The sequence below is a fragment of the Gossypium hirsutum genome, chromosome A12 (assembly GCF_007990345.1).
Source record: "Gossypium hirsutum isolate 1008001.06 chromosome A12, Gossypium_hirsutum_v2.1, whole genome shotgun sequence".
NCBI classification, from domain to species: Eukaryota; Viridiplantae; Streptophyta; class Magnoliopsida; order Malvales; family Malvaceae; genus Gossypium; species Gossypium hirsutum.
The window spans coordinates 80,753,305-80,825,393 of record NC_053435.1 but is presented as its reverse complement, the minus strand read 5'-3'; the positions used below and the strand labels follow the sequence as shown (position 1 = coordinate 80,825,393).

At 33.0% G+C, this 72,089-nt stretch overlaps 2 protein-coding genes, 1 long non-coding RNA gene and 1 other non-coding gene across 6 annotated transcripts in view; 1 reads left to right on the top strand and 3 right to left on the bottom strand.

Moving 5' to 3' along the window:
• Nucleotides 1-20,654: 20,654 nt before the first annotated feature.
• Nucleotides 20,655-20,761, bottom strand: LOC121212023 (small nucleolar RNA R71). The gene has a single exon (XR_005907235.1). It is a non-coding gene; the product is annotated as a small nucleolar RNA R71 (small nucleolar RNA).
• Nucleotides 20,762-36,608: 15,847 nt separating this feature from the next.
• LOC121210895 (uncharacterized) lies at nucleotides 36,609-37,440 on the bottom strand. The gene is made up of 3 exons (XR_005906172.1): nucleotides 37,150-37,440; nucleotides 36,986-37,053; nucleotides 36,609-36,893 (listed from the first exon to the last, which is right to left on the bottom strand). It is a non-coding gene; the product is annotated as an uncharacterized lncRNA (long non-coding RNA).
• A 147-nt stretch (nucleotides 37,441-37,587) lies between these two features.
• Nucleotides 37,588-40,317, top strand: LOC121210894 (protein VASCULAR ASSOCIATED DEATH 1, chloroplastic-like). 2 transcript variants are annotated; one of them, XR_005906171.1, is made up of 6 exons: nucleotides 37,588-37,884; nucleotides 38,785-38,825; nucleotides 38,933-39,020; nucleotides 39,167-39,253; nucleotides 39,477-39,531; nucleotides 40,030-40,317. XR_005906171.1 is itself a non-coding variant. In XM_041082794.1 (3 exons), the coding sequence occupies exons 1-3, from the start codon at nucleotides 39,073-39,075 to the stop codon at nucleotides 40,121-40,123; spliced, it is 330 nt and encodes a 109-aa protein (XP_040938728.1). In that variant the 5' UTR covers nucleotides 39,027-39,072; the 3' UTR covers nucleotides 40,124-40,317. The 2 variants fall into 2 exon arrangements, 1 of the variants encoding a protein (XP_040938728.1); XM_041082794.1 differs by lacking the exons at nucleotides 37,588-37,884; nucleotides 38,785-38,825; nucleotides 38,933-39,020 and having other exon boundaries at nucleotides 39,027-39,253.
• A 29,922-nt stretch (nucleotides 40,318-70,239) lies between these two features.
• Nucleotides 70,240-72,089, bottom strand: part of LOC107914171 (AT-rich interactive domain-containing protein 1) — an 8,120-nt gene continuing 6,270 nt past the window's right edge. For both annotated transcript variants that reach the window (XM_041082793.1, XM_016842967.2), the window contains exon 3: nucleotides 70,240-71,411. In XM_041082793.1, coding sequence (XP_040938727.1) covers nucleotides 70,527-71,411 — 885 coding nt within the window. In that variant the 3' untranslated portion in view covers nucleotides 70,240-70,526. The remainder of the gene's footprint in view (nucleotides 71,412-72,089) is intronic.

Genomic DNA, 72,089 nt, shown 5'->3' with positions numbered 1-72,089 from the left:
CCCGGGATCAACTTATTCATACATATGCACCGCATTAGTAACGGATAAGAAAATACTAGCAGAGTCAACTGATTATGTAGTCAAAGTAACTAATCCCATATGTCAGTGTGTTCGAGTTGATAAGATTTGTAAGAATTTTCCACTGAGAATTCTAGATTTTTTGACTTTCTTGTTGACTTGATGCTATTTCTATTCAACAATTTTAATGTTATTCTCAACATGGGTTCGTTGACTTTGCATGATACTGTGGTTAATTGTAGAAGAAAGTAAATTGTATTGAAATGTCAGAATGGTGATTTGGTTAATGTTGAAATTGATAGAATTGGTTGTGCCGCCAACATTATTTATGCCTTGTCAGTTTAGAAATTTGTCAGAAAAGGATGTGAAGCATATTGAACATATATTATTGATACCAAAGTTTTAGAATAGAAAATTGAGTTAGTTCCAACTGTTCGTGAGTTTTTTTATGTTTTCCCAGAAGAATTGTTAGGATTACCACCAATCAGGGATGTTGAATTTGCCATTGAATTAGTACAAATAAATTCTTCGATATTGATTTCTTCATATAGAATGGCACGAACAAAATTAAAAGAAAGAAAAGTAGAGTTGCAAGAATTGATAGAACGAGGATTTATTCGACCTAGTATATCACCTTAGAGTGCTTTAATTTTATTTATGAAGAAGAAAGATGGAACTATGAAATTGTGTATTGACTACAGGCAATTGAATAAAGTCACGATAAAGAACAAATATTCGTTACCCTACATTGATGACCTGTTTGATCAGTTGAAAGGGGTAATAGTATTTTCAAAAATTGATTTTAGTTTGGGATATTATCAGCTCAGGGTTAAGGAGACTGACATACCAAAAATTGCTTTCTAGACCAGGTACAAACATTTTGAATTTCTGGTTATATTGTTTGGGTTAACTAATGCTCCAGCTGCATTTATGGATATGATAAACATAATATTTTGATCGTATTTAGACAGATTTGTTGTTGTTTTTATTGATAATATATTGATTTATTCGAGGGATGAGACTGAGCATGCCCAACATTTGAGCATTGTGCTGCAAACATTGCACGAGAAACAATTATATGCGAAATTTAGCAAATGTGAATTCTGGCTTCGAGAAGTTGTGTTTCTGGGTTATGTAGTATCAACAGATGGCATATGAGTTGACCTAGTAAGATTTCTACAATTCTGAATTGGAAACCTCTGAAAAATATTACTAAGGTAAGAAGTTTTCTAGAACTATTCGAATATTACATTAATTTTGTTAAGGGTTTCTCGATGATTGCATTACGGATGACGTGACTTCTACAGAAAATATGTTAAGTTTGTCTACACTGAAAAATGTCAATAGAGCTTCAAGAAGTTGAAAGTGATATTAACAGAAGATCTCATATTAACTCAACCAGAATCTGGGGAAGAATTTGTGGTATATAGCGATGCTTCACTTAGTGGTCTAGGTTGCGTCTTGATGCAGGAAGGCAAAATTGTGGCTTACGCTTTTCGATAGTTGAAGCCGCACGAGAAAAACTATCCGACGTACGACTTAGAGCTAGCAACTATTGTGTTTACCCTAAAAATTTGGCGACATTATTTGTATGGAGAAAAGTGTCATATCTTCACTGACCATAAAAGTTTAAAATATTTGATGTCCCAGAAAGAGCTAAATTTGAGACAACGTAGATGGCTTGAACTGCTGAAAGACGATGATTTGATCATTAACTATCATTTGGAAAAAACCAATATTATTGTAGATGCTTTGAGTTGAAAATCCTTATTTTCTTTGAGAGCAATGAATACTCGTTGAGCTTGAGAGTGACGGTTCAATTTTGGTCGAATTAAAGGCTAAACCGATGTTTTTTGCAATAAATTCATGAAGCACAGAAAAAATGATGTCGAGTTAAATGCTAAATGGGAAAAATTTGGAAACTAACAAGATACTGAGTTTCGTATTGGTGTTGATGGTAGTCTGAACTTTCGGTATAGATTATGTGTATCAAAGAATTCTGATGTCAAACGAGAGATTTTACAGGAAACTCACTACAACGCCTATTCAATTCATCCCAGTAGTAATAAAATGTACAGTGACATAAAACAAATATACTGATGGCTTGGTATAAGTTGCGAAATTTTAGAATATATGGCTAAACGTCTAATATGTTAGCAGGTGAAAGCCAAACATCAGGTTCGATTAAGGTTGTTTCAACCTTCTAGAGTGGAAATGTGAGCAAGTTACCATGGATTTGTGTCAAGGTTGCCATTATCACCAAGAAAGAAAGATGCGATCTGGGTTATAGTTCATCGCTTAACCAAGTCTGAACATTTCATCCCTGTATGTACAAACTACTCACTCGAGAAGTTGGCAGAATTGTATGTCTCAGAGATTGTCAGATTTCATGGTGTGCCATTGTCGATCATTTCTGATCACGATTCCAGATTTACCTTTAGATTTTGGGGTAAGTTACATGGGGCTTTAGGCACCAGGTAAACTTTAGTAGGACATTTCATCCACAAATCGGCGATCAGTCTGATAGAGTAATACAGGTACTCGAGGATATGTTCCGATGTTGTATTATCAAAGTTTAAGGTAGCTGGGAAAAATATCTTTCGTTAGTTGAATTTTTCTATAAAAATAGTTACCATTCGAGCATTAAAATGACACTGTATGAAGCTTTGTACGGTTGGAAGTGCAGAACTCCGTTTGTAATAACCCATTTTTTAGTGGTGTTAGAAACAGTGGTTTTGGGGCCACAATTTTGACGAGTTCGTTCGTTCGTAAATATGTAAATATTAATATTTAATATTTATGAGTTAAATATGATTTGATTGTGAATTTCAATTTTATATATTTTATTAATTGGTTAGCTAGTTAAGGTATAGGTGGTTCGTACTGAAAGTTAGTGGTTCTGAAAAAGGAGCTTTCGGGACGTTATTTCCATAAAATAAGCTCGTAAATTATATTATTGAATATTTACAGAGTTATTATAATCGTGAATTGAAGTTTGGTCAAAACCATTTTAGTGATTGGTTGATGAATTTATGTACAATGACTAAATCGTAAAAGTGGAAGAAGTTAATCCCTATTGAATTTTATCTTATAAAATGCTTATTTAATAAATGTTTAAGGACTTAAGTAGTAATTAGGCCTTTTCTAATGATGGTGGACGGTTAGTGGAGTCTTTTTATCATTTTGGTTGTTAAAATTTTTAATTAAATAATTAAAATAAAATGTTAAAACATAAAAGTTAAAGTGACCATCATCATCTTTTCAGCTTTTATCACAAAGCACTAAAGAAAATAAGGAAATAAGCCATTTTTGGAGCTTTAACATTCGGCAAGCTCTCATCTTTGCACGGTGAGCATTTTCTAACCCGTTTGTTGTAGATTTTATGTTTTTGAAATCGTTGCAGCTTAATCTAGCTAACCCATACTTCCGTTTTTAAAACTGTTAAAGAGTTTAAATGTTACCATTAAAGATATTTGAAGCTTTTGGTTTTTAGAATGAATGTTTAAAAGCTTAGGAATGGAAAAAAAAGATTAAATTGTGAAACTAATTGTTAGTTGAGTTTAGGGATTAAATTGTGAATATCTCAAAATTGGTATGAAAATTTTGTAAATTGTGATAATAGAGGGCTGTATATGGATGTATTTGGAGTGGGTTTAAAATTTGGATTTCAAATTCGAAAGGTATGATAAGTTCGATTTTGGGACTAAATTGAATAAAATGAAAAACTTTAGGGGAATCTAGATAATGAAATTGAGCTGATATATGTTTATAATAGGGTGATATAAAAGGGTTCTAATTGATAAATTTAATTGAATAATTGTATAGATCTGGAAGTGGACTAAATTTGAAGTAATCGTGAAAAAAAGGCAAAATTACTAATTAGTCCTTAAAGAATTGACCATTATCTATTTTTCCAGGTAAGTTCTTACGGTATGTTTTTGTTAAATTTTTATGCATTTTGAATTATAATTGTAAATATGTTTTATTGAAATTTTGATTGTTTATGATTCGATACAAAAAGGTGATATAGAAGATTAAATTGAATACGATGAATTGTAAATTGTAATAATTATGGAATTGATCTTAAATTGGACTTAAATAGGATATGTTATGTGATGAAGTGAAGATTTGATGAAATAAATTGAATTGATTCGATTTAGACTGGTTGATAGTGATAACAACTGAGTTGAATATATGCGAAAATATAATATAATGTAGTAAATATGAAATTGAATCAATATTGTTTTGTGATATGCTATCATATTGGTAATTGATGACTTATTGATGAAATTATGTAATGAAATTGAGATACAGTTACCGTATTAACTGTTTCGATAGAGTCAGATATAGTTGGCATGCCATAAGATAGGAAGAGTTCGGGGTTATACAACTACGTGTCAGGGAGTGTTGGGCACACCCATTTTTCGGTTATACCGACCAGTGTTGGGCACATCTATTTGTCAATTTTATCAACTAGCGTTGGGTACAACTTACTATTTCAAATTTATCTGGTAGGCACTAGGTGCCTAATTGGTGTGATTGGTTGGATTCGTGTATTCGTTCGAGTCCGATTCAAGTTAATAGGGACATGTAAATGTAAATGGAATAAATGCTATTCAAATTGAGTTGATATGATGATCGGATGATACATATGCATATTCTAAATTAGTTATACAAGCCCAGAGGGCCAATTTGAAAACGTGACAAATCGATGAATGTGATTCAGATTTTGTATTATGGAAAGAAAAAATGATTGACATTAAATTGACATTTGATGTATATTTGATATAAAGATGGATTGATATGATATGAGAATGAAGTTTATATGGTTGAATATGAATTGGATTGAGAATTTAAATTATGAAATGAAAATAATGTTTGGCACTAATATGAAATGAGATGTATTGCGAATAAATAGATTGTATGATATGATTAAGATAGTGAATTTGTTAAATGATTATTTGTTTCTGAATGGTAATGAAATGTTGAATAAGTGAATTTAAATGTTATATAATAAAGTTACTATATGGTATATGATGTGTCACGAAACTAACTAAAAATTTGACCAAGGCAAGTGCACCTATTAATTAATAGTATAGCTACGGTGAGTAAAGATATCGTTCCTATGAAGACTAAAAGTACTAGTAATTACCATCTTTCTATTATTTAACTAAATAATTCGAGTGATTGATTAAAAACTAAAATTAACTAAATTAAGTTACTAATGAACATGAAAAAAAAACATGAAAATAATTGATTAACAACCAAGAAATGAAACAACACTCAAGAAATAATCTGCCTAGATTTCATCTGTCACTATCAATCTAAATTACACAATTTCTTTACTTAGCACCTTGATCCGTAGAAATCCCTAAATTATGCTAATAAATCTTTCAAGCATAAGAGCAACTGACTCTAGGTTGATTAATTGAAATTTCTTTCTAGTTAAAACCCTTATTATCACATTAAATCTTGCTATGGATTCCCCTATTAGATTTGGCTCTAATCCGGTAGATTTTTGTTGTCCTGTTTCTAAGATTGCATGCAACTCCACTCAATTATGTAAGATCTACTCGTAAACAAGGTCTATTCAACTACCGATTTAAGCACAACAAACATGGATTAATAATCTAGAAATATCAAACCAAGAATTAGGCACACATAATTGCGAACAATAATCTAAGAATTATTGCATAAAATAAAAACGAAACAACATAATCCATTACAGGGTTCATCTCTCTAGGTATTTAGAAAATTAGCTCATGCTTGAAAATAAAAACATCTAAGAGACAATATAATTGAAAGAAATAAAGAAACTCATGATAACTTCCTTGGCAATCAAATGGGAATCTTCAACCTTCACGAAAATCTGCTTCAAAGTCAGCTTCAATGGTGTTTTTTGAGTTGTTTTCTTGAGTATTCTATGATGACGCACTCCTATCTTCTTATTTTTTCTCATATATACATCTTAGAATGCTTGAAAACCTAAAAATCTTGATTTTTTATTGTTCGATGCACAATCTTGTGAAATTGACACTGCCTACCACACCCCCGTATGGTTCACATGGTCCTGTGTTCTGGCCATGTGGAATGGTCCCGTATGGCTTTTGCAGCTTGCTTTAATGTTTCAATTTTAGCTCATTTTTCTCCCAAGTGCTTTATTAAGCATTAAAACATGAATTTAAAAGAGTAGGTGCATAAAATTCACAATTTAAATCGAATAATCACCCAAAAACGCAGTAAGAATGAGGTTAAAATATGTTACTTTTAGTACTTATCAGTATGATAAATGTTGAACTCACCTATTTTATATTTTATTTACCATGATAGACAAACTTTACCAAGCTAAGTAGCATGTAGTGTTTGATTATAACTTGAGGTAAGTTACTTAGTTTAATGCCTATGAACTTACTAAGCATTGTATATGCTTACCTTGTTTGTTTTCTCTCCACTGTAGATTGCTAGCTTGCGGAACACGTTAAGCGGATTGTTCGAAGCTCACAGTATTTCGATATTGGTTCCGTAGTGTTTTGATCATATTAAGGCTTGGTTATGTGTGTCATGTACTAAGGAGTTGTTTTGGTTTACTTTTATAGTGATATGACTTGAAATCCTTGTTTGTATGATTATGGCAAAGAATATACTTGTTGAAAATATATGCATTAATACATGGATTGAATTGTGTATTAGTATTTGAATTGGAATTTTAAGTGTGCTTATGATATGTGTTTTGAAGTTTATATTTTATGTCCATAAGTTTTGACAAGTATGTGAGTGGTTGACAAATAGAATGGATGAGTATTGATATGTACATAGGATGGTTAGATTTGTAATAGTTGATGAATGTGCTTTGGCACAGTTGTTCTTGTATATAAGTATATATGGTAACATGTTATGTGATGTATGGATGGTTGCAAAGCTTGGTATTTAGTATGTTAATATGAATGGGAAGGCTTAGATGATGGTATAAATATGATCCAAATATGTGGTATGAAATGGTTTAGGGTTAAGGTGTGATTGTAATGACTTGTGTCTAATGCTTGTGATAGTGCTTTTGAAGACATAATGGTTAGAATTAAGAAATTGACATGTTTAAGTATGCTTTTGGTGAATTTTGTATAGGTCTAATGAATAGCTAATGACTTGTTTATGACACAAGTAAGTAATCGATTGTATGACCTGATTTAAAAGGCATATTTTTTCACACACGGGCCAACACACGGATGTGTGTCTGACCGCCTATAAACGTGTTATCGTTTATAGTTAAATATGACACTAAAAATATAAGAGAGAAGAACGGTGGTGTTCGCAAGTGTACAGGTCAAATTTTAATGTAGTTTGTACAACGAAATACTTGGAAGTATTCTGAAGATCGTACCCAAGGGAAGATGGAATAAATAATGAAAATGTTTTTACAATAACAAGTGGAAGTAGTAGTAATTAATTCCTATATTATGATGAACCATAAAATAAATTAAATGACTAAAAATAAATAAATAAAGAATAATTGAAAAACGAAATAAATCAATAAACCAATCATGAATATTAACTCGTTTTAAGGTTTGTAACTAACTTTGAATTTGAGATTTATGGTAGATTACCAATCAAGAAGATTAACTCAGTTCAGGGTTTGTAACTAACTTTGAATTTGGGTTTTAGGGTAGATTAGCTATCAATTAACCAATTATTACCTCCCGACCTCTAATTAACTACAACATCGTGTACAATCAACCGTACAGGTAGTGTTGCCAAATTTTCAAAGCAAAAACGACGACAACCAACTCAAGATCATGAGTCGGACGAGACTTCCAATTCAAAAGAGTAGAAATCTTGCTTAGATAAACTCGTATCCCTTCGGATGAAAATACATGATTGAGAAATTCAACTTTTTTGAGCCAAAACTCGCATTTGCTAAACTTTGCGTACAAATGTTTTTCACGCAAGGTGCGTAATATGGTTCTCAAGCTCTAGGCATGCTTGGATTCGTTTATGGAATAAATCAAAAAATCATCAATAAAAAAATGAAACTGTCGAGATGTGACTGAAAAACCCGATTCACCAAATCCATAAATGTTGCAAGGGCATTTTTCAATCCAAAAGGCATAACTAAAAACTCTTAATGTCCATAACAAGTTCTGAATGATGTTTTCGGTAGATCTACATCTTGAACTCGCAACTGATAGTGGACAAATCTGAGGTCAATCTTCGAAAATACTATAGCACTTTTTAGCTGATCAAAAAAGTCATTAATACAAGGCAATGGATAATTATTCTTTCTCGTGACTTTATTTAATTACGGATAATCTATAAATAACCTCATCATCCTGTCTTCCTTTTCACAAATAGAACAGGTGCGCCTTAGGGTGATACACACGGTCGAATAAAACCTTTGTCGATCAATTCTTGCAACAGAGCTTTTTATTCTTTTGGAGCCATTCTATGCGAAGCAATCAAGATTGGAGTAGTTCTTGGCACTAATTCTATAGCAAACTCGACTTCTCGCTCTAGTGGCAAACAAGCATCTATAAAGTTGCAAATTGTCGGTACTTGATCAGCTTTCATTTATGATACTTTGGAATCCATATTATAAGCTAAAAATGCAGTACAACCTTTTTAGATCAATTTTGTGTGGATATTGCTGGAATAATATTTTAAACGTAATCAGACATAGCAGATTCAACAGAAATCAATTCATCGTTCTGGCATCTCAAATCAATTCATTTTATCTACATTTCACTACATCGTCATGTACAGTCAGCCAATCTATTCCCAAAATAATGTCGAATTTATTAAAAGGCAATGACATCAAATCAGCAGGAAAGTCGTTGCTCTGAATTTTCTGTGCACACTATTTGCAAACTAGATAAACTATAACACTTTGACCCGAAGGATTCGTTATTTTAACAACATATTCAGTTGACTCAACTGGTAAACCATTTTCTATTGATAACGTAGTGCATGTATGTATATGAATGTGTCAACCCAGGGTAAGTTAATGCATACACAGTAACATCAAAGATAAAAAAATGTACCAAGAATGACATCAGGAGTTGAGGCCTCATCGCGTGCATGAATTGCATAAGCTCTGGCAGGAGCTTGAGCTTTAGATCAAAATTTTGTGTCTTTGGTTTTGCTTTTACTGACTATAGCTGTGCCATTATTTCCTGGCCGTCTACCTCTCGTAGAAGTAACAATAGGTTTTGCATTTTGATCTTGTTCAATTTAGCTCGATTTGGGCAATCTTTCTTGTAACGAACGGGAGATCTACAAAGAAAACAAGACCTGCCTTTCAATCTACACATTACAGAATGATTCTGACCACAATGGCTGCATTTAGGTTTACTTACATTCTGAACACTACCCGCATTGGCTATAGAAGGCGTCGATGATCTTATACTATTCTGTTTCATTCGATCTCTGTCAGAAAAATCTTATGGGGTTGAAAAATAGCTATTCGATTCTTTCATTTTCTTTGGTGGAAGAGCAAAAAATGTTCCAGGTGTATTACGCTTATTAAAATCACGAGCTTTCGTTTCATTTAGTTTCTTGTGATTGTACACTTTTTCTATTTTTTGAGCTCGATCAAATAGAACAACAAACTCTCAAATGTCCATAGCACCACCCAACAGCTTGATCTCGTCGTTCAATCCATCTTCAAAGCGAATACACATTTCTTCCTCAGTAGATACAATTTCACGAGCATATTTTTTGAGCTGTACAAATTCGTACTCGCACTCAACAACTTATCTATTTCCCTATTTCAACTTGAGGAATTCTTTTTTCTTCTTATCAATATATTTTTTGCTGACATATTTCTTTCAAAATTCAGTTTTATAGAAGTCCTAGTTAACCCGTTCTATCGGTACAACCGCAATTAGAGTTAACCACCAATGAAAAGCCTTCTTTTTGAATAGTGACACTGCACATATTTCATCCAAAACTCTCTGTGTGTGTCCTAACCAATACTTAGCTCTTGCTGGATCGTCACCCACACTACCGCGTACTCTTTAGCCTTGCATTTTTGAACTTTATCAATAGAAAGTCTGGGAATATTCTGTTGTATAGGGCTTTGAAGACAAGGAGGTAGAGGTTGTTAAGCTATAGGATTGGCTTTCATATACGCATTAAACATATTATTCATCATACCGAAAAAGGCATTATGAGCCTCTTCTCTGGGCCTTTGAAACTCAAGCACATTATGAGCAGCCCCTTGATTGGTGGCTGGAATATTACTCTGTACTCTATCGGAATCTGCTCGATTAGATTTAATTGATATCTTTTATTTATAAGAGAACAATTCAAACTTATCAAGAGTCATCACACTATCATAGGTTATGAAGTGACATATATTTCTAGGCTCAATACATGTTACATTCAGTCCTAGAATCGACTAAACAGTAACTCTGATACCAATAAATGTAACACCCTATACCCGGTCTAATCACTTGACCTAAGCTATAAGGTATTAAAATTGTAGAACATCAATATTTTTCACTATCACAACATAAATAATCAATCAATTCGTAACTTCATATAATTACAATCATTTATTGGAAATTGACCATAACTTGGTCTTAATCGAGCATAAGAGGCTATAAAAATAACCTGGAAACAAATCTGGACTAATCTGAAACTTTTACAAAAATTAAGGTAAAAAGTTAAAACATGGGTCCCACGACTATGTGGCCAAGCCTTCTGATCCTATGACATGGTTGTGCCAAATCATGTCAAAAAATTTAAGCCATGTACTCCAGGGTCACACGATCGTGTCCCATGCCGTGTAACTCACTAGACTGTGTGGAAAAACTTGCACCAAAATTTAACAAGCCACATGGCCATGTCATGCAACCGTATGTGGCACATGGCTGTGTGGCAGGTCGTGTCACAGGTTGTATGCACCTAAACATGCCTTTTAAAACAAACAATTTCAACCCAAATCACTTAGGCCACAAGTCTTGCCATATCCAACCAATAAACTTACCTAAAATGCAACAAAACTTGCCAAAACATACCTTATCTCAACCAACCTAAATGCCTAACCAATATGATATCAATGGCACCACAATTCAAACGTTATCCATTTGCATGCAATACCATTCATACCATAAGATTAATACCAAAACAACCACTTAAGTTCGTTATTACCAATGCTAGCATAATACCAACCCAAGTTCAATAGGTTACCTAAAATATGAAAACCATTTCACAACTAAGCATCAAGATGGGCATCAAATAGGCTATTACCAATTCAAGTCAGCAAAACAACCAAATACAAACTTTAAATCTCAAATGGAACAACCAAGGTATTCATTTACAAAAACATACTAAAACTATATGCACATGCCACTTATACCGAGACAAAATAAGTCAATAGCTATCGAAAGTGTTGACGGATAGTGTGATCTCCAAGAACGATCCAATAGATAGCATGAGTCCAACAATCTACAAGAAAGAAAACCAAATAAAGTAAGCTTATGTAAAGCTTAGCAAGTTTGCTTAACACAACATTACATACCTATCATTTAAAGTTCACAAATAATACTTAACAAAGAATTAACATTTCCTTGCCTTATTTCATAATTCCTACCATATCAAATGGTTAAGCATGAACATATCATCATAATCTGGAAAAATTCATATACTAAATTATAACCAACATAAACATAACTCATCAAACCATATGGTTTCATTTCCATTTCATTTACCAACTGTATTGCCCGGAAAACTATAGCAAATTGACTTCGGATAGGCAGGGAAATAATGCTCACACAACCTGACAATCAGGGCATTAACCAATACATGATCACACAAGCTGATGAGAATCTATAACACATGCCAGATTCCAGCTGTAACACCCCTAACCCATATCCGTCGCTGGACGAGGGTTAAAGGCATTACCAGACAAATCGGAATATTTAACTTTCATTTCATAATCATCGAAGCATTAAAGATCAATCATCAATATAGAGTCCATTATATAGGTCATCGAGACCTTAAACATGTATTAGAAAGGGGTCGGGACTAAACTAAACACATACAAAATTTCTCCAAAATTTAAACATTTTTCAAACAAGTACAGGTCACACGCCTGTGTGAACAGGCCGTGTGCCTCACAGGCTTTAGACACGCCCGTATGTCTAGACTGTGTCAAAACAGGGCATAAATACTGACATGTTCACACTGCCACAAGACACGCCCATGTGCTTTGGTCGTGGTCGAATCTAACTTGGGCCACACGGCTAGCCACACGCCCGTGTGCCTTGGCCGTGCTCAAGCCTGACTTACAATTGTAGGGTACCCCAGAGGACACACGGCCGTGCAACATAGCCGTGTGTCGCACACGGCTGAGACACAAGCCTGTGTCCCTGTCCTTGTGGACAAAAATAGGCCATTTGAACAACTAATTTGCCACCCCGATTTGGGTCACCCTGCAAGCAAGGAAACAAATATAATTGCGCAACTATTTCAGCCAAAATCCATACCAATCCATACAACATTTATGCCATAACATTATCAATCATTTTCATGCTTATAAACTCAACTCAATTGTGCCAAAACATAAGACCAAATCATATCAAAACATATGGCTTCATAATTTCTAAAATCATGACCAAATATCATACCAAAAATTTCCAAACTTACCATTTTTCTAAGTCATACATGAACACATCAAATAGAACATTTTGCATCACATTTCATATACCAAAATCAAAACATAAACACAACCATATCAAGCCATATCACTTGGCTAAATATAACATTACAAAACCTATCCAAAGTACTTCTAGCCTATACATGCCATACTTTACTAAATACATTTTCAAAAGGTACCAAAATGAGATTCGATAGTGTGGTGATGATCCTCGACGATTCCCGAGTTCACAGTAGCTATGATATCTATAAAACAATGCAAACACATACAAAGTAAGCTTTCAAAAGCTTAGTAAGCCATATACAAATAAACATATCATTCAAAGCAATTAAACATCATCAAATTATTTGTACTTTGAAGACAAATTCTAACTCAAATTTCATATTCATACACTTACCTTTCATTCTCAAATAAGCTATACAAAGAAAACATACCTGAGTCAGATATAACATTTCACATAGTTATTCATTATCTCGAAATGACCGTTTGAACCGTTTGGAAACATGAGGATATGCGGATAGATTGGAAAGCATATACAATGCTAATGTCCTAGACGTGGTCTTACATGTAATCAAACATCGATGCCAGTGTCCCAGACAGGGTCTTACACGAAATCGGATATGATGCCGATGTCCTAGACATGGTCTTACACGTAAAACAGAAGTCGATGCCAACGTCCCAGACGTGGTCTTACACAATATCACATATCAAAATCCTATGTCATGACATATGTATCCTAATTATTCCTAAGGTTCGTACTGGGCTTTTAATACTTCGAGACTTTGTCGATACTTTCTCAGATAACACATATTTAGCTTGAACATTAATTCATCACAATTCAATATCAAATGAATGATAATAATTCAATTCAAACAAGCTTATTTTTATTTCGACTTACCTCGTAGGGATTCGGATAGATGGAATTGGTTACTCAACGACTTTCAATTTTTCCCGATCTAATTCTGTATTCTTTATTTCCCGATCTAAATTAATTCAAATTTAACTTATTCAATCACAAATTCATTAAAAATAATTCACAAACACAAATTTAGGGTATTTTGCAAACTAGCCCCTACATTTTCACAATTTGACACTTTAGTCCCTAATTCACAAAATCAAAAAGTACACATAATTTGCTTGTGCACAAGCTTAGCCGAATTTATATAAGGTTTATTTAAGTCCATATAGTTCATTTATTTCACATTTTAGTCCCTCAGTTTATAAATTTCACAATTTAGCCTATTTTACTCAAAATCATAAAAAATCCAAAGACAAAACATATAAACCCAACATCAAACTTTCATATTTCATCAATTAACAACATAAAGCTCATGAATTCATCCATGGCACATTTCAAAATCATCAAAAAAATCAGAAATTGAGACTTGAGCTTGATAGTATTCGAAGCAACGATTACAAAAACGTAGAAATCATCAAAAACAGATCAAAATTCACATACCTAATTGATATTCAAAGTGCCGAATGTTTTTATGCTTCAAACCCTAATTTTATTCTTAAATTTTAGTGGCCATTAAGATGAATGAATCAAATTTTGTCTTTTGTTTCTTAAATTATTAACTAAATTACACATTTACTACATTAACCTTATTTCATAACATTAAAATTCCACTAATAATAGGCATTTGTGTCCATCCATTATTCCAATGGTCAAATAACCACATAAAGACCTCACAATTATAAAGCCAAATCAAATAAGAACTTTTAACATAGAGCAGACAACTTTTATATTTTACGCGATTAGGTCCTTTTATTAAATTAAGCACACAAATGATCAAATTTTCATACGAAACTTTCACACATGCTCATTCACATATTATAAACACGGAAAAGAATATTTAAATATTTTTTGACTCGGATATGTGGTCCCAAAACCACTACTCCGACTAGGGTCAAGACCGAACTGTTACACCAGCCATCGGTATGGAATCCACCATCGGTACATAGTACCTGGAAACTGTAATCAATAGCACCTAGTGCCTGGAACACCTTAATGACATGTCATTTGTATCCTAGCTATTCATTAAGTTCGCTCAGGCTTTAACCTGTATCTCGTAGTCATTACATGCTCAAAACTTTATACCATGATCACATTGATCATATACATTCCTTAGACTAACATATATCAATACAATCTTTTCAATGCCAAACTCTACATTTCAATCTCTTACCTTTCTACTTTCAAGGCTACTTCAATTAATCACATGAAATATACATAAATATATGATCACACAGATAATTAAATCGTATTATCATCAAGCATAATAAATATAGTACGAACTTACCAAAACACAGTAGCTACCGACACCTCGACGACCACTACTCAACGACATTTTTTTCCTTGATTATCAATCGATTGATCTGTTTCTTGATCAAAATATAATAATTTAATTCAATTAATCAATTAAAATACCTTAAAATTTTTAATTTCATGTATTGGACCCTTTATCAATATTTTACACATTTACTCTAAACTTTTACCTTTTATTCATTTTAATCCCTAAACCCGAAACTTTCAAATCTGTCATAATTAAACCCAACCAATGCTAGCTGAATTCTATAAGGTCCTCATATAGCCATAATTTCTAAAATTATTACAAGAATTTCATATCAAGATTACTATTTCATCAGTTTAGTCCTTAAACTTAAAATCAACCAAAATCACTTTACAAAATAGTCTTATTTAACAACCAAGCTTCAAACTAAATAATTTAACATCGAGAAAATTCAAAAATCATCAATGGTAAATTTTGAAACCTTTAACAGTTTTACAAATTAGTCCCTTGATTAGCTAGATTAAGCTACAACAATCTAAAAAATATAAAAATGACTAGAAATAGATTAAAAACACATACCAAGAAATTGAAGTAAGCTTTGGCCAAACCTCTCCTAAAGCTCTACTGGTATTTTGGTCAACCAAAATGAAAAATGATTAAGATGATACTTGTTTTAGTATTTTATCTTATTGTATCTTTTTATTGATTACCAAAACGCCATTAATTTACATATTTTTAAACTAAACTATATATACATACCGTCCAACATTTTAAATATGGCTAAATTACCTTATAAATCCTTTTAATTATGCTTTTTTACTCAACTAGCCCTTTTAAACTAATAGCAATTGACTTTTGCGACTTTTATGATTTAGTCATTTTTACTTAATTAACAATCTAAACGTTAAAATTTTCTAACAATGTAACACCCCGAATTCGACCTAGACGTTACAATCAGATTGTGAAGGTTACATTGTTACGTAAAAATATTATCTCTTAGTTTTTGTGAAAAACTCGTTTTTAATTCAATGGGAAACAAGAAAGATTAGATTATCGAAAACGTAAGTATTCCAAAAATCATGCGTTTATTTTGACGAGAACAATGTTTTATTAGCTTCATTTAAACAGACCTAAATGCTTAATCACTTGCATGGTATATCATCGTATCGGATTTCAAAAACTTTGCAACGGAAAATATATTTGGATTTTTGTTTTATAAAACCATAGTATCTTGTTAGGTATGCCGTCTTGACTAAAATTTCGATTACAGATAGTATGTTTGCAAAATAAATACCAAAATCAAAATTAAAGTCCCAAAACAAAATTAAAAGTCCAAAAGTCCGTCATTTAACCTAAAACATACTTTACACCAAAATGTTTAAACCGAGCTCCAGAATCGCCTCCCAATCCTAAGTCTGAGGATCACTTGAAATGAAACGAAATAAACGAGTGAGCTAGAAGCCCAATGTGTGACTTGGCCCACTTACAGAATTCTCATATGCAATTATCATATTAGAATTTCCTATTTCCATAACATAAATCATATTTCATAACCTCAGATCATATAACATATCAAACTAAATCCTACCCCCATCCGCTACACACCATCTCCGTCAAACCAATCACACAAATTAGGACTACAAGAGCCGATCCATCCAATCACGACGAAATGTGGTGGTATGCCACTCATATAAGTGCAGCTGAGCTGCCAAACAGAAATTGCGGTGTAGCCGCTAGATTTACAGTAAAACTGCAGAATACACTTTCTCCATAATATCCAAAATCCACCTCAAATGCACATGCAACAACATCTTAACGTACAGACAGATCACATGATTTTTATGGCATGCATATTGAAACATATAATTTATAGAGCATAACATGTCACATAACAAACTGAATTCTACGTTTTTATAAACCTATGAAAGGCCCACAACTCCATTTTTCATGTCCCATAATCGGGCCTTCAAATTGGCTAAAAAGGGCCCATACGGCCGTGTAGCCCACATAGCCCAATAAGCCAGCCCGTGTGGTCCACACGACCTACCTATTCAGGCTGTGTAATTATACATGACCATGTGATGTGTAGTGTACACGGTTTATCGCACAGCCTGTAACCTCCCAAAATCAGTCTAAACGTTATAGCTAGATTGCGAATGCTACATTAGCCATCGAAATGACTAAGCTAACTTACGTTACTTTTTAAGACTTTAAATAAACTCATTTTAGAGAAAACCGTAGTTGTACTTTGATTTAGCTTTAAAGCATTCATTCATTAGATTGTGTATGCTTAGGATTCACTTTATTGTTGGCAATGTTGTTTTAGAAAAACTGTTTGTTTGTCGCTTTTCTTTAAAAAAAAACTCGAAGTTAAACTAATGCAGTGGAAAAACCATTTTTCAAGTTATTTTGGAAAATTAGTTGCCTTATCGATTTGTTTTTCAAAAACAGTTCCTTTGCAATGCAGTGGAAACTAGAGAATAATATCAAATTTTACTTAAGCTCGATATCATGCATTATCTGGTTATTATGCTTGAATAATTCATACATGCAAAATTCCCCAAAAGAAAAGTTACCAAGCCACAATCTAGGAATAATTAAAAATTACATGCCAAAACCAATAAAGAATTAATAATACTTAATTAAAATAATAATAATAATTCAAGGTCCAAGTTGATTCTCTGAATGCTGAGTTCAATCCTAATTTTGAGGTTTACCTGAAAAGTTAAACACTATTAGAGGGTGTGCTTATGAAAAGCTCAGTGTGAGTCAAACAATTATTTAAACAAACATAAATATCGAATACAGTGAAACATATTAGCTTTAACACAAGAAAACAAAACCATCATAGGAATTTCATATCATTACATAGCCATTATCAAATTGATGTCAAACGGTGTATGAGCATAGGTCATCATTCATTCGAGTAGCAATCATTAATTTCGATACCATTTAATACAACACAATACAACACATATCACAAATAAATAATATTTGAATATGTCATGCACATGATGCAATCCAAAATGGTTCCTACCTATACCATCAGCTACACATCACAAGTTCCCCAAAACTTATCATCCGTACTCCAAAACATTATGGACTTAAGGCTGTTGTGGTTAAAACCACATATAACAACATGCAAAAAATTTTGCCATTAAAAAAGCGATAAATTGCCATTCCCCTTGGTATTTTAGGTGCTGTGCACTGACTACGGATAATACAGACTTAATATGCCACCGGTACTCCACAGAACTCCTCCGTCAACCACAAAATCCCAACCCAATGCATATGCAATATGTCACACAGTTTCATACATAAACATATCTCAATACTTTTCACATTCATTTGACATGCTCAGCATGTTCTTACTAATCTCATACTTTCAGTAAATGGAAACAGTGTTCCAAACTTACAAATTACCATTACAAATTAATATCGTTCAATTTCACATACTTTACGGATTTTCATTGTGCATAAATAACACCCTTTTCAGTACACAATATAACAAATATCTCATGTGTTTAAATCATACATAAGCTTAATATCTCAACACATTATATCATTTAGTGAAACATTCTCATATCTCATAACTCAAATATGCAATTTGATAAAACGTAATTTATACATATTTTTATCCAATGCTTAGCGCATTTACGGATGATTTCTCCTTAGATTTGGTGAATTCGATACTCCTAATCCTTTAATTTCATGTTCTATACTTAGGTGAGCATAGGAGAGTAAAAAGAGCGAGAAACGGGGCGAAAACAGAGAAAATGAACCCACATGGGAAAATGACATGGCCTGGACTTCCTCACACGGGCATGTCACACGGCCGTGTCAATTTCGTAGGATTGAAGCATGACTTACATTGGTGGATCACACGCCCGTGGCCATTTAATATCCTTGACCACGGCCTTAAGTAATCGCATACGGGCGTGTCCCTGCCGAACCCAAGTTTAGTCCAATTCAAAAAAGGCCAATTTTGAGGGCTCTTAGGAATTCCAAAGCCTATTTAAACACTTGTGGAGGCACTTAGGAAAGGGGACGCAGAGTAGGAAGTAAGGAATTACTCAAGGAAAGTCGATTGATCCATCTCAAGAGCCGGATTCATCATCAAGACTAGAGATCTCCCTTCAAGTTCCTTCAGGAGTTTTGAGTTTTCTTGTGTTTTGTTATCTTTATGCTTTTGAGATGTTTTCTTTCATAAGTATGAACTAAACCCCTAAATACCTAAGGAGAATGAAACCTAAGACAGATCTTGTTATTATTATCTGAATTGTATGATAAATATTTGACTTGTTCTTAATTATGTGTTCTTAATTCTTGTTTTGATATTCCAGGATATTGATTCAAGTTAAGCTCTTATTCAGAGGAGGAATAGACCCTGTCTAAGAGTAAATTTGTTATAATTAAGCGGAGTTGATTGCGCGCCTAGAGATAGGGTGACAAGATTTTTCCAGATTAGGGTGAAACCTAATAAGGGAATCCATAGATCGAGTTAATGCAATTCTAGGGTGTTAATTAGAAAGAGATTTCAATTATTCAACCTAGGGTTAGACGTTATTAGTCTTGAGAGAGATAATAATATAACTTAGGGATTTTTACGAATCAAGTCAAATGAATAAATCGACTGATTCAGAGTCAAATAGCAAGTGAAGACTAGGTGGATTTTTCCTTAGGTATTGTCTCAATCAATCGAATTTTCCCAAAAGTATTTTTCTTAAGTTTTCTTTCTGTGCATTCTTAGTTAGTAATTAGTTTAGACAACCAAACCTCTTAAATTTTAAGCTAGATAATAAAAAGGAAGTAAATACTAGTACTCGTAGTTCCTTTGGGTTTGACAATCCGGTCTTGTTGAACTAAACTACTGTTCGATAGGTACACTTGCCTTAATCGTGATAATAAGTTAGTCTCAAGAAAGTTTCATTTATAAATCTTTAAAACCTGTTATGAATATCACGCATCAAGTTTTTAGCGCAGTTACTGGGGAACTAGGATATTAGGAAAACTCGATTTTTATTACTTTAGCCATTTACTTTATTCGCAATTTAAGTTTGTATTTTCTTTTCTTTTCTAATTTTTCTCTTATTTCCTTCTGACAGATTTTTCTAGTTTATGACAAGAAGAAACCCGTTAGGACCACTACTTTTTGAAAGCAAGATTGATCGTACAGTTTGTAGAAACCGAAGAGAAATAAGGTGAAGCTTACGATACACAGAGGAAGAGCAAGAGGACGATACTTCAACCATAACCGATGACATGGCGAAAAACCAAGAAAATCCGCTACCTCCTGCGATTGCTGTTAATCAGAATCCTGTTCTGTGCACTATGTATGATTATGCGAAACCTTCTTTAGCAGGAACTGAATCGAGCATAGTTAGACCTATTGTAGCCGAAAATACTTTTGAACTGAAACCTAATACAATTCAAATGATACAACAGTTTGTTCAGTTTGATGGTTTGCAGGACGAGGATCCCAACGCTCACTTGGCAAACTTTTTGGAACTATGTGAGACATTAAAATTAATGGTGTTTCTGATGACGCCATTCGCCTTTGGTTGTTCCCTTTTTCATTGAGAAATAGAGCTAAACAGTGGTTGAACTCATTGCCACAGGGGTCAATCACTACTTGGGAATAAATGACTGAAAAGTTTTTATTAAAATATTTTTCACCGGCTAAAACGACTAAATTATGTAATGATATCTCTTCCTTTGTGCAGATGGATTTAGAAACACTCTACGATGCATGGGAGAGATACAAAGACCTCTTGAGAAGATGACCTCACCATGGGTTACCACTCTGGCTACAGGTTCAAACCTTTCATAATAGCCTGAATCCTTCGACTCGACAAATGGTTGACGCAGCTGCTGGCGAAACCATCAATAATAAGACACCTGAAGATACCTATGAATTTATAGAGGAGATGTCACTGAATAACTATCAATGGCAAGTCATGAGGACAAAGCCAACGAAAATAGCCGGTGTTTATAACGTCGATATGGTCACCATCCTCTCTAATCAGGTAGAACTCTTGAATAAGAAAATTGATGGTTTCCTTAGTTCTTCATAGGTTCACTCAGTAATGCAATGCGAAGCAAGTGGAGGTAGATCAAATAGTTCAGAATACCCACCTTATGGCCACAACATGGAGAACGAACAGTTAAATTACATGGGTAACACTCCTCGATCTCAAAACAATCCTTATAGCAATACTTACAATGCAGGTTGGAGGAACCACCCAAATTTTTCATGGGGAGGCTAGGGAATCAGAGACCACCACCTCCAGGCTTCCAACAACCACCCTACCAACAAGAGAAAAAATCAAACCTTGAGGAGATGCTAACAAAATTCATCTCAGTGACAGAAACTCGTTTTCATAATACCGAGACAGCACTCAAAAAACAACAAGCATCAATCCAGGGGCTCGAAACTCAGATTGGACAGCTCACCAAGTTGATTTCTGAATGACCATAAGGTAGCCTGCCAAGCAACACTGAATCTAACCCAATGGGGCAACTCAATGCGATTGCCATTCAAGATGAGGAAGGGCTAGTTGCAGAACCAAGGCCAGAAACGGTGGTAAGCATAGGTAAGGATGAGGTAGGCCACAATGAGCCAAAGCTGGTGATTAAGGATATAAACCTCGCGTGCCATACCCTAATACGACAAGGAAAGACCGCTCAGACGAATAATTTGGTAAATTCCTTAAACTTCTAAAGAAACTACATATTAACTTACCGTTTATTGAAGCCCTTTCGCAGATGCCAAACGCAGTCAAGTTTTTAAAGGAGCTTCTAGCAAATAAATGGAAGTTAGATGAAGCATCGCATGTGGAGCTGAACGCAGTCTGCTCAGCCATTCTATAGAATAAGCTGCCCAACAAACTAAAAGGTCCAGGTAGTTTTACAATTCCTTGTTTAATTGGTAGTTTAGATGTTAATAATGCGTTGGCTGATTTAGGGGCTAGTATCAATGTTATGCTTTATAAATTGTTTAAGCAACTATGTCTAGGGAAACCTAAACAAACTAGGATGAGCATTCAATTAGCAGATAAAGCTATCAGATTTCCTTGGGGTATTATTAAAGATGTACTCGTTAAAATCGACAAATTTATATTCCCAGTTGATTTCGTTGTTCTAGACATAGAGGAGGATAGCAACGTCCCCTTAATTTTAGGAAGGCCCTTTTTAGCAACCGCCAGAACAATTATTGACGTTGGCACAGGTGAACTCACACTTCGTGTGGAAGACGAAACAATCACTCTTCAAGCCCGTAATTCGAATAACACATCAAAAATTGAAGGTAGCTGTATAAATCATTTGGCTAAAACTAACCATATAGTGCAACCTTCTTTGCAGAAAACAGGTTTGAAGAACATACATAAGCCAAGCAACAACAAGGAACCCATCCATGAAGAACAAAGGTTACAAATTGATGAGCTAGATGAATGGCGGACACATAAACCGAGAAAACACGATAAACCAAAACCACGCCCTGAGGAGCTTAATTCCTCCAAAAATCAACTTAAAGTTGGAGACAAAGTACTACTAGATGCAGCAGATCCTCGAATCGCCACTTCTGAACCAAATGAAAAAACCCCTCTTACGGTAATTAGTATTTTTCCATACGGTACGGTCAAGGTAAATTACTCCAAATTTTGCACGTTCAAGGTAAATGGTATTCATCTTAAACCTTATGTTGATAAAATTAATAGCAGGGATGAGGAGTATAAACTCCTCGATTCACCATGATCACACACCAGAGAAGTAAGTCGAGCTTAGACTATAAATAAGTGCTTCTCGGGAGGCAACCCGAGCACTAACAGTATTAATTTCTTTAAATTTTAGTTTTTAACATCTAACGTACTACCCGAATCAGGGAACGAAGGCTTGCTAAAGCCCACACGGCCAGGCACATGGGCGTGCCTTAGGCCGTGTGAAAACAGGGCAACATTTTCCCAACACGGGAAGCGATAAGTCACCACGGTCGTGCGACATGGCCATGGGCGAAAATGCCAAAACAAAATGAGCATTAGACACGCCCGTGTCTTGAAACCGTAGTTGAAACTGAGAATAGAACACGGGCGTGAGACACGACCATGCCCTCCACCCGTGGTCGACACTGTTAAAGCGAACACGGGCGTGGACCTACGTACACGGGCGTAGGAGAAGCGAACAAAGTAAGACACGATCGTGTGACACAGCTGTGTGCACTCACACGCCCAACAACACGGGCGTAGGTCGAATGTCAAACGCGCCCAAATTCAAAATTCGCGAAACATACGGGCAAAAGTTAGGTCACACGGGCGTGTCCCCTGGCCGTGTGCCCCAAAATATATAAAAACCCCCCACTATTCATCATCTCCCTCCCTAAAAATCCCTAACCTAGCCGCTGCAACTCCACACGCCGTACCCCCCACGCCCGTGCGCCGCCTACAACACCGATTCTGACGCCCCAAGTTCCTTCTTTTTGCGTTTGTTTACTCTTTTCTCTCTATTTTCTCTAAATATATTGCTTATTTCATGATTCCTTTGCTAAATTAAACTATTTTTGAATATTCATAGTTAGAATAGTAGAATACTTTTGCTCTTTATAAGAATTTTGTCATTTTAGTTACCACATTCTGCTGCACTCTTCCATTTTTCTTGTTTCCATGAAATTTATGCTTACACACGTGCATCCATTCATTAGATATTCCCGAAACATTATTTTCATAAGTCCTATTTTCATAACTTGATATATTTGCTTTAATTATTTTAAGTTTTATCTATTAATATATAGCCTTGATTTTCCATACTATTCTTGGGGCATATTGATTGAGCTTCGATTTTTCAATGCAGGTACAATGTCGCCCTCACGCGGTAAGAAGACCGCTGTTCTCGCCTCGAAGAAGAGGAAAGGAGCAGCGTCATCTTTGGGTCCTACCACGGAGATTAGGCACCCATTCCTCTAGGTTCCCCTGGGACCCCAAGAGGAATTACATTAGATATTACGGGCCCGACCCCTAGGTTTGGGCCGCTGCATTGACTGGGTTGCACTCAAGTAGATTCAATTGGCTGACGTGGTCCGAACCCTTCTAATAACCGACCCGTGGGGGCTTTTCTTCAAGATTGTCGAGCTAACGTATCTCAAGTTTATATTGGAACTCTACTCGACGTTCCATCTTCAGACCGTCATGACCAACTTCGACGATCCTAGAACAGTTTAGTTCTGCCTCGGTGGCCTAGTACGCCAGTTGAGCGTACCCGAGTTTGGGATTGCGCTAGGGCTATACACGAAGGAGTTTATGGACGAAAATAACCTCAACACCTTCCACCGCCATTTTCACATCTCATCACCACCCCCCTCTCGTCCAGTTCATGCGGCGGCTTCATACGCTGACATTTCTGAGCGCCTTACCAGATTCGAGCAACAGTATTTTCAGCGCTTCGATAATATTGATGCTATTCTACAGCAGATTTGTCAGCACTTCCACATCTCATCGCCACCCCCACCTCGCGAACCATCTAGCGATGAAGATGTTTAAATTTTATTTATTATTTTAAGTTTTTAATTTTATTCTATTTTAAGACTACTTTTTATTTTTCTTTAAGCTTATTTTTATTAGGTTTTATAATTATTATTTTACAATTTTCAATTTCAGCTATTTCATTACGAGTAATTATGTTTCCTTATATTTCCTAAAAAGTTCCTAATTCTGTCACAGTTATAAAAAGCTCCAAAGCTTATCATCACATAGGAACTAAAAACTCCACCGGGAAAGGTTCTCCACGACTGCCATTTCCTGCTCGACCACTGCCATGTCCTACTCGACCACGACCATAGCTACCACCAGATATAATATTCTTTTGGCGCAGGACTTATGGACTAATGAACCTCTACCACCACCAGAGTATCCTCCTCCACTCTCACGTTGATTATTCTCGAAAACTCCAGTTCAAGGAATTCATTCATCATTTAGGAAGTTTCACTTCTCTCCCAATCTTATGATTATAACTCTATCTTTTTCAATATATCTACCTTTGTACATTGAGGGCAATGCACATTTTAAGTGTGGGAGAGTCTTTTATATCACCATTAGAAATCCCTGAATTATGTCTTTTTCTCATGTGAATCACTCATATCACTATTAGAATGAATTTTAATTAACTTATGATTTTTATTGATATGTCTTGAATTAAAGCATAGACATTTATGGATTGATTGTTTAAACTTTAAGACATTAGGGAATCAAGCATGATAAGTTGATTTTTGAAGAATTAAAAACTTTTAGGTTGTTTCCCTAAGTTTAGGTATTATCTTGAGTTGGAATTCACAAGTTTAAACATCAAAAAGCCATAATTTTTGTGAGATCTTGAGCCTTTAGAGCATTTATTATTTCTTTCATGCTCACTTTCATTATGAGTGCGTCAGTAGTGAATTGTTATTCTAGAACTTGCTTGATTATGTATGTCAAGACCACAGCATTTGATTTGATATGTCAAAATGATAAAGGCACTTAGGTTTAACCCACTCACTCCACAAAAACCTACCTTCATAATTAACCCTTAGTGAAGCCCTTTGAGCCTAACAAGCCATTAATTGATTTACCCTCAATATTAACCCATAAACCATTTTTGTTGAAATCTCCTAATTTGATCCCTATTTTTGTCAAGATTTGATTTGAACTAATTGCTTAGCTATGTTTTGTTCTTCTATGTATTTGACTTGTTCTAAAAATAATAATAAAAAACAACAACAACAACAACAACACTTACATATATATTAGTAGTAATTCGCCATTTTTTGAGCTTGAGTGTTAATTCCATATTCTGAGAAGAAGCTCACTTGTATTCAACTGATGACTAGTCATTTTTCTAGCTAGGTAATTTTTCAATTCAATCTTGATTCTAACCTTTTCTTTGAGCTTGTGACAACACCCCCTAACCAAAGCCACGTTATTATTTTGATGCACCTATGTTCTCATGATAAAAATGCTCAACTTAGAATGTCTGAAACTTTGATGCACTTTTAGTTGAATTTTAAATGTATAAATACTAATGGATTATTTTGAGATATTATTTATAGGGAATATAAATTAAGAAGAATTTATTTTGATCGTGAGTTGAGGATTTTGCTTGAGGATAAGCAAATGCTTAAGTGTGGGGGTATTTGTTAAATCATAATTTATACATATTTCTATCCTATGCTTAGCGCATTTACGGATGATTTCTCCTTACATTTGGTGAATTCGATGCTCCTAATCCTTTAATTTCATGTTCTATACTTAGGTGAGCATAGGAGAATAAAAAGAGAGAGAAACAGGCCGAAAATGGAGAAAATGGACCCACGTGGGAAAACAACACGGCTTGGACTTCCTCACACGGGCGTGTCAATTTGGAAGGATCGAAGCATGACTTACATGGGTGGATCACAAACTCGTGCCCATTTAACAGCCTTGACCACAGCCTTAAGTAATCGCATACGGGCGTGTCCTTACCGAACCCAAGTTTAGTCCAATTCAGAAAAGGCCAATTTTGAGGGCTCTTAGGCATTCCAAAGCCTATCTAAACACTTGAGGAGGCACTTAGGAAGGGGGACGCAGAGTAGGAAGCAAGGAATTACTCAAGGAAAGTCGATTGATCCATCTCAAGAGCCGGATTCATTATCAAGATTGGAGATCTCCCTTGAAGTTCCTTCAGGAGTTTTGGGTTTTTTATGTTTTGTTATCTTTATGCTTTTGAGATGTTTTCTTTCATAAGTATGAACTAAACCCCTAAATACCTAAGGGGAATGAAACCTAAGACAGATCTTGTTATTATTATCTGAATTGTATGATAAATATTTGACTTGTTCTTAATTATGTGTTCTTAATTCTTGTTTTGATATTCCAGGATATTGATTCAAGTTAAGCTCTTATTCAGAGGAGGAATAGACCTTGTCTAAGAGTAAATTTGTCATAATTAAGCGGAATTGATTGTGCTCCTAGAGATAGGGTGACAAGATTTTGCCAGATTAGGGTGAAACCTAATAAGGGAATCCATAGATCGAGTTAATGTAATTCTAGGGTCTTAATTAGAAAGAGATTTTAATTATTCAACCTAGGGTTAGACGTTATTAATCTAAGAGAGATAATAATATAACTTAGGGATTTCTATGGATCAAGTCAAATGAATAAATCGTCTGATTCAGAGTCAAATAACAAGTGAAGTCTAGGTGGATTTTTCCTCAGATATTGTCTCAATCAATCGGATTTTCCTAAAAGTATTTTTCCCAAGTTTTCTTTCTGTGCATTCTTAGTTAGTAATTAGTTTAGAAAACCAAACCTCTTAAATTTTAAGCTATATAATAAAAAGAAAGTAAATACTAGTACTCGTAGTTCCTTTGGGTTCGCAATCCGATCTTGCAAAACTATACTACTGTTCGATAGGTACGCTTGCCTTAATCGTGATAATAAGTTAGTCTTAAGAACGTTTCATTTATAAACCTTTAAAACCTGTTACGAATATCACGCATCACAATTACAAACTCAATCAAACATCCATGCTATCAAACTAGCAATTTTGCCAACAAGTCAATCTTTTAAGGCTCGAAACATACCTAGTTCGGCCACTCACAAAATGAATAATTTGGATATTAAGACAATCCAATTAGAAAGATAATTTTCCATATATAACATGATATTTAACATTTTCAAATAATTTTATGAGTTTAGAACCCACACCTTATTCTTCGCTTCCTTGCAGCACACTAGCGAATCTTCCAATTTTCCTTAATAATTCCTTAAATGAACCTAAGTCAAGATTTGGTATAAATTCAATAATTTACCATTAAACCAACCCCCCAAAACCCACTTATGAGTTCAAACCAATCGTTTAAATTATAACTATTTTATGAATCCAAACTAGTTAGACTCCTTACACTGTATCGATGCAAACCGTACGTACAATCGTTCTTCGCCTTGATGGATGATTTGGGGCGTTTGGGTCAGCACATAATTAAATAACATACTAGAAAATAAGTAGCTAATTAATGATTAAATTCCTTCATTTAATCAATTCATAACCTTACCCAACAACTATGTTGAATAACAAACTAGTTACCCTTAATTGCACTTACGTTCACGATTTGTGGGTTTCGAATGACCCATCGATCAAGAACATTTTTTCCTAATTGAAATGGGTTTAAAAGAAGATTAGGAGGGTTAAAAAACTCAAATTAATGCTAAAATAATATAGGCAAGAATGAAGAAAGAAAACAACCCCTTTTCTTGCCCGTAGGTGCACGCACCACCACTCGCGGTGGCCAAAATTGGGGCTAAATTTTCAAATGGTTTGAGATTTCATTAAAATATGGAAAATTACCTTTGAAATAATTTAAAATCCACCAAATTATAGATCTGGAAATTTAGGTTTAATGGTCAAGATTAATTAAGAAATTGAAGAAAGAAGAGACCTTACCCAAGCTAGTCGAGAGAAACGGTAATGGCACTTTCTTGGTATTGTTTGGGATTAGTCTTGGACTTCAAGATTTTGAATTTGGGGATGATTTTAATGAGAAAATATGATAGCAATATGTTGGAGAATATGTTAACAAATCTTGTGGCAAAAAAAAAGGAAAAAAAAAGGAAAGAGATGGTAAAACTAGGTGTAGGCGACGACAACAATAGAGGAAAGGAAAGAAAAAAATTAAAATCAAAGAGAATGAGAGGAGGAGAGAAACGGCTAGGGCAATGAGGAGGAGGATTAAAGGCTGATTATTAGTAAAAAAAATTAATATTTATACCTAGGTTAATTAGGCTTGGATGGCCCACACATTAAAATAAGGGGTTTTTGTCAAAAAAATTAAATCATTTGCATGGGAATGGAATTGAAGTTGGGACCTAAGGATAAATTCACTAATGTTTAACCATCAAACCAATAACTCATTCTTGATATAATTTTAAAATATTTATTTTTAAAAAATAAGACATGTCACAAATTAGGGTTTAAGGAAAAAATTGTAAAATAATAAAAATGGTGAGATAGAAGAGATTTGAAATTGGGTTCCAAGGAACATTTCACTAACACTTAACCAACAAACTAATACCTCACTTATTTCCTTAAAATGCATAGATAACCTCAAAAATTAAGGCATCACCACTCTCTTTTGATTCACAAACCCAATTCTACAAAACCTTAATTTTTGGGATGTTTCATAGCCTGCCACATGATCGTGTGACGCTAAGAAATTTCAAAAATAGCCCATGTTTTCAGGTTTTTTTGAGTTTCAGTTGAGTTTTTTCGGGTTATTTCACACACCTAATGACGAATTTGATTAACCACACAAATGGGGGAACTCACGAATCCTACAATAATCATAAAATTGCATCGATTAAACATAAAAAATCCATTCATGATAACATCCATTTGTTAAAAATTTCAGTCCCTAAAGCAATGTTTGAGCACTTATTGTAACAACCCGTTTTTAGTCAAATCGGAACAACGGTTTCAGGACCACAAATTTGAGGTTGAAATAATTATTTTATTATTATTTTAATGTTTATAGTATGATAGAATAATTGTGTGAAAGTTTTGTTAAGAAATTTTATCGTTTGAATGCTTAATTTGATAAAAAGGACTAAATCGCGTAGAATGTAAAAGTGATGTTCTAATAGTTAAAGGTATCAGATGGCTATGAAATTAAATATTGGAGGTCCTTATGTTGTAATTAGACCATTTTTAATGTTAGCGGACATTCTTGGACATGATTAAGTGAATTTTAATGAAATATAACAAAGGTTGAATAAGTAAATTAATAAATAACCTGAAGTAAAATAATGAAAATAAGGATATCATATTTCTAATTGGGATATCACCACTGAAAAATTAAAATAAGAACAGCAATGAAAGCTTGAGCATTCAGCCTTTTCATTTTTGCTTGCATGTGAGTATAGTTTGTCCCGTTTTTACTGATTTCTATGTTTTTGATATCGTTGCAGCATAATCTAGCTAGCCTAGGGACTAATTTGTAAAACTGTTAAAGGTTTATAATTTTTTCATTGATGAATATGTATGAGCTTGAATGATTTATGATAGATTATGAATGTTTGATTATAGTTATACAAGTTTTGTTAAGTGATTTTTAGTGAAAATGCAAATTAGGGATTAAATTGTGAAATGTGAAAACTTTGTGGTTAAATTGTGAAAAAAAAGAAAAAATAGACTTCTAGGGACCTAATTGAAAATTTTCTAGCATGGGTTTTGATTGAATTGTATGAAATTTGTGGATTTATGATAAAAGGACTAAATTGTAAAAATGTGAAACATCTGGGGAAAATGTGTAAAATTACTTTAGGGTGTGTTTTGGATTAAATAGAATAAAGAGATAATTAATTAAGTTAATTTTGATTATGTTTAGATCAAGAAAGGCAAAATACAGACTTAGATCGAGGAAAGAAGAAGGTTTCAGATTAGTTGACTCGTGTCGTTGTTTTCACAATCGAGGTAAGTTCGTATGTAATAAGTTTTGTTATAATTTTATTTTAAATGTTTTGATATTGCATAAATTGTGAATACGACATCGCAGATATCTTTGATGACGAATCGACATTGGAAATCCCAGTTAAACCTTAGGGATAGATTAGGATACAAATGACATGTCATTAGGGATAGTTATCGAGATAGCTTTGGCTATGTATTGGCACTTTGTATGCATTATCGATATGGCTCCGGCTATGTATTTTGGCACTTCAGGTGCAAAATTATTGAGATAGCTTCGACTATATTATTATTGGCACTTATTGTGCGAGATTCCCGAGTATCCGATTTTATTCCAAATGGGTCAACAGGTTTATCGAGGATATGAATTGATGAGAATAGATACGTATTGGTGCAGGTATGTACGGAAACTGAATATGTATTGAACATATGGAAGAATTGAGTTCATGGCTAAACAAATGGTTGAATATATGTTAACATTATTGTTATGCATATTTTGTAGTGCGTTATATGCATATTTTGAATGTTAACTAAATGGTGAGTCTTGCTTATTCTTTCAATACGAGCTTACTAAGCTTTATAGCTTACTTTGTTTATTTTTCCATGTTTTATAGTGATTTCAAAGCTAGCTCGGATTCGGGGATAGTTTGAGACTTCATCACACTATCAAGCTATCATTTTGGTACCTTTGAATCTATGTTTTGAGTATATGGCATGTATAGGAACTTTGGTCATTTTGGTATATAAGTTGATGATGAATGTAGCCATTTGAATTGGCTTGTAAATGTCCTAAGTTTTGTTTTGTATATTTCCATAGGAGTTGGCTTATTTTGGTATGTTTGAAATATGTATATATATGTGTATATGGCTTGTGTAATGTTTGGAATGTTGGATATGTGATGCTTGTGGATAATTAACCTTATATATATCTAATAGTTAAGATTTGAATGATTGATATGCTAGAGAATATAGATCAAATAATACATAGTTGATAATGGCCATATTGATGATTTGAGAAAGTGAAGTTTGGTATGAATTTGGATGTTGTATTGTGGTATTTATGTTTTGTATTGGTTGGTAATGAAATGGTATGGATATTGATTGGTTGGAGTTGATTTTAAATGCTCATTTATGCTATGTTTTTGTACCATTGAGTTTGGTGTAGGTGTGCACAAGTTTGGGTGACAAATTGGCTTGGTAAATAGCCTATTTTGTCCACACGGGTAGAGATATGGGCGTGTGTCTCAGCCGTGTGTGATACACGGTCATGTACACGGCTGCGTGTCCCATGGTGTTGAAATTAAAATTAAGTCAGTATACTCCACACGGCCTCACACATGGGCGTGTGACTTGGCTGTGTGGCATAAGTCAGTATATCCTACAGGTTTGACACGGCCTAGCACACGGTTTGGCACACGGGCGTGTGTGGCAATTTTAGGGTACACCGGCTAGCCACACGGGCGTGTGTGTTAGCCATGTGTCCCAAGTTAGAGAGTTACACGGGGTTAGACACGGGCTGGGACACGGCCATGTGATTTCATTTCGAATGTCCACATGGCCTGTGACACGGGCGTGTTTTTGGCCATGTGTCCCCTAGTTTTGGAAAAATTTTCTAAGTGTTCGAAAAGTTGCTAAAGATATCAGTTTAGTCCCAAACCACCCTGAATGCATGTTTTGGGCCTTGTAGGCTCATATTAGGGACAATATGATTGGCTGTGAATGAATTGTATTTGAATTGACTAATTGTATGTGAAATATATGTTTAAATGTGTAATAACTTCGACAATGCTCCGTAACCCTATTCTAGCATTGAATACGGGTGAGGGGTTCTACACTTACTTATCCGAAACAACGTTAAAAATAGTATCTATTCTGCTGAAAGATTTTGATTCTCACACCCTTCGTCTAATCAAGAACCACGAAATTACTAGTCACAACACAGAACCAAAAATAATACTAACACAGCCCCATATTATTCAAAGAACAAACCAAAAAGAAATAGGATATCAGAAAAAGTAATTCGATAAACTTACACTACGTACAAACACAATCCAAAAGAAAGTGTCCCGAACGATCACCAAAAGAAGAATGGACGGCAGCAAGTAACAATTAAAAACAAAAGAAAAAGAAAGAAATTCAAAACAGAGAAAGAAAAGAAGAAAAGAAGGGAATAGAAAGAAAAGAAGAAAAGAAGAGAATAGATAAAAAGAAAGAAAGAAAAGAAACGTGAAGGGAATGAGGGTTTCTCAATCTTCCTTACAGTCAAGGAATAATAAATTGACAGGGATTATGAATCTTGGTACCTTGATAATGTATCCTCGAGCACATATTTCAGGTGCACCAAAGATCCATCAACTAATTGTAGTGTTATTGACGTGGTTTTTAGCTCCCCGAATCAAAGTTTCTGATAAATCAACAGGGGTATTAAATTTATACTAGCTCCTAAATCGCAAAGGGCTTCGCTACAATATTGATCCTCTATCTCTATTAAAATTGTAAAACTACCCAGATCTTTTAATTTCGGGGGTATTTTTGTTATGCTATGAGTCGAGGTTACTGTGTTAGGAACTGATTCGGCTACCTTTTTTATAGGTTCATGGTGTGCAGCTTCTTCTTTTTCTGTGAATTCATCAACCTTTTTGGGAACTTCCTCCTCTTCATGGATAGGATTGCCCGTCGGCTTCAATGCTTTGCTCAATCGTAATGCGATTGCCTTTACTTGCTCTTTCCCATCTCTCCGAGGGTTATTCTTCATTTTTCTTGGGGTGTCTTGGCCATTTTTGCTTCTGAAACATCGACATTAACTTGTTCATTTGGTATTTGAGTCGGCCACATGTAGTTTGGACTTGTCAAATATTCGTCTTCATTGTTTACATCTCCCCTTCTAGTTGGTCGAATCTTTGACCACATGTGACATGGTCGATCCCCACAGATTGTTGTTGTAATTGTGGAGGTTGATAAGGAAAATTTTGTCGGGTTTGCACTTGATTTGCTCTTCTTTGGCTGCCTCCCCATTTGAGGTTTGGATGATCCTTCTAATCGGGATTGTAGGCATTTGAATAGAGATCTCAACCCCTATTATTTACGTACTCATGCAACGTCTGTTGAGCCATTGGGACTTTTTCTCGATTATTCCCTCGTTGCTCTTGTGGCTTCTCAAATAATAGATTGTCTCGAGGTAAATTAATTACTTGCGTATGGATCATTATTCATCACTTATCAGTTGCGCCTGAGTAACTGCTTCAAATTTGGATGTGGTTCAATTGGATTGCTAGAGCTTCCGGTCATAAATGACCTAAAATAAAATAAAAATAAATAAACAAAAATTAATATAGTATCTATAGGTCCTAACATTCCTACTTATCTTATTAATTGTAGAAAAATATTTTCAAAATTTATGACTGAAACCTCCCCGGCAATGATGACAACTTGACCGCCTATAAACATGTTATCGTTTATAGTTAAAATATAACACCAAAAATCTAATAATTGAGAATGGTAGTGTCTACATGTGCACAGGTCAAATTGTAATATAGTTTAGTACAAAGAAATACTTTAGAAGTATTACGAGGATCATACCCAATGGAGGATGGAATAAACTATGAAAACTTTTTTACAGTAATAATGCTAAATAGTACTAATTATTTACTATAAAACGATGAACCATAAAATAGATTGATAAGATAAAAATAAATAAATAAAAAAAAACAAACAATAAAAATCAATAAACCAATCACGAAGATTAACTCGCTTCAGGGTTCGTAACTAATTTCAAATTAGGGTTTATGGTGGATTAGTTGTCGATTAACCAATTATTACCTCCTGACCTCTAATTAACTAATCAATTGGTTGATACTTGCTTATCTACCGACCTCACTTTCTCAACGAGGATAAATTACGATTACTTGGTTTGAATTATCTCCTGACCTCGTATTGCCTATGATAACTTTCTAGGGTTGTTAAGCCTAGTGGTTTAAGCATACGTAATTTATACCAACTAATCCCTATTGGGAAACCCTAAATCCTCTGTTAATTACATCCCCATCCACACGTTAATCTCCCTCAAGGGATTTAGCCACTCATGTTATTCATAATCTCACTTTCAATTGAATAGATCATGTGAAGAACACAACCGATTTGGAAGAGAAAAGAGATTTTAATAATCGTGGATTGAATACCGAATAGGGAATAGAGTAGTAAATCTCTTGATTAGAATAAAGAATTAAATCGAATGCAAAATAACATAAACTAAAATACTTTAATTAAATCGAAAGAAAAACAATCTAAATCTACTCCTAACTACTAGGGTTTTTGAAGGCATCTAGGATGAATTAGTTACATCAAACCCCTAATTTCTTATTTATAGAAGTGTTGGCAACCCAATTTAGGTCTTCGACATGTCCTAGGACTTCGTATATGTTTGATTGCATAGACGAAAATAACCCTGAATTACTTAGGTAGGACATCAACTTGTGTCATGCCATACCCCTTGCATGGTACGACACGACACACAAATCCTACCTTATGTCATATGTTTTGTGCTTTGACGTCCTGGGGAGCTTGTGCATCACTCGTCCCTCGCTTCCACATCAATTGGGTCTTCATATCTTCATCTTACACACTCAATTGAACATATTAGTACTACCTAAGGTCTATTGTGTCACAACATTTACAAAATATGTTAAAAATAATTATTTTATTAAAATTTAATCCTAAGACCTAATTACTGAAAACAAAATATAAAATCCTAAATTGCATGAAAAACAAGCCCTTTAAGTGTAGAATTGACTACTACATTTGACGACAGCTCACCTTTTAGTTTCAAAGTTTGAGTATTGCTTGGACTTGGTAAGTATTAGGCTCGTAACAAGGCTTGGTAAGGGAGTTGGTCCAAGTACGAGTCAAGGTGGAGATTTGTGGGAGAATGCCTCTTATTTTGACCAAACAACACGTGACGTCTCGACGAGCAGCACGTCTTCGTTCCGACGACGCAATGGCCACTTCGTCCCAACCAGCAAAAAGGCTTCATCTTGATGATGTGACAGTTCCTCATGTCTTGATGACATATCAAGCCATGTCATGACATGTAGTCTAAGTTTTTTGGCTTTTCTCCCAGTTAAACTCTATTTTTAATTTTTCACTTAAACTCTGGTTATGTAACACCCCAAACCCAGCTTAGACGTTATGGCCAAACCTAGAGATGCTATGTAAAACAATTGAAATTCCATTTTTAGTAAATTTCAGAAAGTGTCTTAAAATTTTATTAATAAAAAAACCCCGATTTAATAAAAATACATCTAACTTTACTTTTTAGTTGAAAACGCTGTTTGACTACATTTTCTAAAACAACTATTTTGCAGCGATAATTTATATCGTTGTGTTTTGGAAAAACCAACTTATTTTCTTGAAATCAGTTGTTTTGCAGGAAACAAACATTTTTGGTAAAACGTTTTTAACAATATCATGCAAAAATTGAAAATAAATTCCTCCCAAAAAAACTAAACCAGTCCAAAATAGTCCAAATATTACAAAAACCCTTAAATCCAAATTTAAATGAATCAAATAAAACAAATTTATTATAACCGAGCTCCTGTGGCACCAACCTGCCTAAGTCTAAGGATTACCTGAAAATATCAAACAAATGGAAAGTGAGTTTTCAAAACTCAGTGTGTAACAAATAACTCAAACAAATAATCTATATAAGATAAATTTAACAAAAATGGAGTCATAATAGAGCAGTATTGGTACAAACATATTTTTCCTACTCATATCGCTACACACCAACTCCAACCATCCCAACACACCATATGGGGTATGAAACACTCATCTAACCCTACACACCACTTAGTGTCGATATGGCACTTTACGAAATAATTGCAGCTGAGCTGCCAGTTTAGTAGGCAAATTATCGCCATTTTCAGAAACACTTCCTCCATATAGCAAATCCAACCCAAATACAAATGCAGATTATAACAAATATCAAACAAGTTTCTAGTACACATGCATAATATAACATATATTGAGTATACATAGCAATTTCTCGAATTTCATAAAACTTAATATAAAGTTTACTAATTATATATCATTTCAAATATACAACAGATAGCAGACTTAGTACTAATAGATGGCCAAATTGCATGTTTTATAACTTACTAGATCACATATGGACCCCGCAGGAGGCCTACAATCTATCGGAATGACATTTACGGCCCTAGGGAAAAATTCAAACTTTTGGGCCTACACGTCCATGTGGCCCACATGGTCTGGCGCACGACCCAAATAGCCTAGACCATGTGTCACACATGGTCCAGTACATAGCCTGTCACACGGCCGTGTGTCATACACGGCCTGGCACATGACCGAGTGGCGTCGATAGTGCAATTTTTTTTTGCCCTTCGTTGTTTTTCGGGTTTCTTGTTACACACCTTGATTGCTTCTAATGCGAAAACCTAATAGACTTCAAAAACCTAAACACAACAATTAAACACCAAATTAAACGACTCTCAAACCCGAAGTTAAAACAAAAGAATTCATCATCAAAACTCGAATTGATTCACACCTTCACGAAAACAGTAGCCTACCAACAAGTCTAGGACACCATGGGATTATTCGCCTCGCCAATTCCACCTAAAAATCCAAACGATTAATAACAAAACTCACACACCATTTGCACAACACTCGTGCGAGAAAAACCAAACTTAATATCAAAGCTAATTCACTTACACCAAGATTGACGCTGAACAACCCTTTCAAAAACCCACTTGTGATAGAGCAAAATTGACAAAATAATGATAGCCACAATTTTGATTAGAACAGAAAAAAGAGCACAAAAAGAGCATTAACGATAAAGGCACAAAAAAAGAAGAAGAGAGAGAACATGAAGGGCTGAATCTGCAAAACAGTTTAGCTAATTTAACCAACTGATTGGATTTTGATCACTTATCAGATTCTTCCTTCCTCCCAGAGTTATAATTTAACTCAACTAGAAACACTAGCCAACACCACGCATGGAACCAAAATTTATTTTTATATGCTCGTAAAAGGAATTAAACTCATGACCTCAAATATACAATCAAAACAATTAACTACTAAAACAAATACTTAAATATAAAAAATTTATCAAATCAAAGATTCGATATTTGGGGCATTAGAGGTTAAGCTAGAGTTATTCTAGTCAAATATGCTAGGAATATTAAATTTTGCATTTTCGATCTTTTTTTATTCTATTTTCTTTCTCCCCCAACTCCCTTTTATTTCTCAGTCTTTTCTTTGCTTGACTAAAGTATACAAACCTTGTTATTCTATTTTATACCGCCAAATCCTCTCAGTTCTGCTCTACAGATATATTACCTTCCCTATCCACATTATTTGATTTCCTGAAACCCTAAACACCCAATGGGGTTTCAGCATCAGAAGGTGCCTTTTCATGGAAGCCAGAGAATTGTGATACACCAAAGGGTTAGTTAATGCAGTTCTGAATTTTTACTTTCTCATATTTTTCATCGTTTCTAGTTGTGTCAGTCTAATTTCAGACGTTGCTACATAGAAAGTTCCTTGGTTATGGATTTAATGTTATGTGCGCACCCTCCTCCTATCTGATTGGATTTCACTTCTGGCTCTAGACTAGTGATTTGGATGATTAGAAATAGGGAAAAGGTGGGAAAATAGAGTAATAGAGGGAGTATAAACTGACAACTAGAAGAAACAAAGAACCGAGGGGGGGGGGTTTAAGGAGAACAATAGTGGAAGGAAAAAAGTGCACTTGAGAGAGAAAATCTTGGGATAAATTGCCAAATCCATATGGCTCAAAGAAACAATAATTCCAAAAGCTTCTCAGAAGCTTACAACTTAATTTTATATGCCCTATATAAACCCGATATCATTGTGAAATTCCTAATTTAACTGCAAATCTGGTAATAATCTTCAACGGAGGTTCCAACTCAACTTATTAGGAGGCTAAGGGAAGTCACGACTTAACTGGTTCTGTAGGTGTTGAAGTAAACATAATGGATAGAGTATGGAAGCTCATCATTTCTTGTAGAAATGGGCAGAATCATCATCATTTTGTTTGCAAATGAGGGTATATGTGGCAAGAGAATGTAAATTTGTTTAGTGTTGTACAGTGAAGGCTTATTTAAATGCACTTGTGGGCTTTGGCTGTAGAAAATTTCAACTGTGGGAGGAAAGTAAACTGATTTTCATTTTCGGGTTTATATATAGACATGAGGCCATAGATTTTCCACTTTTTTCCTCTGTGCTGAGTGATGATATGCTGCGTCTAGTTAGTCTCATTTTTATATATGGTACTACACGTTCATTCTTGTAAATGTCATTGTAATCTATGTTTTTTTTGGCCAGTTGCTGAATGTTTTACCAAGGTTGCGGAAACAAAGTTTGCGGTACTAAATTGTGAACTCATTTTCCCAAAGTTTCTACCATATTGCAAAATATTTGTAACATCGGTATGTTCTTTATTTATTCTGAAGTAATGTTTCTTGGGCCGCAGATTAAGGTAGAGGAGTTCTTCAATTTGTTTCTTTCGGATAATGCTGTTAATTTCGTTAAATCTTTTCATAGAAGGTGTGGAGATAAAGGTAATCTGCTCTGAACTTTCAAGAATTATATAATTTCCAATTATGCCTTTTAATGTTTGTGTTAAATTTTTTGATTATATCAAGTCATAGAAGTGATCTTTTTTGTACATATGCCTTTATGCTTAATAAATTGTTATGTTTTACAGAATTTAAGTGCTCTTCATGGTGCCCTCATGACAAATTTGGACATGTCCGTGATGTGTCATTTCAACATCCAATAAAAATTTACTTTGGTATTAGTCTTTTTTTCTTCCTGGAGTTATTATTTTATGCTGAGATTAGCATCATTTCTTATACTTGTTGTAATTAGTTAAAAATTTTTGAAATAAGAAGAAAAATCTTAATCCCACAAAAAGCTTATTTTTCTTTATTCTTTTGATGGATAAGTATCGAGTCAGTTTAATGCTGCCTTGACTGTGTTTCTTTTGGTGTTAACTGTTTTTTGTTTTGATCAAGGTGCAAAATTTGATAGCTGCCAGGAGGCCCAGAAATTTGGAATTTACAGAAACAGGTTTATTGTATTTTATGGTGCCTTATATGCTATTATATAGTTGAAGGCACTGTTTATTTGTTATTGTTTTTTCTCATTTAAGAGGATGCATCATTGGAATGAACCATTTTCTCTTGATACCTTTGTTTAGTCCAAAACAACAAATGAAATTTAACATGTGTAGGTCTAAGTATATTATAAAACTAGAGCCATGCGTATGTCTGTAGTTTTAGTTAATGGGAAATATTATTGAAGTTGCAGTTGTTGATGCACTGAACTATCAAAATATTGTTGTTTTTGGTTCATATGCTAAAACCAAAGGTTTATCTTAGTAGTTTTCTACCCTTAGATTTCACTAAGTAGTTTATTATTCCATGCCTTTAAACACAATGCTCAAACTAGGAATAGGCATTACCTTATAGTTCTTTGAGTTGGCTGCATTTTTTTTACTCCTTTAGATCTTCTATATCATTTTTATTCTTGTATATGTTCTGACACTACCACTTTTACTTTGGACAGTCACTTGGTTATAGAGACATCACAAGGGATCAGTGATGTACCATATGGAGATTATTTCCGTGTAGAGGTACAAGCTAGACCTGAGCTCCCTTGAAATGCATTAACGTGTAAAGTGCTCTTCTGCTCTCCATTCCCTAGTTTGCCACTATTATGGGTCAGAATTTTCAGAAACAGAGGAAAATTGTATTTTAGCCCTTCAAGTTGAGAACTATATACAAAAGCATGATGTTGTGTCCACATTTTGTTGGTGTATGTTCATGCAATATATATTGGAGACAAATTTGTCCATTGCATTTCAAGAAGTTTACATTTTGAGCTGAAATGGAATTAAATTATTTGATCACTATAACTACTTGGGATTCAATGAATTTAAATAACATGAATTAATATATATTAATGTTAATTTATCTTATCATTTATTTATTATTATTTTATTGAAATAGTGAATTGGATCTCTACAAAACAAGTATTCGATAGGCTTATTTGAATTTCCTAATCAAACAACTTCATTTTAAGCGCTCCTTAATTGCATTTGTAAGTACCTCTTATTACTTACATGTTTTAATTTAATACAATATTTTTTTTTAGATAAAATATCAGTGATTTGATTTAAGGCATAATATCTTACATATCGAACACAAATAATATGAAAATGAATGATGTTGGTGATTTATATTATATAATTAATGAATTAATAGTTTACAAAGTTCCTGAAAGAACGAGAACCTAAATTATTTTCAAATAAAAACCAGCTTTCTTTACCGAAAACAAATCAATCCATAACCATATTTTAAAAAAGAAAAAAAAGAAAAAAGTTTTAGTGTTCTAGCTATCTGTTCAATTTAGGACTAGTTTTTTAAATTATTTAATTAAGGTTTTTGCTAACAACTGGCTTTAGGGCATCTTCAACTTTATCTTATTAGGTTGAAAGTTAAAGTGTTAGGTAAGTTACAATTTCGATTTAATATAATACTTGGTATTTAAATTCAATCTATGATTATCTCTTGCCTTACCCCATATTTAAAAAAGAAATACTTATGGACTTTACCCTAATCCTATTTAATATTTATGCTACTTGTGATTCTTGTATGGTATCACCTGGATGAAATAAAATTTTGAAATATATAGCGAAAGTCTCAGACTTTTAGATTCAAATTAGATAGTCCATGTATCCTGGTCCTAATTTATTCAACTTTATTTACTCCGAAACCACTATTCATTTTTATTATTAATAATATATTTTATAATGAATAAATAGAAATTGGACTGGACCACACAAATTTAAATTACAAGATAATGAATAAATGGCTATATTTAAGAAGAAAATAATGTGTCATTATGGTAGGGGTGAGTATTCGATCGAGTCGAGTCGAGTCGAATAGAGTTAAAAAAATTTGAGTTAACGAATCCTATTTTAGCAGCCAAATTCAATTTAAAATTTTTTCGAATCGAGTCAAAAAATTTCGAGTCTAGTCAAGTTGAATTAACAAATACTATTATTTATACTCAATGTTTCGTTTACATGGACCGATTATTTTACAAGTAGATGAAGTACAAGCTTTTAGATTAATTTTGAGTAAAGGAAAAAAAGGAGAGTATATAACAGCCTAAATTTCAGTGGTGTTGAGAACAGTGATTCGAGATCACTAAATTCGACGAGTAAGTTTGGAAATTTAGTAGATTGATATTAATGATTCAAGTGTGAATTTAGAAATATTTTTGAATTAAGAGAATTATATGAATTAAAAAAAATTATTAGGTCAAATGGGTCAAACACAAGGTATCAGGATCTTGAATCTATAAACTAAGCCATAAATATTTTTAGAAATATTTATGGAGTGTTATTGAGTTACTATTAAAGTTTATTTAGAAAACTTTAACGTTTTAATAGTTAATTAATTAAAAAGGACTAAATTGTAAAAGGTGCAAAACTTGCAAAAGTGATTAAATAGCTTAAGTGTCGAATGAGAAAGGATTTAAAAGGCAATTAGACCCAAATCATTTGGTTTGGACGGTATGGGTATAGAAATGGACAAGAAAACAATGAGAACTAAGGACAAAATGGTAATTTGATTAAAATTAAATATAAAACAAGTGACTAAATTGAAAAATCTAGAGATATCTTCAGAATTCATCAGCCAAAATGCCATAAAAGGTCTGAAACAAGCTGGTTTTTCATATTTTTGCACCATGTAAGTTCAATTCTTGCTTTTTCTTTGTATTTTTTATGTTTTTGTGACTTTTGCAATTAGGTCCACTTATTGAATTCATTAGTTTTTGATTCTATGGATGAAATTTAAAGTTACCATGGTTGAGTGCTGGAAGTTTATGATGAATAAACATGGATTTGAAGCTTTAATTTTGCTATGTGATGATTTTATTAAGTGATTTCAATAGAAATTGATTTTTAAGACCTAATTGTGAAAAAAGTTAAGAATTAGGGTTTTGTGTTGAAATTTTGAATACCAAATATTGTGTAGTAGTTTAGAATGATGGAATAAAGTGTTGATTGAGAAAAATTAGCTCAATTGATGGGTTAATTGAGTAAAGTTTAAATTGTAAAAATTGTAAATTTTGGGGTAAAAGTGTAATTTCAAAAATTAAAGGGTATAGATTTTGAAGTGCATTAGAAGTGAAACAAATGCTAATGAATGAAAAAAATTCTATATTATAGATCAAGAATCCAAAGACGAACGTGGAAAAGAGAAAATTACTGATTAGTCCCTAAATTCTTTAACTTCAACGATATTAGTTAGGTAAGTTCATATGGTTGAAATCTTATGATTAATTGTTAATATATAAATGATATAATGTTTTATTTATATAAATTTGCTATTGGATTATGAAAATTGTGATAATGTGAAAGTTGAAACGGAAATTCAAATTAAAGGAAACGCAGGATTGAGTATATTCAATCAGTGATCAGTGATGAATGGATGGATAAGACCATGGTTAAATCATGGCAAAGTGTGAAATGTAAGACCATAGTGGAGCTATGGCATTGTGTGAAAGACTATAATTGAGATATGACACAGTGAAAGTGAACGTAAGACCATGATTAAATCATGGCAGTTATATAAGTGTGTATAAGTTTAAGACCATAGCTAAGCTATGGCAAAGTGATAAAGTGTGCAATCATGGCAAGACCATGATATAAAGTGTGTAAGATCAAAGTGAAATGAAGCATCAAGTGAACAACATACTCAATTCCGTAAGACATTTCCTAAATTTGATAAGAAATGGTAAAAGATAAATGAATTAAAGTGACAGAAATTGATTAGTTCTGATATTGAGCTTAATCAAGTGAAGTAATCATTTGATATTGTGATTGGTAGGGAATATTAGTGAAATATTCTATTATTGTTTTGAAAATATATCATGTTTGGTAAGATTTACTTTAGACCTATGAACTTACTAAGCTTTTATAAGCTTACTTGTGTATTAATGTGTTTTGTAGATTGGAGTGAATTTGGAAGATCGGATCATCACAACGAGGCACACTATCCAGATTATGTCTGGTAGACCTTGTTTTGTATTTAAAGGTTTATATGGCATGTATAGGAATCGAAAGAATTAAACTTTGAAACAAGGTTATGACTGATACATAAGTATATGTTTTATGCATATAAGAACTAGTAGTTTATAATAATTAATGAATGAAGTTAAAATAATGAATTTTTGCAAATTGAATTTTTTGATTGCTTATGATAGTTATAAAACTTGATTTTGGCTTGAATTGATTGTTTGGTTGAGATATATTATTGTATGAATGTTTTCGAGACCATTTTTTTTTATTTTTTGAAAAAACAGGGATCGACTTATAAAACTAAATGTGGAGTTGCCACCAATCTTTTGTTTTGGTGTGATTGGATCACCTTAATAAAATATTTTATTCCGTTTAAATCAATTTTGGCCTACGAAATTTGAGAAAATGGGTTCGGGAGCCACTTATGTACGAGGAAGGATTAGCACTCTCGCTACGCTCAAAATTGGTACCGAATTTGATTAAATAATGTCCTTATGTCTAAAAAATATTTTGAAATACGAGTTCTTTTAAAACACTTGAATGACTTAAATTGGACGTTAAGACTCGCTTGTTTCAAAGGAATACATTATCACATCTAGCACGTTAGGACACGATCCTTTAAACCCTCGAAACTACGATCAATTCCGATTTCTAAAAGCCCATACACTTGAAAATTAAAAAAAGGATGTTCGCTTATTTGGTCCAACAAAAAAACGAAACCCAGCACGGTAGGGCACGATTTCTCGAATTTCTAAACATTAAACATTGCCTTATTTTAGAATTTAGAAAATGCAGAGGAAATTTCAAAGGAATATTTGATTATCTTGGACAGACGAAAAATCGAAACCCAGCACGGTAGGGCACGATTCCTCGAGTTCCCAAACATCAATCATTACCTTTGTTTTAGTAAATTTTCAAATAAACAATTGTAGAATTAGCTCAAAGCGCATTAATTTGACTTGAACTAAAATGGGATAATTAGTTTTAAAGAGTTGGAAATTATAAAGCGACATTTATAGACCAAAAGGGAAAAATACAAACATGGGATAATATGCATGCATAAAATACGATGATCGATGAATGAAGATAATATAACTTATTTAATCAACTAACCAAAATAAACAATTAAATATAACTAATCTAAAAAATATAACCCAATTTCCCAAGCATGGGTGAACAACAATTAATTTAATAATACATAAAAAACGAATAAATGTGGTGTAACAAATGTACATGAAATGATATAAAAACAATTAACACATGAAATACCAAGCAACATAAAACTAATATAATACAAAAACAATTTCTAAAAATCATGGATGAGCAAATAACATATGCTAGAACTTGAAATAATTTATAAGAAAAAATAAAGAATATATATAATAATTAATTTTTCTTTTAAAATTGATATTGCAAAAAGAATATATTTAAATCAAATAATATGACAAATATTAAAAAAAATACATTATATATATAAAAAAATGACAATATACATACAATGAAGGAGAATTTAAATAATATATAAAATATGAAATGATAGTAAGAATACATAATAATATTTTAAGAAATAAATTATACACATAATAGATTTACAAAACATATATATGTATATAAATAGATTTATAAGCAATTTATATGCAAAAATAACCATGGAATTTAAAAATATGAATTATAAGATTAGATTAATTTTATTATAAGTTATATATATAATAGATTTTAAAAACATAATTATGTATACAAAGAAAAAAATATATATGTATAGAACATATGGATCTAGTAATGCATATAGATCAGAGATATGTACCACTGTATATGTATATGTATATGTATAATAATAATTTAAATAGTGTATAAAACATGTGGGATTTTCTTTTAAATAACAAAAAATATATTAAAATATGTGAATAGATTCAAAAGCAGTTGTATGTATGAAACAACATGATATTAATAATATACATAGACTAAAATTACCTTTATTATAGACTAAAATTACCTTTATTACGAATTATATCTATATAACAATGTGTAAAAAACATTTACATAAAATAGTATACAAAATGTGAAAATGATATGATAAAAAACAAATTTACAATATAAAAAAAAATACAATTACCAAGGTAATTCAAAATATACAAATAAGTAAACAAGAATAAAAAATAACTTGTGAAATGAATCTAAAAAAACTTAATTAAAATCAAATTAAAACAAAAGGGATAGTTTACAAATAAAATAATCAAAAATAGGACCAACGCACGTGTGCAAATGCACAAGGACCAAATCTGGAAATATTCCAGATCTCAAAATGCTGCGCTAAGCCGTGGTCTAACTCGCAACAGCACACAAATTTTAGGGAAAATTTTTTTAAAAAAATAAAGTGAAAATAAAAGCCAATTGAAAATCGGCGCGAAGGGGAGGGACTAGCCACATAATTTTCCCATTTGAAGCGCAAAGGCGCAGATCTGGGTTCTGGAGCGGGCTGGCATGCGGATCTGCTCCCCTTAAACGATGCCGTTTTATTTTGTTCTAAAATTAAAAGAAATTGAAAGGCCTTCTGCCATTCCGTATAGCAATTGAATCAAAACCCTAATGCCCCATATTTTCCCCTTATTTGGCCGATTCTCATCCCCTCAAACAACAAGCTACACATTCAAGCCTGGGGAATTATTTTTTAGCCTTGAAATCTCCTCTTGGCTTCGATTTAAACAAAGAAAAAAAGGAAATCTATGGCGTATTTGCCAGGTAAAAACCTCTTTCTTTTCTTTTTATTTGCTTTCAAATATAAAAACGATAAACCTAAAAGAACGAAAACCGAAAAAAAATAGAGTATCCAGAGATTTAAATCGAAAATCACCTTTGAATTTTGGTGGCTTTTTGGTGTATTTCAGTATGCGTAGTGTGCGTAACCTCTTACAAAAATCAAATCCCTTGGCTTTAATGCCGAAAGGAACAATCAAATAAAAAAATATAATTTTTTCTATTTTTTCTGTATTTGCTGTTGTCCTATTGTGTTTGGTGTGCAGGTACGGTGAGCGTGGCGCGCGTACAGAGGCTGTGCGCTGGCATACGAAGGTGCGATGGAGGCCGTACGTGGGGAAGCGGCGCGAGGAAGATAGGGGCTAGGGTTTTGGCTAAATTTGTTTTAGTTTTTGGGCTGTTTGGGCCTTAGGGTTAGTTTTGTTTCGGGCTTGTTTTATTTGGCAGATTTGGGCTGGTGTAACAAAGGGACTTGGACTATTAAAAAATTTGGTTTCATTATTATCTAGTTTATGTTTGTACGGGCCCCGGGCAGATTTGGGCCTATACAAATGTGTTTAGTGCAGGTTAGTTGTGTAAGGGTAAGAAAAATGGCCTTAAAATGGCCTATTTTCGTCTACATTGGTAGACACACGGCCTGTCCCATGGACATGTGTTTTGGCCATGTGTCCCCTGTACCTTAAAAATGAGAAACAGAATGCTCAGAATTGAGCACACACAGGTGTGTGACTCAACCGTGTGAGTGACATGGCCTTGGACACGGACGTGTTACATGGCCGTATGAAAACTGCACCTAATTTATGAAAATTAAATTAACCACACGGCCTAGCACATGAGCGTGTGATTTGGCTGTGTAACCTAAATTTCTTCATGCCTTATAAGCCAGAGAGTTACACGGGTTAAGAACACGGTCGTGTGAACCACAGAACCTAATCACATGGGCATGTCTCTAGACCACACGGGCATGTGGGCATTGTATATAAGGAAAATTTATAAATTCACGAAAAATTCTTAGGGTTTCCGATTTAGTCTCGAATCATTTCTACTATTCATATTGGGCTTCGAGGGTCCATTTAAGGGACTATATGATTATTATCGAATGTGAATAGTAATTTTTTGCTCGATTTATTTGTAAATTTCGGTAATACTCTATAACCCTATTTTGGCGACGGATACGAGTTAATGATGTTACATTTATTGGTATCAGAGCTTGATTTAGTCGATTCTCGGAATAACAGTGACGTGTAAAGTGTCTAGAAATACATGCCATATAAATCTGTGATAGTGTGATGTGTATGATCTGATCTAATTTTTGTTATTTTTATAGATTATAAAGATGTCAGATAGAGCTGAACATGCTGAACAAGAAGAAGTTAATAGTAGAGTATAGACTTCTGAACAAGGGACAAGTAGTAATGTTCCAATTTCCTTGATACGAGAGCAAGAACTCAAAAACATGATATATGAATTTATGAATCAGTGGTATAGTGAAATGATGCAAAGAAAGAAGTCAGGCTCTGCAACCTCCTCCCCCTAATGCACCATCAGTATCACCCTAGGTTGCTCCTCCAACTCCTCCGGCAATTGAATCAAGCAAACGTACTCCAATTGAAAAGCTCAGAAAGTATGGGGTCGAAGAATTTCGAGGAAAATGTAACAGTCTGATTTTGACCCTAGTTGGAATAGTGGTTTCGGGACCACATATCCGAGTCAAAAAATATTTTAATATCATTTTTTGTGCCTATTATAAGTGAATTGACATATGTGAAAATCTCGTGTAAAAATTTAATTGTTTGTATACCTAATTTGTAAAAATGACCTAATCGCGTAAAAGGTAAAAGTTGTGTGCTAGATGTTAAAGTACCTATTTGAGTTGGCTTTCTAAAATAAAGGTCCTTATGTGATTATTTGACCATTGGAAGTTTAAATGGACATAAAAAGGCATGTGTTAGGTGAACTTATATTGGTTTAATGAAAGGAAAAAATGGTCATTTAGATTTTTATGTTAATATTAATAAAACAAAGCTTAAAATAAGCTCATTTTCATGCTCATTCACCGAAATTGAAAATAAAATAAAAGAGAAAAGGTAAGCTAGGGTTTTAATACTATTTTTGGTGATTAAGGCATGGTTTTGACTCGATTTTTTTATAATTTCTACGTTTTTGTGATCGTTGTTTAGTATACTACAAAGCCCATGCTTCAATTTTTGATTTTGGTGATGATTTTGAAATATGCCATGGATGAATTCATGAGTTTTGTGTTGTTAAATGGTGAATTATGGAAGGTATGTTTTGGGTTGACATATGTTGTCTTTGAATTTTTGATGAAATTGAGTAAATTGGGCTAATTTGTAAAAATGTTATTTTCAGGGGGCTAAATGTGAAATAAATGAAATGTGTGAACTAGTATGAGTACTAGGAGAATTCGACTAAGCTTGTGTATATGCAAATTATGTGTATTTTGTGATTTTGTGAAATAGGGACTAAAGTGTCAAAATGTGAAAATGTGAGGGTTAGTTTGCTAATTGCCTTAAATATGTGTTTATGGATTGAATTGAATTATTTGGTGAATAAAAGGATTAATTTTGAATACTTATAGATCAAGAAAAGAGGAGTTCAGATTTAGATCAATGAAAATCGAAGATTATAGAATAAACATTCGAGTCGACACCTTCAAGTACGAGGTAAGTTCGTACTTAAAATATGATGTCAAGTAAGCTTTGTTGCCTTTATTATACATGGGTTGTATATAATTGAATTGGATAATATGATGATGAATCGGAAGTTTTGGCACTAAGTGTGCGATTTAAACTAGCTTTGACACTAAGTGTGCGATTTAAACTAGCTTCGGCTACTTGAGGCACTAAGTGTGCGATTTCGACTTATTCTCGGTTATTTGAGATGGCACTAAGTGTGCGAAAATATTTAGCTTCGGCTAATCTTATTGCACTAAGTGTGTAGATGTCTAAAATACGAATAAGTTATGGAAAGTTTTATAACATTCAACAAGAGGTAAGTACGAAAGTGAATAAGTACGGGAAGATTCAGGTATGTATAATACCTAAGTGGTAGATGATTTTATATATGTGAATTTCATTGAGTTGATAGGGTCTTATGGATTGAAATTGTGCAAATACTCATATGTTGTCATTTTATGTTTCATATACTGTTGATGATTTGAGTACGATTTTACTAAGCTTTTGAAAGCTTACTTTATGTGTGTGTTTGAATTGTTTTGTAGATATCGAAGCTACTAAGCTCAGGGATCGTCAAGGATCGTCGCCACACTATCGAACCTCATTTTGGTTTTTTTGAAAATGTATATATATTTAAAGTATGGCATGTATAGGCTAGTAGTTGTGGAAGTATGTTTTGTAATGTATATATATTTAGCCATGTGAATTGGCTAATTTGTGTTTGAACACATAGTTGATAATAGTTTACGATATGTGATGTTAATTTGAAATTGTAGTATGCTTAGTTGGATAAAGAAAAAGGTAAGTGTGGTGAATTTTTGGAATGAGATTGTATGATGATTTGATATAATCTTACATTATGTTCGTTATAAATAGGTAAGGTTTATAAGTATGTAAATGGTTGATAATATTATGGTATGAGTGATATGTGTTTTAGCATAAAAAAAAATTGGTTGATTGGATTGTACTTATATGCTTGTTTCCATGCTTGCAGGTTGACCCAAAAAGGGGTGGCAATTTGGCTTAAACCAAGCCTGCATTGTGCCACACGGCCATAGCACACGGGCGTGTCTGTTGGCAATGGGCTTTAAGTCAGTAGCTAGCTAAGAGCCACACAGCCATAGCACATGAGCGTGTCTGTTGGCCATGGGCTTAAATCAGTATGTAAACTCTGTTTTGGCAAGTTCTGGTTACACGGGCGTGTGACCTCAACAGAATTGAGAAATTTTGCTAAGTTCTAAAAATTTTGAATGTGTTCGGTTTAGTCCCGACCTATTCCTAATGCATGTTTAAGGTCTCGTTGACCTAAGAAAGGGACTTTATGTTGATGTTTGACTATGATGCTATGATGTTTATGAAATGAATGCAAAGTGTTTCAATATGTTCGGTAATACTGCTTAAACCTAGTCCAGCGATGGATACGGGTTAGGGGTGTTACAAAAAAGCAGATGATGATTCAATCAAAGCTGATTATTGGTTACATAATTTGGTAAGGGTTTTTAAACAAATGGCTTGTTCTCCGAATGATTACTTGAGGTGTGTTGTCTCTTTATCAAAAGAAGAAGCGTATGATTGGTGGGAAACTATAGAAGCAGTGGTACCTGAAGAGAAGCTTACTTGGGAATATTTCCAAAGTGAGTTTAAAAAGAAATATGTAGGAAAAAGGTATTTGAGCAAGAAAAAGAGAGAATTCATTGATTTACGTCAAAGGAATCGATCGGTAGCAGATTACGAAAGAGAATTTGTATATCTCCATAAATATGCTCGAGATGTTGTGCCTACAGAAGAAGAAATGTGTATTAGATTTGAAGAATGATTGAATGATGAGATTAAAATGATGATAGGAGGTACATAAATCTGGGAATTCGTGGTTTTGTCAGATCGAGCTTAGAAAATGTAGAAGTGTATACTAGGAAGATGCAAAGAGAAACAAGAAGTAAAGAAGTTTACAAAAGAAGTTCTTCTAGATCAATTTTCACCTTTCCAGTCAAAAATTTTAGAGATGATTCTAACCAACCTACTTCAACTCTTGAATGATCAAGTAAAAGTAAGACAACTCAACGAGATGTTGGAGTAACCATTAAACCTGCAGCTAGTGTTAGTAGTGTGTAAAATGTTCCTATACCTAGATGCAGATATTGTGGTAGATTTCACCTTGATGAATGTTGGGGCAGAACAGGAGCTTGTTATAAGTGTAGAGGTACTAATCATTTTATTCAGGGTTGCCCCCAATTATTAAAAAAAGAAAAAGAACAAAAAGAAAAGCAAGTAACTCCTTCCCAGAAAGGTAAACATTCGGGTCAAAGCAGTGCTACGGGAACTATTCGTTCCAGAATGAAAGATCTACAACTCGGTCTGAAACTAGAGCACCTGCACGTACATATGCCATTCGAGCAAGGGATGAAGCTTCTGCTCCAGATGTGATAGCTAGAATTTTCTATGTGATAGCTAGAATTTTCTATCTTTTTGATGATTCTGTGCTTTAATTGACCCTAGGTCTACGCATTCATATATTTACATTGCATTAGTGTCAGGAAAGAAATTATCTGTTGAATCCACTAATTATGATGTGCAAGTTACTAATCCATTAGAGCAAAGTGTGCTAGTAAATTTAATATGTCGAAATTGTCCACTGGAAACACAAGGCTGTGAATTCTCTGTTGATTTGATGTTGTTACCTTTTCAAGAATTTGATGTTATTCTTGGAATGGATTGGCTGTCCAAACATGATGCTATAGTGAACTGTAGAGAAAAGCAGATTGATTTAAAATGTCAGAAAGGGAGAGTAATTTCAACTGAATTCAGAAATACAAAAGATGTTGTTGGTATAATTTTATCCTTTTCTACTTAGAAGTTGATACAGAAAGGTAATGAAGCGTTTCTAGCTTATATTCTTGATACCCCAGGTTTTGAATCAAAGATGGAACAATTACCAGTTGTTAATGAGTTTGTAGATGTGTTTTCTGAGGAATTATCGGGTTTACCTCCAGATTGTGAATTTGAATTTGTGATTGATGTAATTTCGAAAACAACTCCGATATCAATAACACCGTATAGAATGGCACCGATCGAGTTAAAGGAGTTAAAGACTCAGTTACAGGAGTTATTAGACAAAGGGTTCATCAGACCGACTATGTCACCTCGGAGAGCACCTGTTTTATTTGTTAAAAAGAAAGATGGATCTTTAAGATTGTGTATTGATTGTCGGCAGTTGAACAAGGTCACAATAAAAAATAAATATCATTTACCTCGCATTGATGACTTGTTCGATCAACTGAAAGGAGCTACAGTGTTCTCAAAAATAGACCTTAGATCCGGGTATTATCAGTTGAAAGTTAAGGAGTGTGATGTGCCTAAGACTGCTTTCAGAACTTAGTATGGTCATTATGAATTTCTAGTAATGTCTTTTGGTTTAACAAATGCTCCTTCTACTTTTATGGATTTAATGAATTGGATTTTTCAGTTTTATTTGGATAGAGTTGTAGTAGTATTTACTGATGATATACTAGTCTATTCAAAGATAGAATCCGAGCATGCACAACACTTGAGAATTGCATTACAAACTTTGAGAGAAAAGTAGTTGTATGCAAAGTTCAGTAAATGTGAATTTTGGCTACATTAGGTTGGATTTTTGGGTCACATCATGTCGCTGAAGGGATTCGTATGGATCCAAGCAAAATATCAGCAGTGGTGAATTGGAAAATTCCGAAGAATATAACAGAAGTGAGAAGTTTCTTGGGTTTAGATAGGTATTTTCGTCGTTTTGTCAAGAATTTCTCAATGATTGCTTCACCGATGAGTCGATTATTACAGAAGACTGTTGAATTTTTGTGGTTTGATGAGTACCAACAGAGTTTTGATCAGCTGAAGAAAATGTTAACAGAAGCTCCAGTTTTGACTCAACCAGAATCAGGTGTGCCATATGTTATATATAGTGATGTGTCTCTAAATGGTTTGAGTTGTGTACTGATACAAGTGGGAAAAGTAGTAGCTTATGCTTCTCAGCAATTAAAACCACATGAAAAAAATCATCCTACACATGATCTTGAATTGGCTGCAATCGTGTTTGCTTTGAAAATTTGGAGGCACTACTTATATGGTGAGAAGTGTTATGTTTATACAGATCATAAAAGTCTACAATATTTATTGACTTAGAAGGAACTGAATTTAAGGTAGAGACGATGGTTGGAATTATTAAAAGACTATGATTTAGTAATTGATTATCACCCGGGAAAGGCCAATGTGGTAGCTGACGTACTTAGTCGAAAGTCGTCTTTGTTTGCACTTCGGGCAATGAATGTTCATTTGTCTGTTAGTGAAGATGGTTTTGTATTAGCAGAATTGAAAGAAAAATCTATGTTTCTTCAGCGAATTCAGGAGTTGCAACATGAAGACCCGAAATTGGAGATGAAAAGACAAATGGCTCAAAAAAATCAGAGTTCAGAATATACCATTGATGATAGTGGTATGTTATATTATCGCAATAGAATCTGTGTTCCAAATAATTCTGATTTGAAGAATGATATTCTTACTGAAGCTCATGATAGTATGTATTCTATTCATTCGAGTAGTATGAAAATGTATTTTGATCTAAAAAGAATGTATTGGTGTCCTGGTATGAAACGGGAAATTTGTGAGTTTGTTGCAAATACCTAATTTGTCAGCAGGTTAAAGCAGAGCATCAAGTGTCGACGGGTTTGTTATAATCTATCATGATTCTTGAATGGAAATGGGAACACATTACGATAGATTTTGTATCTAGATTACCTGTGACTCCAAGAAAGAAAGATTCGGTATGAGTTATTGTGGATAGATTGACCAAGTCAGCACATTTTATTCTAGTCAAAACAAACTTTTCCCTTGAGAAATTAGCGGAGTTATATATGGTTGAGATTGTAAGATTACTTGGGGTTCTGACTTCCATTATTTCATATCGAGATCTAAGGTTTACATTGAGGTTTTGGGGTAAATTGCAAGAAGCTCTGGGCACTTGATTGAATTTCAGCATAGCATTTCATCCTCAGATAGATGGACAATCAGAGCGAGTGATACAGATTTTAGAAGATATGTTGAGGTGCTATATACTTGAGTTTAGAGATAGTTAGGAAAGGTATTTACCGTTAGCTGAATTTGTTTACAATAATAGTTATCAATCTAGTATCAAAATGGCACCATTTGAAGCTCTTTATGGTAGAAAATGCAAGACCCCATTATATTAGTCCGAATTGAGTGAATTTAAGTTAGTTGGAGTGGATTTGATTCGAGAAACTGAAGACAAAGTTCGCATTATCCGGAATAGTCTGAAAGCCGCTTCAGATCGTCAGAAGTCATATGCAGATTTAAAAAGAAGAGACATAGAGTTTGCAGTTGGAGATCAAATGTTCTTAAACGTTTCACCCTGGAAGAAAGTGTTACGATTTGGTAAAAAGGGGAAACTAAGTCCAAGATTTATTGGACTGTATGAAATAGTTGAAAGAATTGGCCCTGTAGCTTATCAGTTAGCCCTACCTCCTAAACTTGAGAAGATTCATAATGTGTTTCACGTGTCTATATTGAGACGGTATATGTCAGATCCTTCACATGTGATTCCTTACACTGAAATTGAGCTTCAACCAGATTTGACCTATTTAGAAGAACTAGTAAAGATTTTGGCTCGAGAGGTTAAGGAATTACGGAACAAACAAATACCGTTAGTTAAAGTGTTGTGGCATCGACATGGTACCTGGGCAACGGAGGAATCAATGAGAGCACAATATCCAAATCTATTTTCAGGTAACAAATTTTGAGGACGATATTTTCTAAAGGGGGGAGAGTTGTAACAACCTAAATTTCAGTGGTGGTGGGAATAGTGATTCGAGATCACTAAATCCGACGGGTAAGTTTGAAAATTTAGTAGATTGATATTAATGAGTCAAGTGTGAATTTAGAAATATTTTTGAATTAAGAGAATTATATGAATTTAAAAGAATTTATTAGATCAAATGGGTCAAACACGAGGTATCGAGACCTTGAATCTATAAACTGAGCCATAAATATTTTTAGAAATATTTATGGAGTGTTATTGAGTTAGTATTAAAGTTTCATTAGAAAATTTTAACGTTTTAATAGTTAATTAATTAAAAAGGACTAAATTGTAAAATGTGTAAAACTTGCAAAAGCGATTAAATAGCTTAAGTGTCAACTAAGGAAGGATTTAAAAGGAATTGGACCCAAATCATTTGGGCTGGATGATATGGGCATAGAAATGGACAAGAAAACAATGTGAACTAAGGATAAATGGTAATTTGCTTAAAATTAAAAATAAAACAAGTGACTAAATTAAAAAATCTAGAGATATCTTCGTACTCATTAGCCAAAATGCTATAGGATGTCTTAAACAGGCTGGTTTTTTCATATTTTTGCACCATGTGAGTTCAATTCTTGCTTTTTCTTTAAAATTTTTATGTTTTTGTGACTTTTACAATTAGGTGCACTTATTGAATTCATTAGTTTTTTATTCTATGGGTGAAATTTAAAGTTACCACGGTTTAGTGCTGGAAGTTTATGATGAGTAAACATGGATATGAAGCTTTAATTTTGCTATGTCATGATTTTATTAAGTGATTTCAATAGAAATTGATTTTTAGGACCTAATTGTGAAAAGGTTAAGAATTAGGGTTTTGTGTTGAAATTTTGAATACCAAAGATTGTGTAGTAGTTTAGAATGATGGAATAAAGTGTTGATTGAGAAAAATTAGCTCAATTGATGGGTTAATTGAGCAGGGATTAAATTGTAAAAATTGTAAATTTTAGGGTAAAAGTGTAATTTCAAAAATTTAAGGGTATAGATTCTGAAGTGAATTAGAATTGAAACGAATGCTAATGAATGGAAAAATTCTATATTATAGATCAAGAATCCAAAGACGAACGTAGAAAGGAGAAAATTGTTGATTAGTCCTTGAATTGCTTTAACTTCAACAATATTAGCCAGGTAAGTTCATATGGTTGAACTCTTATGATTAGTTGTTAATATATAAATGGTATAATGTTTTATTTATATAAATTTGCTATTGGATTATGAAAATTGTGATAATGTGAAAGTTGAAATGGAAATTCAAATTAAAGGAAACACAAAATTGAGTACATTCAATCAGTGATCAGTGATGAATGGACGGATAAAACCATGGTTAAATCATGGCAAAGTGTGAAATGTAAGACCATAGTGGAGCTATGGCATTGTGTGAAAGACCATAACTGAGATATGGCACAGTGAAAGTGAACGTAAGACCATGATTAAATCATGGCATTTATATAAGTGTGTATAAGTGTACCATAGCTAAGCTATGGCAAAGTGATAAAGTGTGCAATCATGGCAAGACCATGATATAAAGTGTGTAAGATCAAAGTGAAATTAAGCATCAAGTGAACAACGTACTCAATTCCGTAAGACGTTTCCTAAATTTGATAAGAAATGGTAAAAGATAAATGAATTAAAGTGACAGAAATTGATTAGTTCTGATATTGAGCTCAATCAAGTGAATTAATCATTTGAGATTGTGATTGACAGGGAATATTAATGAAATATTCTATTATTGTTTTGAAAACATATCATGTTTGGTAAGATTTACTTTAGACCTATAAACTTACTAAGATTCAATAAGCTTACTTGTGTGTGTTAATATCTTTTGTAGATTGAAGTGAATTTGGAAGATCGGATCATCACAACGAGGCACACTATCCAGATTATCTCCAGTAGACCTTGTTTTGTATTTAAAAGTTTATATGGCATGTGTAGGAATTGAAAGAATTAAATTTTGAAACAAGGTTATGAATGATACATAAGTATATGTTTTATGCATATAAGAACTAGTAGTTTATAATAATTAATAATGAATGAATGAAGTTAAAATAATGAATTTATACAAATTGAATTTTATGATTACTTATGATAGTTATAAAACTTGATTTTGGCTTGAATTGATTGTTTGGTCGAGATATATTATTTTATAAATGTGTTTAGTGCAGGTTGGTTGTGTAAGGGTGAGAAAAATGACCTTAAAATGGCCTATTTCGTCCACAGGGTAGACACACAGCCCGTCCCATGGGCATGTGTTTTGGCCGTGTATCCCCTACACCTTAAAAATGAGAAACAGAATGCTCAGAATTGAGCACACGGGCAAAGACACGGGCCTGTGGCTCAGCCGTGTACACGACCTTGGACACGGACGTGTTAGATGGCCGTGTGAAAACTGTACCTAATTTATGAAAATTAATTTAACCACACGACCTAGCACATGGGCGTGTGATTTGGCCATGTGACCTAAATTTCTTCATGCCTTATAAGTCAGAAAGTTACACGAGTTAGGAACACAGTCGTATGAGCCACACAGCCTAATCACATGAGCGTGGCTGTAGACTGCATGGGCGTGTGGGCATTGTATATAATGAAAATTTTTTAAATTCGTGAAAAATTCCTAGGGTTTCTGATTTAGTCCCGAATTGTTTCTACTATTCATATTGGGCTTCAAGGGTCCATTTAAGGGACTATATGATTATTATCGAATGTGAATAGTAATTTTTGGCTCAATTTATCTATAAACTTCAGTAATACTCTATAACCCTGTTCCAGCGATAGATACGAGTTAGGGGTGTTATAGGGTGGGGCGATTCGGGAAGGAAAGTAAGATTAATGGGTAAACATTTATCAAAACAATGTAGTTTTGCCTTTTAACTTGATAGTTTTGACTTTTAACTTTAGAAGGTAAACATTTATCAAAACGATATAGTTTTATCTTTTTTTATTTGGAATTTTTCGAATTGAATCGAATTTTGCTCACCCTTACATTATGGTCTTAAAACATAGTAGTGTCAGTAGCTTAAGAGAGGTGGCTATATTTAATTAACCTATGTTTTGATAATAATGCGAGAATAATGGCAGTTTGTTGTTAATTAAGTTTTAAATATAACTTTTTGCTTTTAATTGCTTGTAAATTATTTAATAATTATTAATTTATAAGTTTAATCGACTTTTTGTCTTTTTAAGTATAGTAAACATAAAGATGATTTATAGAAAATATATATCATATCATAACTTATATAAACATTTAAAGAATATAAAAAAATGCAATTTCTAACATTTAAAGAATATAAAAAATATATATCACATCATAACTTACATAAAACTTTGGATCAAAATATATAAAAATCACAGAAATTAGGGCAACACTATTATTTTTCCCTTCTCTTAATTATTCTTATAAATAAACAACTTATCTGGATTAGTTTACACCCATTAAAATACAATGCATTAAATCTTCAAGGTAAATTTTTTATAGCGAATTTGGAGTATCCAAACGTAAAATGTTGTCACTAATATATATCTTTTAAATAATTAGATACTTAATACTTGATATATATTATCTATTTTAGTACAATGACATGATTTAAATCTATTTAGAACACTTAAGTAACCGTAATTTATTTTCAACTTTAGACTTCAAGAACTACGAAATGGATAAGAGTTTGATGGATTTGTCAAGCGTAAGCGACGACTATCGAAATGGAGTACTCATAATGCTCACCATCAATCTGTTAGAGAAGATGTCATGGAAGGTATGTTGTGGGATGCATTTAATATGCACAGTCATCGTTTGCAATCGTTTTCACCTAAAATTATTGCATCCGATGATTGTGATATTGGTGGAAATGGTTTTACCCAAGCAGGAAGAAGTGCACCTAATGAATAGCCAAATGGAGAAGTGAATAAGTGGCGAAGTTTTACAAGTTACTTAATGAAATGAATGAAGAACTTTATAAGGGATCGAAAATTTCAAAGTTGTCATTCTGCATTCGTCTTTTTCACTTAAAATGTTTGGAAAAGTGGACCAAAAACTCTTTTACGCTACTGTTAGAGTTTTTGAGAGATATGTTTTCATTTGCAAAAATCCTTCATTCATGCAAATATATGAAGAAATTGATAAAATATTAGGCCTTAAGTACAAAAAAAAAATTCATAGTTGCCTAAATGACTGCATGTTGTATTTGGGTGATCGGAAAAACCAACAGTTTTGTCATGTTTGTGATAAATCTCATTGGGTGAATAGGAATGCAAAAGATGTGAATAATGATGAAGGTGGGGCACAGTCAAGAAAGAAGATAGTAAAGATTTTGCGATATTTTCCACTAATACTAATGCTTCAAAGGCTTGTCATGTTGTTAAAGTCAGTCGAGTCTATGATGTGGGATCATGATCAACGAACCGATGATGGATTATTAAGGCATCCTGCGGATTTTTTAGCTTGGAAATCATTTGACAATAAATTTCCAAGCTTTGCAAACGATCATCAGAATGTGAGGCTCGGGCTAGCATCTGATGGATTTAATCATTTTAAAATCATTAGTACTTCGTATAGTACTTGGCATGTAGTGTTTGTTCCTTACAATTTGCCTCCGTGGATTTGCATGAAGCAATTTTATTTTATCTTATCTTTGATTATCCCTGGAGAGAAAGATCTCGAGAATGATATTGACATTTATATGCAGACATGTATATGCAGCCACTTATTAAAGAGTTGAGACAGTTATGGGCGAATGTTGAAACATATGATGTCTTGAGAAAGGAGAACTTTTGTTTACATGCAACTTTGTTATGGACTATTAATGATTTCCCCGCATATGCCAATTTATCTGGTTAGAGTACCGAAGGACGTTATGCTTGTCCTTGTTGTGCTACGCAAATATGTTCGAAGTGGTTATATAATAGGAAGAAGTTCTTATATGGGGAATCGTCGGTGGTTAGATGGAAATCATAGATTTAAATTTCAAAGGACTCTATTTGATGGTACTGAAGAGTTCAGAAAAGCTCCTGAGCAGACCATTGAATCTGAAATCTTGTTCATGTAAAAAAATATCAATTTCAGTTATGGAAAGATGAATCAACCACCCAACACGCAAACAAAGAAAAGACCTGGGGAAGCGTATGTTGGCGATGTTGATTGGCAGAGTGATAATGAATCTGATGAAGAGGATGACCCTAATGAGGCAGACTTGTAGAAAAAAAAAAGAAGTATTTTTTTTAGTTGCCTTATTGGGAGTATCACGTTTTGCAACACAATCTTGATGTCATGCATATTGAAAAGAATGTTTGCGAGAATATCATTGAGACAATTCTCAATGTCGATAGAAAATCGAAAGACAATCTTAAGAGTTGACTTGATCTAGTTGACATTGGAATTCGACGTGATCTATTTTTACAATGTTTAAGAAAGTAAAAGAAATGTTCGGCGCGATGTTGAAGGATATAAAGGTCCTAGATTCATATGCATCAAATATATCTCAATGTGCGAGTCTTAAAGATTGAAAACTATATTCCCTAAAATCACATGATTATCACATCTTGATGCAAGATTTACTGCCAGTTGCTTTACACTGCTGTATGTCAAAAAAGGTGACGTCTTGTATAATTGAATTATCCAATATAATGAAAGCTATTTGTGGAAAAGTTTTTATTGTTTGAAGAACTTGAGAAAGTACAAGATCAAGCCGCCTTGACTTTATGCAACTTGAAGAAGATCTTTCCACCTTCATTCTTCACTATTATGGTGCACTTGCTAATCCATCTCCCTCATGAAGCAAAACTTGGTGGACTGGTTTTCTATTGGTGGATGTATCCTATAGAGAGGTGCTAATTTTTTTGAAAATTTTCCATTCATTCATGAATATACCTTTAATTACAACATTTGATAATGTTGTATATCATGTTTAGGTTCCTATGCAAATTGAAGTCTTATTATCGTAATAAGCGTTATCTAGAATGATCAATTGCTGAAGGTTACTTAACAAAGGAGTGTATGACTTTCTACTCTAGATATTTAGAAGATGTTGAAACAAGACTAAATAGACCAAGTAGAAATGTTGGGCTCACTAATAGTAACTTAGCTGAAACTTATCTATTTCGAAGTTATGGACAACCAATCGATAAAGTTGAAATTGCACACTTAAAGGATAGATCTTGGGTACAAGCACATCGATATGTTCTTTTTCACCACTATTCAATTGAACCATTACGCAAGTTTTAGAATTTGACAAATATTTATCTTTTTCATTTGTTTATTTTTCTAACCAAGTAATCCACTTTTTAACATAGTGAGTTTAAACAAGTCTTGAGATCTCGTTCACGCTCCTGAAGATTACAACATCAAAAGATTCATAAGTTATTCACAAAATCTTTTCATGAATGGTTAGGGCAGACAGTATGCAACTGAAGCTTTCAATGACAAATAATAATGTTTTTGTATAACATTATAATTAATCAATTTACTTTCAGTTCAATAGGTTTGGAGTGGAAAGGATGTCAATGAAGAAGTTAAATGCCTTTTCCAAGGTCCGAATAGAGTAGTAAAAAGATATAATGTCTTCCTTATTAATGGATTCAGGTTTCATACAAAATCTCACGAAAGATTGAGGACTCAAAATTGTGGAATAATTGTTAATTCTTCAATTACAAATTATGCTAGTGCTAGGGACAGTAATCTTGTTGAGAGAAATGTGGAGTATTACGGACTTTTTACGGACATTATTGAGTTGGATTACTATGGCAAACAGAAGATTGTCTTATTCCGATGTGATTGGGCTAATGTTAATACTGTTCGCGAAATTAAAAAAGATCAATTTAGTTTTATAATGGTGAATTTCTCTCGATTAATTCACACTGGATAACAATTGATAGACGAGCTGTATGTATTTTCTTCTCAAGTGAAACAAGTTTTTTACTCGAAAGATCTAACTAATGAGGGTTGGTACGTTGTACTCCGTAACACCCTTAGAGATTTGTTTGACATGGGCAATGGAAGTAGAGATCAGATAGATGAAAAATCAGAAAATTTGTCTTTTCCAGAACAAAACTTAAATGAAACTATCCCTAGTACTAGCACACAATTTCAATGGGTTTGCCAGGATGTGGATAAAGATATTTACGAATCATGATGTAGTAAGATTTTACGTTTTTTTAATTATATGTAGCATTATAATTTAAATCTTGATCTTGTTAAATATATCCATTACTATTATTGTTGTAATTAGTTACTAATATTTCAACTATTATATCTGTATTGCAGATAATATGCCTAGAAGAAGATTGCGAGATCTAAGTATTATTCAAAATCCTCCAAATTCGAAAGAGCATAGTGATCAACATACTGCTATTAGATCTTCAAATGTTCCGAATACAGTTGACGAACCTGTAGAAATTCAAAGTAATGTTAACTTTAATTTACATGCATGTTAACTTTTATTATTGATTTTTGTTTCAAATTCTTGTATTATCATATACAATTTTTTTAGTTGAAAATAGTGGGGAGTTGAAAATGGTGGGAGGTGCAAAACTCGATGACGTGTGCTATTAAAGGATTTATATAATCTAAATTCTATGTAGAGTGTCAAAGTATCTAGAAACAGTTATGGTCAACCTATTGAATCAGAAGCTTGACTTTTAGCAGGATACTTGGGCATTATAGCACAAAACGCCAATCTATTGCCAATCAACTCCAAGTTATGGCATCATATGTAACGCCCTAAAATCTGGCCTAGAAGTTTAGACCGAATCTTGAAGGTTACATTGATCACCGAAGTGATTGTAGAAAAATTTTGGTTCAACAAGTGAGAAAATAGACAGAATTTTGATTAGGTAAAAAATTTTAGTTAACAAATTCCGATATTCAAACACAAAGTAGTTTAATCCAAATAACGTCTACTTGCATTTAACACAAAATTTCATACCACAGTATTGAAAGCAGAACTTACAGTCCAAAATCGTTTAAATAAAACTCAAATTTATAGAAACCACTTTAATAACCATATTTAAGAAACCTGACACTTTCGAGACCCCCACATACCTAGTCCATCGTCAGAATTCAGAATGTTCCTGAAAGGGGAAACACTAAAGAGGGTGAGCTACACGAGCTCAGTGTGAGTTCGATCAGTGACTAATAACAAAATTACAGAACTCAATTCAATAGTGAAACAAACTTACAGATATACGCAGAGTCAGAAAGTAAACTTGGAACTAATGTCCTAACAGAATGTAACAATTCAAGCACACCAAGTCACATATAAACACTCAGTCACAAGTGTTATTCAGTTAGATAATCTTACACCTAGTACACCCAAACAGATGTGTATGAATGCAATCAAGTAATAAAAACTCGCCCATCTAGCCAAAACACTTCTCTGTCCCCCGATCACACCCCAAAAGAGTTGTTTAAGCTCATCCAACCAAACACACCACATAAGACCTCGAAAGACCCATCCAACCCTACACACCATGTATGTGGACTAAGCCACTCATATATTAATGCGCAGCAGGGCTGGCATATATACAGTACAATGTAACACAGTAATCCATTGTACAAACATGTTGCAGTTTAAACTGTCAGATCAGATAATGATACGCAGTAAAATTGACGTACATGTGATACAGTATGGTAAACCGTTGTACTAATAAGTTACAATAAACTGCCAGATCAGATCAGAATCAGTCTTCCTTCTCTTCACAACTTAAACCCCAAATTTTTTATGCAAATGCATGTATGTAGACAGATATACAGAATCAAAATAAAAAATTTCCAGACAATTATTCAGACACAGAAACTCATATCTAGTCAAACAATTATAGAATTCCCGTGCAGTCACAGAATGCGCACCATACACGACCACTCACACACCAATTACTCAGAACCAGAATTGCGTACATCCAGCTACCCGGATTCAGAATCAATTGCATAGTAACCTCAAGTAACAATCAAACAATCTGCTTAAATAAAGGTGTATATATATAACCCACACCAATTTAGGCCGAATCAAAGTCCGAATCACCCTTGCTGAAACTTAGCTAGGAGTCAGAACACACAGAATCACAATCAAGCTTTAAATTGACATAGAACAAAATTTGGCGAGGTAGGGCCATACGGCCGTGTGGAAATACCTAGACCGTGTGGGGGGTTAACACACCCATGTGGAGGGACATACGCCTGGGTGGAAGGAGGCACATGCTCGTGTGACCTAGGGACATGGCCATGTGATCTGGCCATGTAACTCTCTGTTTGATTGTACTAAAATAGAATGCAAGGCAGACTCGGCCGCGTGAGGGTCTCACACGCCTGTGTGCCCACCAGACACAACCGTGTGACCAGAACACACGCCTTTGTGGGATCTCTAAATCCTCAAATTAGCCACACGACCGTGTGGCCAGGACGTGTGGCACCAAACCACTAAATCCCTAATTCCCAAATACACACGCCCATGTAGAAATCAACTAAAATCCCCAAATCTGTCACACGACCGTGTGGCCAGGCTATATGGCACCAAAATTTTCCCAAAAACCCTAATTCCTAAATACGCACGGCCATGTGGACCGCTCGTGTGGGGGCACACACTCGTGTGGCCACTTGTGTGGTCATAAAACCACTTTAGTAACCTCAACTCAAAACTTCTAACCCCAAAATTTAGGGTGTTACATCATATGCCTAATAGAAACAAAAATTAAGCTCTCGATAATATTAAGGTAATAACGTGAATGTAATTTATATTACTTTGGTTTAATTTTCATTTATATTTACTTTCTAAACTTGTGTTATTTGCAGGAGAGATTTACTTTAGAGGTCTCAGATAATTATGTCAAGAAAGCATTAGTAAAGAAATAGAGAGACCATAAAAATACTTTAAAGAAGGAATATTTTAAGAAAAATATAAGCCTCGAAGAGAAATTGCTAAATGTCCCGTCGAAAATGCTAAGGTACCAATGGGAAGATGTAGTTAGATTTTAGAATTCAAAGAAATGGGAGGTGTTACATACTTCCAAACTCTGATAATTATTTCGATTTATAGTATTTACTATATACATAATAACAATTTCATAATGTAGGATTGTGAGTGAGTTGGAACTACAAGTAGGCAAAAACAAAAATTCATGCACACAGTTGGGTCGAAAAGTTTTGCTTGTGTAGCTGATGAGGAGGTATTTTGAATTTATTAATTGTGTCAAATATTAATTACTTTCTACTAAATAATATTTTTCTTATTATATTGTAGGAACTGTCGTTTGGTCAAAAAGTTGGACACCTTCAGCTTTTTGACATTACATATAGAAAGAAAGATGGGTCTCCTATGACTATTGAAGCTACAGAAATTATGATATATTTACTTAATAAAATTTGAATTATTTTAAATATTTATCATGTTTAATTATAATGGTTTAATTCGTCGTTTGTAATGCAAATAATGTCAAGTTATGTTGCATTTGTTTGATTACATATTTTGTTTCTAACTCCTGGATTGATTTATTATGAGAAATTAAAGGATAAAAGGGCAAAGTATGAAGCGATGGCTTCAAGTGATAGTTCTGTTAATCTGGACGACATTGATAACTGAATTATTACTGAAGTTTTGGATCTTGAAAGGTATGGTTAGGTTTGATTTCAAGGATCTTTTGTTAGCCCAACCCAATATTTTAGATCCAGCTCACAGCAATACATGCCTTCATTGAATCAAGCTTAAGATGAAGTTCAGAGGTTAAGAGACCAGATGGCTCAGATGCAAGCAAGCACAACTGAGCAAATTGCTCAATTTAAAGCGGAGGCAACATTGAGAGAAGTAGAGGCTCAAAGAAAATATGATAAACTCCAGCTAAAACTTAAAGCGGAGGCAGCAACGAGGGAAGCAGAGGCAGCAACAAAGGCAGCAGAGGCAACAAGAAAATATGACAAACTCCAGCTACAACTTCAAAATATGATGAAGATGTTTCAGCAAAATCAATCGTATAAATATTGGATATCTTAACAATATAACTTTTGAATATATCTTGTTATTTCATTTATTAATTTAGATCATATAAATATTTCTTTTGTGATGGTATCATTTAGATTTGAAGTTTTTGGTTGGATTTGAAGTTACAGGAAAATATGTTGAAAATTCGGGTTCTATATGAAACAAAAAAAAGTTGGTAAAATCTGTTAATGTTAGCGGTGCTTTTCCCACAAACGTTGCTAAAGAACATGATCTTTTGTGGCGATTCTAACTACAAATGCCACAATATGCTCATCTCTCTTGCGGCGTTTGTAAAAAAAAAAAGGTTGCTAAAAATCATGTTCTTTAGTGGCGTTTGTAATAAAAGCGCCGCTAAATATCATGTTCTATAGCAGCATTTGTAGGAAAAGTGACCTAAAGATCATATTCTATAGCGGCATTTGTAGGAAAAGTGTTGCTAAAGATCATGTTCTATAATGGCGTTTTCCCACATAAATGCCGCAAAATTTAGCGGTGTTATTTATAACGGTGTTTTGATAAGTGCCGCTATAGGGCCAAAAAAACGCCGCTAAAAACATGTTTTGCTATAGTAATCCAACTCTTTTTTTATACTATACTAAGGTGATGTTAATATGATAATTATTTTTTTAGAACAAATATTTTCTCAACCATATTTTGAAGCCTTGAATGTCTTAAATTAAAAATTCGTGAGTTGTCCATGGTATGTCTGGCACTATTTTCTCAAATGTTATCATACTTTACAATACAGTGCAAGAAAACATTTTCTATTTACATAATTAGCATCGACCTTATAATATTTGGGTTCATAGTCCAAATAATTTGTAATTTTAATTTAAAAACTTATATAAACTTAATTTGGAGAAATATCTATATTAGGTTTTTTTATAATACATAGATGAAGTAAAAAATTAATATAAAATTTATAATATATAACTATTATAAAAAAAAGTTTTTATAAATTATCCAAAACTTTATTAGCACTTCTTATAAATAATACATTTTTGTCATAATTTTAGAAAGTTATTTTTTTATAAATAAGTTAAGATAAAAAAAATTATAATATTTTTATGAATATATAAGTATATTGTTTTTATAATATATAACGTGAACACATAAATAAGTTATGTCCAATAAGTAAATAAGTTATGTTCATACTTCTTGGCCATAACTTTTTATAAAGAAATATATTATAACACTTTTATAACATGTAAAATACTTTTTATAATAAACTTTTTGGCCACAACTTTAGAATTTTGTAGTATTTAAATAATATAATTTTTTGCTATAACATTATAAAATACACAAATTATTTTTATAATATAATTTTTAAGATTTATAATATATATATTTGTCATAACCATCCCAAACACTTTTATGTTTTCATGCTTATAATATAATTTTTATAACTTGTATGAAAATAATATTTTTGAAATTAAATTTGGATGTAATTACCTACAATTATTCTGATTCTCACCATTTCCCCTAAGAATTGGTAAGTATAATTGGAGTTTTCCAATTAAACCCAATTCGGTGAGACTTACAAATTATAATGATTGTCCAAACATGTCACCATTGTGTAATTATAAACAATTACACCCAAATCCAATTATTAGGTAGCTAGGTTTTGAAAGTCACTTAGTAATTGCATTTCATTGTAATTGCTTGTAATTACACAAGAGTGGCATGTTTAGATAACCATTGTAATCGGTGGGTCTCATCGAATTTGGTGTAATTGAAACAACCCAATTACACTTTTCAATTCTTAGGGGGAGGGTGAGAATTGAAGCAATTACACAGGTAATTACATTCAAATTCAAATTTTAAAAAATCTTTTTTATAGAAGTTAAAAAAATTATATTATAAACATGAGAACATTATGGGTGTTTGAGATGGATATGGCAAAAAAATTCTTATATTAAAAATCTTAAAAAATTATATTATAAAAATAATTTATGTATTTTATAAGGTTACAAAAAATTATATTATATAAATCCTAAGAAAGTAAATTTTGACTAAAAAGTTTATTATAAAAATATTTACATGTTATAAAAGTGATATATTATATTTATTTATAAGAAGTTATGGTCATAACCTATTTAAGTGTCTATGCTATATATTATAAAAATAAAATACTTATTCATAAAAAAATAGTATAATTTTTTTTATAATAACTAATTTATAAAACAACTTTCTAAACTTTTGACAAAAAATATATATTATTTATAAAACGTGTTATGAAAGTTTTAGGCAATTCATAAATGTCATATATTATAAATTTTATATTATTTTTAACTTAATTTACATATTATAAAAATAAATATAACTTAGCAAAAAAAATCTAAATTAATTTTATATAAGTTTTTATAATTGAGCTACAAACTATTTGAATTGTGAACCCAAATATTATAAGGTCGATGCTAATTACGCAAATACAAAAATGTTTTATTGTACCATATCATAAGGTATGATACCATTTGAGAGAATGATGAGAGACGCAAGCACCATAGACAACTCATGAACTCTTTAATTTTAGATAATCAGGGTTCCAAAATATGGTTGAGAAGATATTTATTGTTCTAAAAAATATCTCATATTAACATCACATTAGTATAGCATAAAAAAATTAGATTATATTAGCATGTTACATATTTCATAACTTTAATTATAAGTGGAATTTAGATAATTCATACTTCGAAATATATATGTAAGAAGGAGATTTTAATAATCTTAATGGTGCATATCAAATTCAGATAAAATTGATGATAAGGAGCATATGTTAAATATTAAAGAGGGAATAATCGAACAAATATGTACTAGAACAATTAGATAAAATTGCATATGATGTTTATTTTTCTTGTTGTTTTTATTAGTAATAATATGATCAATTACTTTTTTAAACTAACATAATATATATGATGATTTAATTTTAATTTTTGTTACTTTTTTATAGTATTTAATGTTTTTTTTTAAATATAAATTATGTTACTGTATAATTGTAACTTGTACTGCTAAATATGACATAGGGAATTACAATATAATTACACTCTGTCAGTCAAACACGTCTAGAAAATTACAATTTTTTGTAATTACAAGATAGTGCAATTAGTATCCTAATAATTACACTTTCATGCTCTCCAAATACACCCTACCTAAAATATTTTCGCTTGAGTGCTTGTATATGTCTTGGTTGTTTTTGGATGTGTTACCAAGCTCTATTTATATCAACGAAGTGAATTCTAATTGTTTATAGTAATTAGGGAAGGTAAGAGAAGTTAAAAGCATTAAAAACGCAAGTTATTACAGCTTTGGATATTGAGGTATTTATATTTAGGAGTATATTGGTACTTTTGATAAAGATAGTCATTAGAAACATTAAGTACCAATACCATAAAGATAGACATCGGTATTTCTGGGTAGTTATTAACACTTCAACAACAAATATTGATACTTTACTCTTTCAAAAAATATTATAGCTACTAATCTCTCAAGATATCGATACTTGAGTGATGATATCTATATTTATGAATTAGGTATCAATACTTTACCTTTTAAAAAGGTTTGTGAATACTGACCTAAGAGGTGTTGATAATTAAGGATCATGTGTCCGATACTTAGTTAACTACTCTAATGCTTTAAAAACATTTTTAAACTCTTTAAAATTATTTTCACTATTTTAAGTCAAATCGTATTAAAAACTTAATTTTTAAGTATTTATAATAATTGAAAATATATTCTAAAATGTTTCTTTTGTATTTCAATATAATTGACTAAAGAAATAATATGAAAATTTTATCTTTAAATATTGTTATATAAAAATGTTAATATTTTCATTATTTTAAGTATAAATATTTATTTTTTACATTATAAAAAATTAATTTTTTTATAAAATAAATAAATAAAAATTTTAATTTGAGTCAAATAACCACAATTTTTTAACTTGTAAATTAAAATTTTAAAAATTGTTAGATACACCAATTCAAACCAGTTTTCAATTTCTCATTTTTTTTTCAATTGTACATGTAATAAAAGGATTTACTTACACCGGTATAAAATTAAAACTTTTCTACACACTTTCATATACTTTTGTATGATTATTATCTTAATGAACCATCATATTTCATATTCTATTCACATAAATCATGCATGTCAAATTTGATGTAAATTAAAAATATCAAACTATTTATTTTATGTAAAAAACTTTCAAATTGTTCAATAAATATTAACATATACACTATTATAAATCGATATGATAGAGATATCGAATTGGTTCAAAACTTTATATGAATGACAAATATAATTATATTAATAAATTCAATAATTAGATCATAAAATATTAACCGTGCAAAAATATACTACAATTTTACATCTGTGTAAATAAATCCATTCCCAAATATATTATTTTAACCCATTAAAAAGCTCAATGAAAATAAAAGATGGCAAATAACTGTGTATTTGATTTTTGATGTCACTAATATAGTAGTAATTATAATAAATGGACAATGATTAAAATTAACCAAAAACACTTTCAAGAGCATCCATAGACACTACTTGAAAGCTTAAGGTAGTGTGAGTGATCAATTCTTCCCCTCTAAACAAAATCATTGACCACTAAAATTCTTCACTTTTCAAAGGTACACCCTCAAGGATATATTTATATAAACCTCGACACAACCCAAAACAACCTAAACTCGAAATAAATAAATAAAAAACCCATATTTGCTTTAAGAAGAGTATCTAGTCCTCTTATGTGACTTCTTTGGAGAAATTAAGATAGAGGTGTATGGCTTAATTGCTTCACGCTTACTGCCTTTACTGACTGATTCTGATTCTTCTTCAGGTTCCTCGTCGTCACTATTAATGTTGCTCGGAGTGGTCCGGTTTTGGTTTGCTCTACGCTGCAAAAGGAAGGCATTGTAATAGTAACAAACAAGTTCTTCCCTACTTTTGTTACGGAAATACTTGTAGATCTCGTCCCAGAAAGATTTGTCTAACGACGGCGAATTTGACTTTATGATAGATGAAAACATGCTCTTTTCTTCTTCACCCCAAGCAATAGCAACATACTCACCCATCTGATCAAAATTCCATTTGTTGAAAGCTGAACCTAGCTCAAGCTTGATTTTCATTCTTTTCTGGCTAACGTGAAACCTTACACATTGTATAGAATTTTGAATATGGCAACCACATGAATCCGGTCTTCCTTTCCCGATACGATCAAGTTCAATAAAAGTCCTGTTTTCTTTCTTTTCCAATGGCCAAACACGAGTCCCTAACCATTTTGAATCACTTTCTGAAACTACCCCTGTCCACTCTGGTACCTCAACTTGAAACAATGGGCCAATAGGAACTTGAATGTCGACATCGTAATCAAACACTGACCCTGGGGTTGCAGTGTCACAAGTTCCATGCAAATGCTTGCTGATCCCTATCGTAGAACCGTCCAAATCACTATGATTCCCTGAGGAGGAGGGTTGTGATCGATCCTGTCCTTTTGAAGTCATTTTCCCAAAAAAGACCTTCCTTGTGCAACTCAGCCTCTCTCTAAGGTTATACCCGAATTTCCCATTATCGTCATCATACATGAAGGGATGCATCTTCTGATTTTTCTACAAAGTAAGCACACAATGAAATAAATAAATGTTTATGGAGACCAATAAATAGCGCAATACACAACCAACAAGGAAAATATATGTATGGTTTTGGCTAATAGCATTATCAACATAACCATTATCTTACATGGTAAGGCTAATAAGGAGACAAGCCACAGGCAAAGAGCATTATTTCATGCTCGGGAAAATTGGATAATTGTCAAATTAAACCCCGAGAAAAGCCGAAGTCAAACAATATGGCTTAAACTTATTTAAAACCCCTTTTAACCAAACTCAAACTAAGCCATCTGCAATCATTATTTAGTACTATGAAAAAAAGAATACAAACAGTAAGTTATTCAAATGATCTCACAGAAGATGACCGCAAAATGCATAAATTCTAAAAGAAACTTCAACCTGCAGACAATTTTTTATAATTAAAAAGAATGACAAAGCCAAACATGTCCGTAACTGATAATAAAATGAAAAGGGGATACTGATTTACCACTTATCCTTGAATAGATATGCAATTTACCATAAGAAGTTTCGAATATCGATAAAAAAAAATCACAAGTTTGACAAAAGAATATTATGTGAGAGTCTTAACAAAATATTCTATCTTCTATTTTTTTTTTAACCAAATTAGAGAGTACAACGGAAAATTGCAATCATGAGTGGTAAATTTAATCTATCATC

Excerpts from the sequence above, each read along its gene's own strand:
- LOC121210894 (XM_041082794.1), top strand. The coding sequence starts at position 39,073 with ATGTTTGTGTTAAATTTTTTGATTATATCAAGTCATAGAAGTGATCTT. Across the intron at positions 39,254-39,476 it reads TCCAATAAAAATTTACTTTG|GTGCAAAATTTGATAGCTGC; the intron begins GTATTAGTCTTT and ends GTTTTGATCAAG. Across the intron at positions 39,532-40,029 it reads TTTGGAATTTACAGAAACAG|TCACTTGGTTATAGAGACAT; the intron begins GTTTATTGTATT and ends TACTTTGGACAG.